Consider the following 72089-nt stretch of genomic DNA (forward strand, 5'->3'; position numbering starts at 1 on the left):
TGACAGTAATAACATGAATGCATAATGATAATCACATACAAGCATGGCATGGCCTGACATATAATAGATAACATTACGTGATATGGTGACATAACTTTACATGACGAAATATATATAATGTAATAGACAAATATTTCATGACAAAATATATAGTATGACAGATAAATATGTCACGACAAAATATACGCTTAACAGTCATACATGTAGGATAACATAAGTTTATAAATAATTGTTCCCTTACCTATCATACATACATAGTAATTTGGCAACAAGTTAGAAACAAACTTATAGTGATTGTCACATTTACGGAGAAAGCATGAAATACGAGAAACTATAAGTAATGATTTCTAAACATTAAAAGTTCATCACTAATAACTTAAAAATATGAAAAATACTATCTTAGAGTAAAATGATCATTTTACCCTCTTCATGTAAAAAGATGACTATTTTACCCCTAATTTAAGGATTTTACATCCTAACTCCTAAATTCACTAAAATCTACATTGTTCATGTAAAATTTTCCCTAAATCTAAATATTTAATTACAAAAAATTTAAATCAAATCACAACTATCACAAACATGCTAAGGCCGAAACTTTCAAGGGAAAAACACTTTGATTTTTGGTTGCACTTCTATCAACCTCATAACTCATGCTTAAAACTGAAATATTACTACAAAGATTAGCACATCCTATGTTTAAAAGGTATACAAGAACAACCAACTAAAATCACTTTATAAAATCACCAAAATCATTTTATAAGAAAGCTCCAAGCTTTAACTAAACATAACCTTTGATTCACAAGGTTTTGTCTCTTTTTTTTAAAACATTTCCAAGAACTCTAAAGTTCAAGAATAACTTCCAATATATTCCTATCATACTCATAAGAAAAATCATCTTCTGAATCATCAAGTAAAAATCACCAAAAGTAACAAAATTCATCTAGAAGTACTCGGCTTCAACACTTCACCAAAAACAAATTTTCTCAAAGTTTGGTTTTGATCAAACTACTTGATCCCAAACATACCATGATAAAAATCATAAACCAACAAACTCAATTGGTTTAGAAACATGTCTTACAATAGATCCAAGTATTAAAATCAAGATCACATGGCCGTATTTGCATCAAAACAACCACATACCTGAAAACCTCAAATATGTAACCTAATCGAGTCTCTTCATGAATAAAAAATCACACCTTTAAAAACAATACCAAAAATCTTCAAAATAACATCTTAAAATTTGGATCAAAGACTTGGGATCATCATTTAAAAATATTAAAGACATTAGAGAATGATTTTACGACAAAAGATCCAAGCTTTCACAAAACAAAAATTGTTTTACTCCTTCTAGTTTCCAACATTTTTGACCGAAGAAATGCTTTCATCAAAATATTATAAAATGCAACGAGTCCTAATCATAATTTCATATAAAAATGTTAACTACACTCCATAAAAATTTTAGACCAAGAACTTTCCAATAGCTAGCTCAAAAACTATAAAATATCAAGCACTGTCCAATTTACCACTCAAGATGACCTTTCCAAGTTTAAAACAAATTTTGACCAGCCAAATGTCCATCAAGATCAACAAAGAGATATCCCCATAAACTAAATTCAAAGAGAAACAAATCTTGTGAATGAAGATTTGTGAGAACATACTTACAAAGGCTTGAAAAATGGTAAGCAAAAGGGGTTGGGAAAGCTATCTCTGGGAAAGCTATCCAAGAGAGCTTCTAAGTTTCTCTCCAAGAAACATGTGGGAAAAGGAATGAAATGATTAGGGGATGGTCTGAACACCTCATACACAATATGAGGGGTGAAGATAGGGCTTGAGTTACACTTGAGTAATGGTGGTTTTGACCAAAACAAGGGGCAAACTAGCCTATGGTAGTCGTTGTCTAGAGCAGTCGTGTGGATGGGTGGTGATGAGATGGATTTTGCTCTCACATCAAGTACAATTGGTAGTTTCATTGAGCAGAGGTTGGCCAGCCATGGAAGGGGAGAAACTTCCTCCACAAGCCTTGCCAAAGTGGTCCAATTTTATGGGCCTTAGTCAAATGGGCCTCAATTTTGGATTTAAAGAGGATTTGGCTAGCGTTTGGGTTGCTATAAAACTTAAATCTAATTTTTCTTGACCCAATAAAATCTTTAAGGTTTAAAAGATTGAATAATGATATCATAACATAAATCTAATTGGTTAATAGCATGTGGAAGTGATTTAATCAAGTGATTAAACACTAAACTAGAAATTGGATCAATTTAGGGTTTGGAAACCAGTTTGGGGTTTGGGAAACCATTTAGGGTTTCAGCTTTAACTAAGATTTTGGGATTTCAATTGGATTATAAGTACTTAGGGTTTCTCTAGGGTTGAAAGTCACTTTGGTTTGGCACAATTGGATGGTTGGATGGAATAGGATTTTGCATAGGTGGCATGATCTCAATGCTTGATTTCTCTTGGTTTCTCTTGCAATCAAGTGTCCAATACTATTCATCAAGTGTGGCTAAGATCTTAATACACTGTTACATTGCTCAATCTTTGATTAGATTTGAATCTTTCTACTGCAATTATTGCATACTGCTAGTAACATGCTAGGTACATTACATGTTAATTGTCATGAATGAAGAGTATGTGATCTTGTGTTACATGTCCTGACGCTTTAATCTCCCTCAAACCTTAAGTAGGGTCTAAAAGCATCAGAGAAATTACCCTTGGATGCAAGGCATGGCGGTGGATGTGAGGTGGTGGGAGCCAGTGCCCCACCACCCATCCCTAACCATTAGATGGGAGGGCGGCAACTAAAAAGGTGGAGAAGAAATGGTCTACACAATACTTGATTTCTTGCTACAGTCTTGCCAAGTGGATGGGGGTTGATGGAGGGTGGTTTGGTTTGCCATCAAGCCACTATTTGGGGCCAATCATGAAGTGGCATGATAGTTCAAGTATGGCCTTGTAAGAGTGGGGAAGGTTGCCCAAAGGGGGTGGTTTCGGTGGGACTAAATGGAGTTAACCAAATGGTGTCTAATTTGGGGTGTGTAATGTTTAGTGTATGAATGATGAGTAGAATTTGGAAATGCTATAGTCTTTGTGATGCCCCCAAATCCCACATACGGACACGTGGAAATCGAGACGTCGGCATGATGACAACACGGGTCACCACCCTATCGCCAAGTGCCCAGTGTGTGTACATGCAACAAGTGTATAATAAAAACACGCAGCGGATAATAAAAGTCTTATAACTAAATACCAGAATTTTTTTGTTTAAAACAAACCCGTTTAAAACATACATAATAAAATATTACAAGTCATAACTATTGTTTCAAAACCAAACTACAAGGCATAAAAACTCCAAATCAAAACTCTGGCGAAGCCGCCTCCTCGGGCTCAGCCTCCTCCTCCTCCTCCTCAACATCTGCACCAAAATCTACAGTACCAAAATGGTGCAGCAGGTAAGTAATAATCCAAACGCCACAAGATAAAAGCATATTAAACTCAACAATATGTATGAAAGAATACCAAATGCACATATCCCATAAATCCACACTTTTCCACGCACGCCAAAAGTCCCATTTGACCCCAAAAACATATTCTTTCCAACTCATGCCAAAAGTCTCATTTTGCCCAAATCCAAATCCAATTATCTGAATGCACCATGACCTCCCCTAGAGATCATCCGCACACCCTGGCTCCCATCGTCATACCACGAGTAACGATCATGCGTGTGACTTCATAACGAGTGATGTCCAGTTCCGCGCCCTGCGCATACATAGCCAAGCATCCTCTAGCCCTCGCCAGCAAAGGACCATGGAGTCGGTGTGAGAGAGTTACCATCCCACCCGCTCCCGTTGTCGCCGCCCAGCGATAACTCATGGGGCGTCACTCAATATATTACGCTCCCGAATGACCAGATGAACTCCACCAAGATAGTACCCCATCCCGGCTTGGGGTCGTGATACACAAGCATTCGAAAATCTATTTACACTGATAAAACCAGTTTGTCTCAAATTAATACATGCACATGAATGCACCATGCAATGCACACCTCAAGATACAATTTAACCAACAATTCACAATATCAACAATAACCAAACAACTCCGTCCTCAATCCATCTGACCCCCGACTCCTCGGATTCAGTCTGGAATAACCAACCAGTCAATGAATTTATTGTAAAAACAATAATATATTTAAATCTAAAATAGAGTTTGGAAAATACTTACAGCGCTATATGATAATTTTTGAAAAATCAAGGAGCTACAAACGGCAGAGAAAAAGCAACGTAATAGTGTAAAATATACTGTGGCCATTGTTTGTAAAATATCCACTTTCGAACGAGGACAAACCAAGACTTGGCATTGATAGGGAATGACCTAGAGGTATTTATGAAGCTAATGGAAGTGAGAGTTGGAGGTGGAAATGGCGGTGGAAGTGAAAAATGGCAAAAAAAGAATGAGCTCGTGGGAGCTGCTCCGGCAACGGATTGGAGTTGAAAATGGGTAGTTTATGATGGAAAGAGGTAGGTGATGAAGTGGTGAAAAGATGGTGGCTGGAGGTAGAACGACGGCGGCTGGAGGAGCTCGTGGTGGCTAACGGTGGCTCGGATGAAGGTGAAATTTGGTTGGGAGGTGCGCCGGCTGGAGGGAAAGATTTCTGGGTGGGTGGTGTCGACCATGTCGCCGGCGAGTGGTGGTGTTGGGTGGCAGAAGGCAAACGGCGATAGTGAGGAGAGAGAGAGAGAGAGAGAGAGAGAGAGAGAGAGAGAGAGAGAGAGAGAGAGAGAGAGAGAGAGAGAGAGAGAGAGAGAGAGAGAGAGAGAGAGAGAGAGAGAGAGTAGAGCATGGGAGGAGAAACAAAAAGGAGAAGAAAGAAAAGAAAGAAAGAAGAAAAGAAAGAAAGAAGAAAAGAAAGAAAAGAGAAAGAAAAAAAAAAGAAAAGAGAAAAAGAAAAAGAGAAAAAGAAAAGATGGGGAAAAGAAATGAGGTCCAATCGTCACCTTTGGAGTCCAGAAACTAATCCGATAAAAACAAGTGCTTCAAACTCTTATGATCGGTGTAGACTTCACAAACTTCTCCATAAAATAGTGTTGCCAGATCTTAAGAGCAAACACAATCGCAGCCAATTCTAAATCATGCGTCGGATAATTCTTCTCATGATCTTTCAGCTGACAAGATGCATATGCAACAACCTGTCTCTCCTGCATAAGAACACATCCCAATCCAAATTTAGATGCATCGCTAAAAACTACAAATGGCTTGTGCGGTTTTGGAAGTGCCAATACTGGTGCAGTTGTCAATCTCTTCTTCAATTTTTGGAAACTTCTCTTGCACTTGTCTGACCAAATAAATTCTACATTCTTTCTAGTCAAAGTAGTGAGAGGTCCAGATAAGTGAGAAAATCCCTCCACAAATCTTCGGTAATATCCAGCAAGTCCCAAGAAACTTCGAATCTCAAGCACGGTCGTTGGACGCTGCCATGATAAAATAGCTTCTACCTTACTAGGATCAATGGCCATCCCGTCTTGGAAAATCACATGCCCAAGAAATTTGACTTCTTCTAACCAAAATTCACATTTGCTGAGCTTTACATACAACTGGTGTTCTCTTAATTTCCCAAATACTAAATGAAGATCATAAGCATGTTCTTCAAAATCTAGGGAATAAATTAAAATATCATCAATGAAAACCACCACAAAGGAATCCAAATAAGGTCGAAATACCCGATTCATTAAATCCATAAAAGCTGTAGGGGCATTGGCTAACCCAAAAGGGATCACCTTTAATTCATAATGCCCATATCTCGATCTAAAAGCAGTTTTGGGTATATCCTTATCTCTTATCCGCAACTGGTAGTATCCTGATCTCAAATCAATCTTCGAGAACACAACTGCTCCTTGAAGTTGATCAAACAAATCGTTGATCTGTGGAATAGGATACTTATTCTTGATGGTCACCTTATTTAATTCTCGATAATCAATGCACATTCTGAGAGTACCATCTTTCTTTTTAACAAACAGCACTGGCGCACCCCATGGTGAAGTACTAGGTTGAATAAAATCCTTATCTACCAATTCTTGCAACTGAACCTTCAACTCTTTTAATTCAGCTGGTGCCATACGGTAAGGGGCTTTATGCACAGGGGCCGCTCCAGGTTCCAAGTCAATAACAAACTCCAATTCATGAACTGGGGGTAACCCAGGCAAATCATCCACAAACACGTCAGGAAATTCTTCCACAACTAGGATATCTACCAATAACTTCTTCTTAGACAGCGTAGACACCATTTGGACTAAAAAAGCATCCGCTCCACAAGCAATCTCTCTTCTCGCTTGAATTGTCGATATAACTACTGGCTTTTCTTTTAGTTTACTTCCCGCAAATTCTAAATAATCACCATCTGAGAGCTGAAAGCTAATTACTCAATTTCTATAATTAATACTCGCAGAACATTGATATAGCCAATCCATCCCAAGGATAATATCAAATCCCACAGCTTGAATATAACCAAATCTGCATCCAAAAACCTTCCACCAAAATTCAAAGGCACCACACCACTTCACCATTTGGGAGAGTCACTGCTAATGATTTTGGCAAGGGTTCCGTAACCAGATTACATATCCGAGCGATAAAAAAAAGTGGAAGATACAAATAACTGAGATGCACCCGAATCAAACAAAGTGAAAGCATAAAATTCATATAAACGGATTCTTCCTGAACCATTAACCAATGAAATCCAAATACAAAGAAGAAACCAAATCACACCAAAAATCAAATCCAAAATTAAATTAGATCTATACCTGTAATCACTCCAGCATCATGGGTCGCTAGTGCCTCATCATCAACATCTCCGGGTGTAACAGCATATACCCGAGCTTACACTATTTGCCTCTGATTAGTTCTTCTACCACGTCGACCTCCACGGCTTCCTTGAACTTTAACAGGGCACTCACGAGTGAAATGTCCCTCTTGGCCACAACAGTAACAATGGGTTCCACCACTTTGCCGACACTCACCCTCATGGGCTCTATTACACCTTCCACAAACTGGCACCCGTCCTCCCATACGTACTCCCTAGGCTACTTGTGATCGAGTCTTGGTTTGCTGAACAAACTTCTAAGGTGAACCAGAACTACTTCCTTTGCCAGTAAAACTTTGCCTCTTATGTCCTAGAGGGGAGCCCATACTCAAATTAATCTCTCGCTCTGCAAGAGTGGCCAAGTAAACTAAATCCTGAAAAGTGGAAATCCGGTGGCAGACTACCATTCTGCGTATATCAGGTTGCAGACTATCCTGAAAATGCTCGGCCTGCATCTCCTCTGTGGCGATGAGGTGGGTAGCAAATCGCCCAAGCTCTATAAATCTTTGGGCATACTGTTTCACAGTCATACTTCCTTGGACCAACCTTGAAAACTCTCTTGCTTTTTGTCGTATCATAGAAACGGGAAAGAAACGATCATTAAATTCTTTCTTAAAGCGCTGCCAGGACACAGTGGCAAAAGACCCCAATTCTGACTCTAACATTACTCTTTTTGTATCTCACCATTCAGAAGCAATGTCTTGCAACAAATAATTGGCATAGAGTACTTGTTGCACCTCAGTGCAACCACAGACTTCAAAAGTATTTTCAAAATCTCTAATCCACTTGCCAACCCGAAGTGGATCCTCTTCTCCCGTGAAAGATGGGGTTCTATGCGCTAGAAAGCGCTTATAAGTGCATCCAGCTTGCACCGCTCTACTAGCCTCTCCTTGTTGTGGTCTAAAATTTTGCTGTAGAAAATCAGTCATTTGCCTTAACACTGAGCTATGGCGTCGTCTCTCAGCATATCATCCCGAGGCTCTTGAGTAAGTTTTCTTGGCCTTACCATCTTCTTGCCATAACACAACTTTTGACCCCCTTTAAATATCGAATAAAACAAAAAACATAAAGCCAAAACCAAAATCAAAACCAAAACCACATAACAAGAAAATAAAATATATTAGCATAAAATAACATAACTAAATAAATAAATACAACCAGCTAACTCAAATAAATTCAAATCAAAGAAACAAATCAAATAGCAAACTTTAAATAAAATAAATTTCAAATCACAACTTTAAAAACTTTCTGGTACTATACGAGACATATTGTTTTACCCAGAGCCAAACCGCTTTGATACCACTTGTGACGCCTCCAAATCTCACGTACAGACACGTGGAAATCGAGACGTCAGGATGATGAAAACACGGGTCACCACCCTATCGCCAAGTCAGTGTGTGTACATGCAATAAGTGTATAATAAAAACACGTAGTGGATAATAAAAGTCTTATAACTAAGTACCAGAATTTTTTTGTTTAAAACAAACCCATTTAAAACATACATAATAAAATATTACAAGTCACAACTATTGTTTCAAAACCAAACTACAAGGTATAAAAACTCCAAATCAAAACTCTGTCGAAGCCGCCTCCTCGGGCTCAGCCTCCTCCTCCTCTCAGACATCTGCATCAAAATCTACGGTACCAAAATGGTGCCGCAGGTAAGTAATAATCCAAACGCCACAAAATAAAAACATATTAAATTCAACAATATGCATGAAAGAATGCCAAATGCACATATCCCATAAATTCACATTTTTCCACGCACGCCAAAAGTCCCATTTGGCCCCAAAAACATATTACTTTCCAACTCACGCCAAAAGTCTCATTTGGCCCAAATCCAAATCCAAATCCAATTCAATATCCAATTATTCGAATGCACCATGACCTCCCCTAGGGGTCATCTGCACACCCTGGCTCTCATCGTCACACCATGGGTAACGACTATGCGTGTGACTTCGTAACGAGTGATGCCTAGTTTCGTACCCTGCGCGTACATAGCCAAGCATTCTCTAGCCCTCGCCAGCAAAGGACCACGGAGTTGGTACAAGAGCGTTACCATCCCGCCCGCTCCCATTGTCGCCCAGCGACAACTCAGGAGATGTCACTTAGTATATTACGCTCCCGAGTGACCAGAAGAGCTCCACCGAGATAATACCTCATCCCGGCTTGGGGTCGTGATATACACGCTCCCCAAAATCCATTTACACTGATAAAACCAGTTTGTCTCAAATTAATACATGCACATGAATGCACCATGCAATGCACACCTCAAGACACAATTTAACTAACAATTCACAATATCAACAATAACCAAACAACTCCGTCCTCAATCCATCTGACCTCCGACTCCTCTGACTCAGTCCGGAATAACAAACTAGTCAATGAATTTATTGTAAAAATAATAATATATTTAAATCTAAAATAGAGTTTAGAAAATACTTACAGCGCTATATGATAATTTTTTAAGGATCAAGGAGCTGCAAACGGCGGAGAAAAAACAACGTAACAGTATAAAATACACTGTGGCCGTGGGTTGTAAAATACTCACTTTCGAATGGGGACAAACCAAGACTTGGGATTGATAGGAAATGGCCTAAAGGTATTTATGAAGTTAATGGAAGTGAGAGTTGACCGTGGGTGGCGGTGGAAATGGCAGTGGAAGTGAAAAACGGCAAAAACAAGGATGAGCTCGTGGGAGCTGCTCCGAGAACGGATCGGAGCTGGAAATGGGTAGTTTAAGATGACAAGAGGTAGGTGATGAAGTAGTGAAGAGATGGTGGCCGGAGGTGGAACGACGGCGGCAAAAATGCACAAAAACAGTGCGGTTTGGAGGAGCTCGTGGCGGCTAACAGTGGCTCGGATGGAGGTGAAATTTGGTGGGGAGGTGCGCCGGCTGGAGGGAAAGATTTCTGGGTGGGTGGTGTCGACCACATTGCTGGCGAGCAGCGGTGCTGGGTGGCAGAAGGCAAACGGCGATAGTGAGAGGAGAGAGAGAGTGTAGCGCACGGGAGGAGAAGCGGAAAGGAGAAGAAAGAAAAGAAAGAAAAGAGAAAGAAAAAAAAAAGAAAAGAGAAAAAGAAAAGGAGAAAAAAGAAAAGATGGGAAAAGAAATGATGTCCATTCCTCACCTCTGGAGCCTAGAAACTGATTCAACGAAAACAATTTTAAAAACTATAAAACGATTAAAATAATTTAAATACCACATCAAACTAAAATATAATAAATAATTAGTAAAAACTAACAACTAAATTTTAAATCCAAGAACAAACTAAATTCAAAACGATAATTAATATTAAGAAAGCTCCACAAAATAAATATTACAATTAAATAAATTTAATTAAAATATAATAAATTAAAATACAAGAACTAATATTTTAATTAAATTAAAATATTTTTTTAATAAAAATATACGTAAAAATAGAGTATCAGAGCTTGATGTGACAAAATTAAGTAAACTAAAATTAGAAAAGACTTAGGAATTTGAAAGATGCTCTTTTTCCATGAAATGATCATTGCGTTTCTTTTATTTTACATTTTTCCCCTTCCACAATTAAAAACAAATATCTAATCAAGTTACATGTACTTACACGTGTGGCTTTTACTAGGTTGTACTACCAAGAATAGCTTTTTAAAGCTTTTATTGACTTGACCCGAACCTAAACTACAAGTGGATGAAAATAAACAAATGGGACAAGAGTTCTACTATACATAGGTATTTTTATGTATTTTTTATGTATTTTATGATATAATTGATTAAAATAATTATTTTATAATAAAAAAAGTGATACAACCAATCATATCAGTAGAATGTATATAGAGTAGCTTAATTATGTATTTTATGATATAAAATTTTTGCTGTACAAAAAGTAGCTTAATGAATTATGCTTGAATTATTTGACCAATTTAAACGTTCTTGCCGTCTAGGGACCCTGAATGTAAGAGATGCTTGAATTATTTGGCCAAGTCAAACGTTCTTGCCGACTAGGGACCTTGAATTTAAGAGACCTTTGTCGCAACTTAGCTCCATGTTGTGCCACCACTAGGCCTGCAACCCGACCAATTCAGTCTATGCCTGGGCTCGACCCAGATCGACCCGACTCACAGGATAGCATTGATAACTTGCATAATTTAAAATATTTTATCACTTCTTAACTTTAAACTTTAGTCTAATTTTATTATTTTTGTTAATTTTTAGGCTTTATTGTCATCATATGAATTTATTTCAAATTTGAACAAAGAAAATATCTAAATTTTAGAAACCTATCGTCTAAGGATTTTCATATTTAAATGAACATTTATTCGAATGTAAGAGTTAATCACCAGTGTTATTTGGGAATAAAAATCAAGTTAAATTTTTGAAGATGCTAAAGATAGAAGAAGATTCTCAGATTTAAAAGGAAGAGATGTTGGCAAAGAGAAGTGATTTGAACCTACCCTACTGGTCTAACTTACCATCGTACGACATGCATGGGAACAAATTACTTGACAAAAGATATGCTAGCTTGACTTGATCACTTGGTGCAAGACATAGCAGCTAGTTTGGATTTTCTTTTGGCTGGCACAAATGTACATAGGAGTGGAGAGGAGTTTTACAGAATTTGCCATTTGGATTTGGACATAGGGGTTAGATGCAAGCCATGTGATTTCCTTTGATTTTACTTGGGGGCACAAAACACAGAGCTTAGAATTTAAATTGAGCAGGACCTAGCTGGAGTTGTGTGAAGAAATATTGAGAGGCATGCACGCACGGAATGGAGGCGAGCTGTTTTCTTTGGATATTTGAAGCTGCCATCCGATTTTGAAGTAGAGAAGAGTTTTACGTTGAGCTGGAATCTTTTTTGAGAAAAAAGAAAACTCAAGATAGGCCTTGTTCTTTTGGACGAAGATTTAGAATTTTTTTCTTTACGGTTTGGAAGAAGGACGTTGCGACTTGGAGGACGACATTGCAGATTGCGATGAGTATTTTTTAGTGTTGATCTTCTTCCATTCCTCTCATAAAATTATGGTGAATTCTTTTATGTTGAATTTAATTTTTAGCAGGAATAAAATTTTCTTTATTTTAGGAAAACGATCTAATCTAATTTCAAACTATATTTACTTGTCTATGCTAATTTAAAGTAATTTCTCTTATATGTTATTCTGATTTATTTTGAACTTATTGCTTCTAATTGATTAACATTAATCAGATGATTTTAATCTTGTGATTTGCTATCAAAAGAGGGAATTATAGGATAGATCTTGGATATTTTGGCATACGTAAATATAGAGATAGAAGACTTGTATGAATTTATGTAGTATTAAAATCGCTGGTCTTAATGCCTTCTTGTTTTATTAATTTGCATACTCTTATGTGAAATGATAAATAAGAATAATTTCTAATTGACTATCGAAAGATACTTTTGGATGAGTTAGAGATTTGCTAACAAATAAAGAGAATTAAATTCAATTAGTTAGATGAGTAAAGCATAGTGAGGGATTAGGTGAAATTGATTTCTTAGAAGTTTTCTTTCCCATTAATTTGATCTTTGAACAACAGTTTTCTTTTCCTTTGAGTATTTTCTTTGCATAGATTTTATTTTAAATTGCAAGTGACTTCTCTAAATAAAGTTGAGATTAGTATAATTTCGTTATTTATCAAAAATAAGTTACCAATCTTTGAGGATGATACTCTTCTCATCACTTTACTATAAAACTACGATACTGTGCACTTGCAACTTTGCATCGATTAAGCACAAATTGGACCGGCCCAACCCTGGTCGGGTCAACCCTTTTTTTTTAATGACATTTTCTAGATATGTTTTTCCTTTCAAACCTGCAACCCCGTAAGAACACTTTGGGAACTTGGAGCCTGGAACCTTCAGTGCTTTATGGCCAAAACCATCACTTAATGATCCAAACTCTGATTCATCATCATCACTATCAACATTCTTTGCAGTCACATGATTCTGATATCTTCTACACTGGACAAGAAATACATTGAATTAATAGCTCACCAAGTTCTCCCTTGTCTTCCCTAGAAAGTACTTGAATGCATTATCAGAAAGATTTGACCTTACCATAATCTTAAATCTTTGTTCTTCGACATTTGTCTACCAAAGTAAACCTTCCTCACCCATACGATCAAATCGCTAACAATAAAACATCGAGCCCAGCTCAAGCTTCAATTTTATCCTTTTCTCATCTATATGAAATCTAACACATTCAACAGAACTTGGGAGTTGACAGCCACACAAGTATGGTCTTCCTTTCTAAAACTACACCAGTTCATTTAGGGACCTCAGTTTAGAGGTGAGAATCCACACAAACTTGGTGTAATACCTAGAGGACCATAAGAACAGAGGGAAATTAGATAGGAAAAAAAAAACTCTATCATCTCTTAGAAGCAAATTCAACAGAGCTATAACCGTGCAACCAATTCTTGACAACCAAACAGAAACTGTCATGAAAGAAAACAAATGGTGAGAGTCTATTAGGTTCGAAATTGGCGATGATGAACAGAAAAAACTAGGTCAAATTGTGCAGAAGCGTTCCTGGCTGGTAGTGTTCAAAATCTTAGCCTTGACCTCCTTGCCATCAATTTTTGAGAAGTGGTGATGGTGAAGAGAAGCGGGGAGGGGGGGAAAGGTGGCAATGCAAAGAGAAGTAGGAAGGGGGCTAGCTGGCTAGGGTTTCATCTGAAAAGCATAAAATGTGAGCTTAGTTTTAAGAGGCAGGTTGTACGAGTCGAACCTGATCATTAGTTAAAACTAGTTTTTCGGTGCAGATCGGGTTTTGCGGGCGAGTTGGGTCAAGCGGTTTCCTACACAAGCCTATCCACCACCATCTCTTTTATTTCTAGACATTTCATGGTAAAATATCTTAGAATTATAGGCCAAGGATAAAAAATGTCTTAAATTATATGTTGATGATCTTTGAAGGATTATTTATAATAGCATGTCCTTATTCAACGTATGTAACCTTTTTAACATCTATGGGAAAAAATTATAAATTTTCCAATATTAAACAATTTGTATACAACTATCATATAAAATATTATTTAAAAAAATAACTGTTTCTTTGATTATTATGTATTTGAATTTAAAAAGTATTATTTTATAATGGAGTTGTGAAGTAGTTGTAAATTGGTTATTCTTTTTTAATGGAGTTTTTAAACAAATTTGCAACATGAGAAGTAGTAGAGATACTATTCTTTTTTACCATCCTCTTTTAAATGAGTAGCAATTTTGGAGAATAACTGCATTCATACAACTCTACTTTATAAAAAGGTCCCCCGTTTAAGATAGAATTATAATTAAAAAAAAAAATGTATTAAAAAGTCTTTGTCATTATCCTCGCAACATATTATGCTGAAGGGGGCTGGTTGCTCCGTTATACAAAGCAAATATATTCACCAAGATACCTTTATTAGGGATACAAATCTTCTAAAACATTGGTTTAAATTCTAGGTTTAGATTGAGCATAGAGAACAATAAATATTGTAATTTGTAGAGTCTCTATACTATATCCCTTCAAAATCTAGGTGTTGAATTCTATGAAGTTTATTTTTTATTTTTTATATATAGCCAGATATTTTATTGCTCAAAGAAGACTTGCAACATATAACTAATAACAATAGGATAAATACAATTAGGAATATCTTCCAAATCATACAAGTCTTCTTGTAGCTTAAGAGCATCTTGAGCTACAACATGGGCAGCCTTGTTTGCATCTCTCTTTCTATGGTTTATTGACCACCTAGCAAAAGAGTTTAGCAAATGTTTTGCATCATTGATTAGTGGACCCCCTTGGCTCCAATTTTTTTTGTCCTTGCTAAAGTTAGTCACCACTTGAAGAGCATCTCCTTCCAAAATGAATTCTTTGACACCCATATCTTGACAGAATATGACAGCTTCCATCAGTGCATATGATTATGTAGTAAAAGAATTAGCATATAAATTCCTTGGAGCTCTAAATGTACCTAGTACATGGCCTTTTGAATCCCTTATTATAGCTCTAATAGCAATTCTTCCTTTATTACTATCTATGGCTGCATCGCAATAACTTTGTAGTCTCCATCAGGTGGCTTTTTCATTATGCATATCAACTCTGCATTACTATCTAAATGAGATGGATGGGATCCCTTAGTACTCTTAAAGCTTTGCAAATCCCCTCTAGCTCTACTTTGACACACAAGATTCCCACTTTGGATTGGACAAACTCTAAAGCATCAGGACATGTATCACAATGTTACCTACCTTCGTTTATGATAAATAAAAATACAATGCACCTAGCATGCAACTAGCAACATGCAATATTCGCAGTGATTAATTTTTTTCTTGAGCAATACTATGCACCTAATGAGATACATCCCAAAAACATAGTGCATAAACATTAAAGTGTTAGAAGGTCTTGATTACAACATAAGTTCAAAAGGTCTGTAATCATAAGAGTATTGTAGACCAAGCTCCTTAAGTACAAGTAGGAACTAAAGCAACTACTAGGCTAATCCATTGAGTAGCTCCCACAACTCAGTCAATGATGCCATAATACTAACAATAAATTGGAGCATTGAGGCTATGAGCTACGTGTCGTGTCATCATTGTCTAATTGATCGTCTCCAGTCTATCATCCTCTAGTGTGCCTCCTGATCCTGACACATGGTCTACTATTTTGGGGGACATGATAGTTAAAATTATCATGATAAGATTTGATTACAAATCTCAGCAAGTTAACAAATAACTTAAACTAACAGTTTAAATATACATGAATGCAAAAATATGTACATGAGTAAACTTGACTTGACAACTAACATGACATATGTTGACATAACTTGAACTGACATGAAATGTACTGAACCGAGAAGAAATAAAGAATGACATGAAGTTAAACATGAAATAACATGAACATGAATTGTACTAAACATGAAACTAAATATGAATTAGACATGAGATTGAACATGAACTGAACATGAAACTGAAATGAACTTCGCATGAAACTGAACATGAATTGGACATGAAACTGAACTTCAAATTGAAACGAATTATAACAATCAAAATAATTTCACCAGTTATTTCATCAGGAATAGTGAATAATCAGAATGATTCTACCCAATATATTTTGTCAGATTTACTCAGACAATCAAAATGACTAGACCATGAGTATTTTGAATAAGATACCTTAACAATCAGAATAATTACGTCAGGAGCATTTGATTAGAGAACAATCAAGATGATTATGCTGGATGTACCACACATGAATTATAAATGGAGATACTTGGACAATCATAGTAATTATGTCACAAGTATCCTAGGCATGACAAAATTAGAAAATACTATTTTAGAGATATATTCTAAAGTCAAGACATGATATGACATGAAATGAAATGACAGATGACATGATATACGTAACGTGACATATATGTGAGATGAATCAAATGGCATAACATGAAACATATAACATTACGTGACATGACATGACATAGCATATTGTGTAACTAAAGAATATTTCATGACATAGCATATTGTGTAACAGATAAATAATTTGTGACATGACACGAGTAATAGATAAACATTTACATAACATAATATAATGTATAATAGATAACATTGCATGATAGAATATAATGTGTAACAGACATATGTGCAGTGAAATGGCATAGTATAGCATATTTGAAGACATGAGAACATAAACAATAGTTCATTACCAACATACATACGTAGTAATTTGACAGTAAGTCAGAAGCTAACTTAAAGTGACTGTTTGACTTTCTAAACTAGAAATGTATGAGACATGAGAAACTGTAAGTAAGGATTACTAAACGCATCACCAATAAATTAGAAACATTAAAATATTGTCTTATAGTAAAATTACCACTTTACCCCTCTACATGTGAAAAAATGATCATTTTACCTCTAACTTAAAGATTTTACATCATAACTCCAAAACTTACCAAAATTTACAGTCCTTGTGTAAATTTTGTCCTAGATCCAAATCCAATTATCTAATTACAAACACACCAAGGCCAAAACACATAGGCCCTTTTTCTTGACTTTTGTTGGAATCCTATCAAACCTCATTTCTCAGATTTAAACCAAAATATTGCAACATAGAAAATCATATCCTATGTCCAAGTAAAATACTAAAACAAACAACAAAATCCACTTCACTAAATCACAAAATGTTTTAATAAAAAGTTTCAAGCTTTTCACTAAAACACAACCCTTGATTCCAAAGGTTTTGTCTATTTTTAAAACAAATCTAAGAACTCTAAAAGTTCAAAAACCTTTTTCCAATATGTTCATAACATACTCCTAAGAACTATCATGCTTTGAATCATTAGGAAAAAATCACAAAAATTGCAAAAATCCATTTTGAAGTACTTGGCCTCAAACTTTCACCAAAATCAATTTCCTCAAGGTTTGGTTTTGATCAAACCACTTGATATAAAATATTTCATGAAAATAATCATAAACCAACAATATCATATGGTTTAAAATAATGTCCTAGAGTATATCCAAGCATTAAACTCAAGATTACATGGCCAAAATTAAACCAAAACATAGATTAGTCCAAAACCTCAAATATGTGACCTATCTAAACCTTTTCATGTATAAAAAAATCATATCTTAAAAAATAACACCAAAAATCCTTAAACTAACATCCTAACATGTAAAGAAAATTTTTAGGATCATCATATAAAAATATCAAATCGATTGGGTCATGTTTTCTCATAAAATGGTTCGAGCTTACACAAAATAGAAATTGTTTTAATCCTACTAGTTTTCAACTTTTTTTTATTGAAGTAAAACTTTCATCAAAAGCTCATAACATGCAACAAATCCTTTTCAAAATTTGATATAAGCATGTTAACTGTAGTCCATAATAAAATCAGACTAAGAGCTTGCCAATAACATGGTTAAAATCATCAAAATATTATACACTGTCCAAGTTAATTGCCCAAAATGATCTTTACTATGCTTAAACCAACTTATGATTGATCAAACAACCAAGAAAATCAACAAAAAATATATTCACAGAAACTATAATTAAAGAGGAACAACTTTTGTGAAAGATACTTAAAAATGGGCACTCAAAGTGAGCCAGAAACTCCGCCCAAGAGTCTCTCTAGTTTGCTCTCCAGGAAAAGAGTTGGAAAGTGAAGAAATAAATTGGGAATGGACTTGGATGCCTTTTACACTTCAAGAGGGTGATGGGTAGCTGTGAAAGACACCTGGAATGATGCTTGGGCAGCCAAAACAAGGGGCAAAACTATGGGCAATAGTGAATGTTTTTCAGCCAAGGAAGCTTCCTTGTGAAGGGCGGTGGTGAGGTGGATTTTGGCCTTCCCGTCATGTAGGGCTGTAATCGAGCCGAGCCAAGCCCCTTTTTAGCTTGTCGAGCTCGGCTCGACTCAAAATATTCGAAGTCGAGCTCGAGATTTTTTTTTAAATCTTTGTTCAAGTTCGACTCGATAAGTGAAAATCTCAACTCGAGCTCAAGCTCAAGCTTGTCCCACAAACTAGTTTGAGTCGAGCCGAGCTCGAGCTTGATTTTTTTTTTTTTGAATAAGATTTAATAATTAATAAATTAAATAAATAAAAAATAACTAATATCGAATTTATACAACTAACAAGTAGAATCCCTATTAAATTATAAAATTTTAAAAAATTTATAAATAATTAATATCTAACTAGTCAATATTTATCTAAAATAACAATATATTATATGCTTACATATATTATAAATACATATACTTAATATGATAGTATATATCTATTTCATATATGGTTCCCACATACTATTATATGAAATTATTAAATTTTATCGACTAATTATTATACAAATTATAAAATATACATATGAAGTATATTCACTATATAGACATAAGTAATTAGAATACATATTATATATTTAATTATAAAAGTGGTATGCTTATATTATTAGCTAATACATATATACATGCATAGGTGTATGCATATATTTATCAATATATGAATTGAGTTTTAATCGAGTCGAGCTAACGAGTCGACTCGAGAATAAACGAGCGAGCCTAAACGAGCCTTATCTGAGTCAAGTCGAGTTTTGTCGGGTATGTGTCATTTACAAATCAAGCGGGTATTTGCTTTAACGAGCGAGCTTTTTTTTTTTTTTCACGAGTCGAGTTTGATTCGAGTTTTACCAAGCGAGTACTAAGCGAGCTATCGAACAGACTGGTTCATTTACAGCCCTACCATCATGCATTGTTTGAGGCTTCTTTGGCCAGTGTTTGGTGAGTCATGGCAGGGAGGACATTCTCCACAAGTCTTATGAAGGTGGCTCAATTTCGTTGGCCTTAATGGGCCTTAACCAAATGGGCTCTCATTTAGGGTTTCAATAGGGTTGGGTTTCTATAAAGTCCAAATCTAATTTTTATTGACCCAATAGAATTTACAAGGTTTAAGAGGACAAAAAATGATGTCATAACATGAATTTGAGAGGTTAATAGCTTGTGGAAGTAATCTAATTAAGTGATTAAATACTAAGCTAAAATCGAGTACATTTAGGGTTAGGAGGCAACTTTAGGGTTTGGGAAAACTATTTAGGGTTTCAGTCTCAACCAAGATTTTGGAATTTCAATTGGATTCTAAGTATTTATAGTTTCACCAGGGTTCAAACCCTCTTTGGTTTGGCATAAGTTAGATGATTGGATGAAATAGGGTTTCGCTTAAGTGGCATAATCACAAAACTTAATTTCCTTCACTTTTTTCCATCTCAAGGTTCCTTTTGGTGCCAAGTATCCAATACTTCTAGGCACCTCAAATAAATAAAATCAAGTTTTGGGCACCATAGTGAGTGGCAACAATGACTATGCTAACAAACTAAAACCTACACAATTGGGTCGATCTGTGAAAGCTTTCAAGATTCCTAAAGCTAAAAGAAATTCCTCTTGGAATTTTTGGCGAGCAATTACACCTGCTAACAATGGAGCTTGGTTGGGTAAAACCTTTGCCATGTGTAATATCATTTATTCTAGGCCAAATCAGTCGTGCAATCATAGATGCTTCCTTTAGTTCATCTTGTTGCATATTTTGGTAGAGTTGGCTCCATATATCCAAAAAAGAAATACTATGGAAAGTCATCTTTTGTATTCTTATGCATCCTTGGCTCCAAACATATTTAAAGGCCTCACAACTCCATAGATTTTGCCCAACAATTTCAAGAAGATTTTAACACATTGGGCACAAACCATCCTCCACAATTGTCCTCTTCCACATATTTGCATAAGTGGGTAAAGCATCTTTATAAGTTTCCATATGAACATTCTCATAGCATTGAGAACATCTAATTTCCATATGGATTTCCAAACATCATTTTGTATCCTCCCATTAGAACATTCCCCTTCATTTCTGGACACTAGTTCCCTATGTAAGTGATAAGCACTCTTTACATCAAAAAATAAAAATAAAAAGTTCCATTGTTTGTGTAATACCAAACTATCTAATCCTCTCTCTCACCAAGACAGATAGGAATAATCTTGATTAGCTGCACTTCTTGAGGAGAAAAAAGAGTACGCAAGAGATCTTCCTTCCATTTTTCAGCCCAGAGTCTATGAGGTTAGCCACCATTTCATTGTCTTCAAATTCAAGCACGGGAATCTAACCCTTCTACCATTTCCAATTCTCCACACAAGTCCAGTCTTTAATAGTTGATGGCCTGCAAGTATACTTCTCTATGCAAAAGAAGACTCTCGCAAGCCTTCGGCTGTCATATGGACTCGACCAGCGCAATCCCCCTCAACCCCTAACCGTCGTGTGGCCTCCTCTGTGAGCAACTCCTAGATCCACTTCTAGCCCAACAGGAGCTGCCTCGACCCCAACATCTGTCAGCACTGGGACTATAATGACATTAGCGGGGAGGGCCTTGAGGGTGTTGATGAATTCCCCAGGTGCCAAGACTCATAGGTCCCCGTCACCCCTGGCATTGGCCCTCGCTGTTGGGGGAACTAAACTTACTGCATCGACCACGACCTCCTCAACCCACAACATAACCCACACAATCTCCTCCCTGGTCTCAATGCCGTCTCCCAAAGTGGGCTCGAGAAGGCCAGCAAGTGGAGATCCATACACAGACACACAGCCAAAAAGATCCTTAGCCTTGGAGGGACTTATCATAGGCATGGAAGAACACACACCCTACAGTCTGCAAGGGGATTGGCCTTTGAAGGCACTAGAGAATAGCTCCACAAGGCGAGGTAGAGGAAGAGGTGTGATATCCCCTTTTTACATGTATTTTCACTGAAAGAGTGTTTTTAATTTAATTAATATATTAGTTCTTTTATTTTAAATTATTTTATTTTAAATTGATTTTATTTTATTTGTTGTGGTGTTTAATTTATTTTAGTTGTTTTATATTTTTTAAAATCGTTTTCGGTGGATCAGTTTTTGGATTTCGAAAGTGAGGATTGGACCTCATTTCTTTTCTTTTCTCTTTTTCTTTTTCCTTTTTTCCTTTTTCCTTTTTTCTTTTTCCTTTTCTTCTTTCTTTCTTTTTCTTTTCTTCTTCTTTTCCTTTCTTCTTCCCGCGCATAGCAGCCTTCTCCCTTTCTCCCCGTCGTCATCCAGCTTCCAGCCCCGACCCACTACCGTCCGGCTGCTGTGGTTGACACCACCCCCACCGGTCATTCCCCTCCGGCCAGCGCACCACCCCACCGAATCCCAGCCCCATCCGAGCCGCCATTAACCCCATATGCCCCATTTAAGCCGCACGACTTTTTGCCGTTTCCAGCGCCGTTGCTCCACCTCCGGCCACCACCTCTTCACAGTTTCTTCCTCTACCTCTTGCCTTCCTAACCCACCCATTTTAGGCCCCGATCCATTGCAGGAGTAGCTCCCACGAGCTCAACTCCGTTCAGCCCCTTTTGGCCCTTTCACCGCCCCTTCCACCGCCACCCACGGTCAAAACTCACTTCCTTCAACTTCATAAACATACCTAGACCATTCCCTATCAATTTTTTGTCTTGGTTTGTCCCCGTTCGAAAGTGGATAATTTACTACCCACGACCACAGTGTAAAATATACTGTTACGTTACTTTTTCTTTGCTGTTTGCAACGCCGCGACCTTTCAAAAAATACCTTATAGCGCTGTACGTATTTTCCAAACTCTACTTTTAGATTTAAATATACTTTGCTCTTGTAATAATTATTTGACTGCTGGTTGGTTGATTCCAGACTGATTCCTTGAGTTCAGGGGTCGGATGGATGAGGATGGAGTTGCTTGGTTTGGTTATTTTTGTGATTGGTTGGTTGTTTTATGCCTTGAGGTTGCATTTGCATGGTGCATACATGTGCATTTTATTTAATTGAGAAAATCCTATTTTATTGTTGTAAATGAGTTTTCGGGTACGTGTGTATCGCGACCCCAAACCGGGATGGGTATTATCTCGGTAAAGCTCATCTGTTCACTCGGGAGCGTAATATACTAAGTGACGTCCCCTGAGTTGTCGCTGGGCGACAACGGGATCAGGTGGGATAGTAATGCTCTCATACCGACTTCGTGGCCCTTTGCTGGCGAGGACTAGAGGATGTTTGGCTACGAACGCGCTGGGCACGGAACTGGGCGTCTCTCGTTTAGGTGTCACACGCGTGGTCGTTACACACAGTGTGGCACAGGAGTTAGGGTGTGCAGATGACCCCTAGGAGAGGTCATGGTGCATTCGGATTAATTAGATATTGGATTGAGTTGGTTTTGGGCTAAATGAGACTTTTGGCGTGAGTTGGAAAGAAATGTGTTTTTGGGGCCAAATGAGATTTTTTGGCGTGCGTGGAAAAATGTAGTTTACCGATCATGTGCATTTGCATTCTTTTATGCATGTTGTATGAGTTTTAATATACTTTTATCTAGTGACATTTAGATCTTACTTACCTGCAGTACCATTTTTGGTACCGTAGATTTTGGTGCAGAATTCGAGAAGGAGGAGGAAGCTGAGCTCGAGGATGCGGCTCTGCCGGAGTACTGAGTTGGAGTTATGCTTTGTTGTTGGATTTGAAACTGTACTTGTAGTTTGTAATATTTTATTATGTATGTTTTGAACAGTTTTGTATTAAACAAAGAAAAATTCTGGTACTTAGTTATGAGACTTTTGCTATCCGTTGCGTGTTTCTTTTTGCACATTTTTTGCTTATACACACACTTACCACTCGTCAATAGGGTGGTGATCAGTGTTATCATCATCCGGACGTCTCAATTTTTTCGTGTCCGTATGTGGGGATTTGGGGGCTTCACAGGTGGTATCAGAGCGGTTTGGCTCTGGGTAAAACCACATGTCCCGTAGGTAGTACCAGAATATTTTTTTTATAGTTGTGATTTGAAATTTATTTTAAGTAAAGTTGTTATTTGATGTGTTTTATTTGTTTTGAATTTATTTGAGCTTGTTTGCTTGTATTTATTTATTTAGTTGTGTTATTGCATGCTGGGTTCTTTTTGTTTCTTGGTATGTGGTTTCGTTTTTGTTTTTGGTTTTATGTTGTTGGTTTTTTTTTTATTTTCTTAAAGTGGGTCAAAGGTTGTGTTGTGGCAGGAAGATTGTGAGGCCAAGCAAGTCTACTCAAGAGCCTCGGGACGATACGCCGAGGGATGATGCTATAGCCCAAGCAATTAAGCAGGTGACGGAGTTCATGCAGAAAAATTTTAGGCCATAACAAGGAGGTCCTTGGCCACAACAAGGAGGTCCTTGGCCACAACAAGGAGGGCCTTGGCTACTACAAGGAGGACCTAGTGGAATGGTGCAAGCTGGATGCACCTATGAGAGCTTTCTAGCGCATAGAACTTCATGGGAGAAGAGGATCCACTACGGGCTGGAAAGTGGGTCAGAGACTTAGAAAGAACTTTTGAGGTATGTGGCTGTACTGAGGCGCAACAAGTACTCTATACCAGCAATCTGTTGCAAGGCACCGCTTCTAAGTGGTGGGATACAAAGAGAGTAATGCTGAAGCAGAATTGGGATCTTTTGCCGCTGTGACCTGGTAGCGTTTTAAGAAAGAGTTTAATGATCGATTCTTTCCCGCTTCTGTGAGGAGGCAAAAAGCAAAAGAGTTCTCAAGTTTGGTCCAAGGGAGCATGACCGTGGAACAGTATGCCCAAAGATTTATAGAGCTTGGGCGATTTGCTCCCCACCTCATTGCCACGGAGGAGATGCAGGCCGAGTATTTCCAGGAGGGCCTATGTCCTGATATACACCGAATGGTGGTCTGCCACCAGATTTCCACTTTTCAGGATTTAGTGGACTTAGCCACTCTTGCAGAACGAGAGAATAATTTGAGTATGGGCTCCCCTCCAGGACATAAGAGGCGGAGTTTTTCTGGTGAAGGAAGTAGTTCGGGTTTGCCTCAGAAATTTTTTCAGCGGACCGAGAGCGGCCTCAGGTGTATGTATGGGAGGACATGTGCCAATTTGCAGAATTTGTAATAGAGCTCATGAGAGTGAGTGTTGGCTAAGTGGTGGAACCCATCGTTACCGATGTGGCCAAGTGGACATTTCGCTCGTGAGTGCCCCGTTAGAGTTCAAGGAAACAGTGGTGGAAGAACAAATCAAAGGCAAACAGTGCAAGCCCGGGTTTATGCTGTTACACCTGGAGATGTTGATGACGAGGCACCAGCGACCCATGATGCTGGAGTAATTACAGGTATGGATCTAATTTAATTTAATGTTGGATTTGATTTTTGGTGTGCTTTGGTTTCTTCTTTGTTTTTAGATTTCATGGGTTAATGTGTTTGGTTCAGGGAGAGTCCATTTATATGAATTTTATGCTTGCACTTTGTTTGATTCAGGTGCGTTACAGTTATTTGTATCTTCCACTTTCACTCGGATGTGTAATTTGGTTACGGAACCTTTGTCAAAGTCATTGGTAGTGGCTCTACCAAATGGTGAAGTGGTATGGTGTTCCAAGGTTGCATTGGGTTGTTCTTCAAATTTTGATAGAAGGTTTTTGGATGCTAATTTGGTTGTATTTAAGCTGCTGGGTTTTGATATCATCCTTGGGATGGATTGGCTATACCGATATTCTGCGAGTATTAATTGCAAAAGTCGGGTAATTAACTTTCAGCTTCCAGATGGGGATTATTTGAAATTTACGGGGAGTAAGCTAAAAGGAAAAGCCGGTAGTTATATCGGCAATTCAAGCAAAAAGAGAGATTGCATGTCGAGCGAATGCCTTCTTAGTCCAGATGGTGTCCATGCCGTCTGAGAAGAAGTCATTGGTAGACATTCCCATTGTGGAAGAGTTCTCTGACGTGTTTGTGGATGACTTGCCTAGGCTACCCCCTGTTCGTGAAATGGAATTTGTTATAGACTTGGAACTAGGAGCGGCTCCTGTACATAAAGCTCCTTACCGCATGGCACCGGTTGCATTAAAAGAGTTAAAGACTCAGTTGCAAGAGCTGGTAGATAAGGGGTTCATTTAACCAAGTACTTCGCCGTGGAGTGCGCCAGTGCTGTTTGTTAAAAAGAAAGATGGAACCCTCTGTATGTGCATTGATTATCAAAAATTAAATAAGTTGACCATGAAGAATAAATATCCTCTCCCATGGATCGATGATTTATTTGATCAATTTTAAGGAGCAGCTGTGTTCTCGAAAATTGATTTGAGGTCAAGATACTACTAGTTGAGGATAAGAGACAAGGATGTACCCAAAACTGCTTTCAGGTCGAGATATGGGCATTATGAATTTAAAGTGATGCCGTTTGGGTTAGCCTATGCCCCTGTTGCTTTCATGGATTTAATGAATCGAGTATTTCGACCTTACTTGGATTCCTTCGTGGTAGTATTCATTGATGATATTTTAATTTATTCCCGAGATTTGGAAGAGCATGTTTATCATCTTCGTCTAGTTCTTGGGAAATTGAGAGAACACCAGTTGTATGCTAAGCTCAGCAAATGTGAATTCTGGTTGGAGGAAGTCAGATTTCTTGGGCACGTGATTTCCCGAGACGGAGTGGCTGTTGATCCTAGTAAGGTGGAAGCCATTTTGTCATGGCAGCATCCGACTACCGTGCATGAGATTCGGAGTTTCTTGGAACTTGCCGGATATTACCGAAGATTTGTGGAGGGATTTTCTCGCCTATCCGGACCTCTCACAGCTTTGACTAGAAAAAATGCAGAATTTATTTGGTCAGATAAGTGTGAGAAAAGCTTCCAAGAATTGAAGAACAGGTTGACAACTGCACCAGTGTTGGCACTTCCAGAACCGCATAAGCCATTCGTAGTCTTCAGTGATGCATCTAAATTTGGATTGGGTTGTGTCCTTATGCAGGAGGGACGGGTTGTTGCTTATGCATCCCGTCAGCTAAAGGATCATGAGAAGAATTATCCGACGCACGATTTGGAATTGACTGCGATTGTTTTTGCTCTTAAGATCTGGCGGCACTTTTTGTATAGGGAAGTTTACGAGGTATACACCGATCACAAGAGCTTGAAGCACTTGTTTTCCCAAAAGAATCTGAACATGAGGCAGAGGCGATGGCTAGAGTTAATCAGTGACTACCAGTGCGAGATCAAGCATCATCCGGAAAAGGCAAATATAATTGCGGATGCTTTGAGTCGAAAGTCGCACTTGGAAGATGAAGCCGAATCGTTAGAATTGGATTCTTTACTTTGCGGGATGAGAAGACTCCTCATTGAAAGTTCACAGCAAGAGGAGATATTATCTTCAATTATTGATATTCGAGTAGCTGATTTTGAGAAATTGAAGAATCTTCAAATGAAGGATCCGAAGCTGTTGGATATCAGGAAAAGAGTCAGAAAATCTCGAGGGACGTTACATTATAGTATGGATAAAGATGGAATTATTCGGTTATGAGATCATAGAGTGGTCTCCAAAGATTCAGAATTCAAGGAGCAGATCATGGCAGAAGCTTATGCGGCCCCTTATTCAGTCTATCCTGGTAGTACGAAGATGTACCAGGACTTGAAGAAAAATTATTGGTGGGATGGAATGAAGAAGGATATTGCCTTATATATCAAGAGATGCCACACATGTCGTTAAGTCAAGGCCGAGCATCAAAGACCCGCCGGTATGCTCCAACCCCTCCCTATTCCTGAGTGGAAGTGGGACTACATCACGATGGATTTTGTAGTGGGCTTGCAGAGGACTCCTAGTGGGAAAAACTCGATTTGGGTGATTGTTGACCGATTAACGAAGAGTGCTCATTTCTTGCTTGTTAATAACATTGATTCCTTGGGTAAGTTGACCCGCTTGTATGTAAAGGAGATAGTGCGGTTGCACGGTATACCGAAGAGTATTGTGTCGGATTGAGACCCAACATTCACGTCTCAGTTTTGGAAAAGTTTGCAGGCAGCATTGGGTACTAATTTGAAGTTTAGTATTGCATATCACCCTCAGACGGACGGCCAATCAAAGCGCACTATACAGACCCTTGAAGACATGTTGCGAGCATGTGTTATGGGTTTTCAAGGGAGTTGAAAAAATCACTTGCCGCTCATAGAATTTGCGTATAATAATAGCTTTCATGTGTCCATTCAGATGGCTCCTTATGAAACTCTTTATGGAAGGAAGTGTAGATCGCCTTTGTGTTGGGATGAAGTTGGGGAGAATAAAATAGTTGGGCCCGAAATAATTCAAGAGATGCAAAGCAAAGTTCAGATCATCAGGGATAAAATGGCGGCAGCTCAGAGTCGTCAGAAAAGCTACGCTGATACCAGGAGGAGAGTTTTATCTTTTGAAGAAGGTGATTGGGTTTATCTCAAGGTCTCTCCCATGAAAGGAGTTAAGCATTTTGGTAAAAAGAGGAGACTGAATCTGAGGTATGTCGGCCCTTTTCAGATTTTGGATAAGGTAGGATCTATCGCTTATAGAGTTGCTTTGCCAGAATATTTTGGGGATATTCATGATGTCTTCTATGTGTCATCCTTGAAGAAGAGTTTTGGACAAGAAGAGTCGTGCTTTGTCTACCCAGAGAGTATTCAGTTACAACTGGACCTTACTTATGAGGTTGTTTCGTCACAGATCATGGATTGGAAAGAGCAATAGTTGAGGTCCAAGACGATACATTTGGTTAAGGTGGCATGGGGAGATCCGTTAGCTCAAGATTTCTCTTTGGAGAGAGTAGCTGACATGAAGGAACAGTACCCCTACTTGTTTGAGTAAATGACGGTACATTCCTTAATCTTGATCTCAGTGGAATTATGTGGCTTGTTTCAAGTTGGTATTTGATCTTATAAATTTCGAGGACGAAATTTGTTTTAAGGGGGGAGGATGTGATACCCCGTTTTTACATGTATTTTCACTGAAGGAGTGTTTTTAATTTAATTAATATGTTAGTTCTTTTATTTTAAATTATTGTATTTTGAATTGGTTTTATTTTATTTATTGTGGTGTTTAGTTTATTTTAGTCGTTTTATGTTTTTTAAAATCGTTTTCGGCGGATTAATTTTTGGATTCCAGAAGTGAGGATTGAAACTCATTTCTTTTCTTTTCTCTTTTTCTTTTTCCCTTTTTCCTTTTTCCTTTTTCCTTTTTCCTTTTCTTTTTTTCTTCTTTCTTTCTTTTTCTTTTCTTCTTCTTTTCCTTTCTTCTTCCTGCGCGCAACAGCCTTATCCCTTTCTCCCCGTTGCCGTCCAGCTTCCAGCCCCAACCCACTGCCGTCCAACCGTCGTGGTCGACACCACCCCCACCGGTCGATTCCCCTCCAGTCGGCGCACCACCGCATCGAATCCCAACCCCATCCGAGCCGCCGTTAACCCCATATGCCACATCTAAGCTGCACGGCTTTTTACTGTTTCCGGCATCGTCGTTCCACCTTCGGCCACCATCTCTTCATAGTTTCTTCCCCTACCTCTTGCCTTCCTAACCCACCCATTTTCGGCCCCGATCCATTGCCGGAGCAGCTCCCACGAGCTCAACTCCGTTCAACCCCTTTTGGCGCTTCCATCGCTATTTCTACAGCCACCCACGGCCAAAGCTCATTTCTTTTAGTTTCATAAACATCCCTAGGCCATTCCCTATCAATTTCGTGTCTTGGTTTGTCCCCGTTCGAAAGTGGGTAATTTACTACCCACGACCACAGTGTAAAATATACTGTTACGTTACTTTTCTTCTGCCCTTTGCAACGCCACGAGCTTTCAAAAAATACCTTATAGCACTATAAGTATTTTCCAAACTCTACTTTTAGATTTAAATATATTTTGGTCTTACAATAATTATTTGACTGCTGGTTGGTTGATTCCAGAGTGAGTCCGATGAGTTTGGGGGTCAGATGGATGAGGACGGAGTTGCTTGGTTTGGTTGTTTTTGTGATTGGTTGGTTGTTTTATGCCTTGTGGTTGCATTTTCATGGTGCATGCACGTGCATTTTATTTAATTGAGAAAATCCTGTTTTATTGGCGTAAATGAGTTTTCGGGTGCGTGTGTATCACAACCCCAAGCCAGGATGGGGTATTATCTCGGTGAAGCTCCTCTAGTCACTCAGGAGTGTAATATACTGAGTGACGTCCCCTGAGTTATCGCTGGGCGACAACAGGAGCGGGCAGGATGTTAACGCTCTCGTATCGACTTCGTGCCCTTCGTTGGCGAGGGCTAGAGGATGCTTGGCTACGAACGCGCGAGACGCGGAACTGGGCATCTCTCGTTTAGGTGTCACACGCGTGGTCGTTACCCGTAGTGTGGCACAGGAGTTAGGGTATGCGAATGACCCCTAGGGGAGGTCATGGTGCATTCGGATTAATTGGATATTGGATTGAGTTGGTTTTGGGCCAAATGAGACTTTTGGTGTGAGTTGGAAAGAAATGTGTTTTTCGGGCCAAATGGAATTTTTTGGCGTGTGTGGAAAAATGTGGTTTACGGGTCATGTGCATTTGCATTCTTTTATGCATGTTGTATGAGTTTTAATATGCTTTTATCTAGTGGTGTTTGGATCTTACTTACCTGCGGTACCATTTTTGGTACCGTAGATTTTGGTGTAGAGTTCGAGGAGGAGGAGGAGGCTGAGCCCGAGAATGCGGCTATGTCGGAATACTGAGTTGGAGTTATGCTTTGTTGTTGGATTTGAAACTATATTTGTAGTTTGTAATATTTTATTATATATGTTTTGAACAGTTTTGTATTAAATTAAGAAAAATTCTGGTACTTAGTTATGAGACTTTTGCTATCCGCTGCATGTTTCTTTTTGCATATTTGTTGCTTATACACACACTTGGCACTCGTCGATAGGGTGGTGATCTGTGTTGTCATCATCCGGATGTCTTGATTTCCTCGTGTCCGTACGTGGGGATTTAGGGGCGTCACAAGAGGCGTTCAAGGTCCCCACCGGTTGGCTCAGGCTGACTACGAGTAGGGTACTGTGAAACTGCTGAAGAAGGGCCAACCCCCTAATGACCTCAGGGAACTGGAGACAACATGGTGTGACCCAGTGGTGCAAGAACCACCTCCCTCCTTGGCGGAGGAGAGGCGGGCCACTAGACGGACACCCCCTGTGAAGATTGCCCTAGAGGGCGGATAACGTCATCATTATAATCTAACTCGATCGGCGAACTCCTCATGGGTTTCTTCCCCTCTCCTCTACTGGTGAGCTAGGGGAACACTTACACCCCAAAATCCTAGTCGACTCTAGAGGGATGGAGCCTCCCAAACGATGCAGTGCAGTGTGATGAGGCAAGTATCATTGCAAGCTATCAGCAATCAGTAGAGCATCTATGAGAAATTTGGCTGGGTGGGTGGTTGTTTAGGCTCGTATGACTTTGAGCTGTTGGACCTCTTGCTGGGTCCCTGGGGACTTCATGAGTTCCTCTTCTTGCACGACCCCCCAATTGGCCCATACGGGAAAGTCCTATCGAGTGTGGCTTGCCTAAGCGGGTATTCCCACCTGTTGCCTGACACGAAGAAGAAATGCTTAGACACCGTTTCTCATACTTCGGTTCTAAATGAGTCAAAGCCTAGATGGAGTAGCAGCTGCAAGTATTCCTGTCCCTCTTTCGGACACTGTGGGTAAGGAAAAATTCATGGCCAATGAAGTCTAGCTAGTAAGCCCCCACCTTTTCCAGGGCACGCCGCCAAATGATGTAACAAGTCACGAGGATCCTTTACACATTAGGATGAAGCTGGGCTACAACCATGCTCGTGATGTACAACACATTGCGAATGGGGTAGTAAAACGGTAGCTGCAAGCCATCAGAAAACATGATAGGATAAAATGCAACTTTGTATGCGTATGTACCCCTTACGATATACGGTGCCCTCATCCAGTCTTGGCACTTTGAGGTTCGTAGCCCTTGGCACATTGTACATGGTTCCCTCAGATATTCCAGCTTGTCAATGGTCACTACTAACCTCCATGAGGAACCCTCGTACCTCTGGACCACCATGGGGACTTCTGCAAACTCTTCATCCATAAGGTTAGGAGGAGGATTCAAGGTCTATGGCAGGTTTAGAGTTCTTAAAACCTTTTGAGGCTGCACGAGTTGGGTTCTTGGGAGCCATGAGAGGGTAAGAAGAAATGAAGAAATGGATACAAAAGCGTCAGTTAGAAAGTGGGTTGATGACACTCAACAAGGAGCAAGGAAGAAGTGAGGAACGACCTATGTCCTAGGGATTATATAAACTTAGGGGAACGGTTCGAATCCCAAGATTGTGGGAACTTGAATGTTGCACAAAGTCTGTAAACTTGGAACGTGATGAGGGAACATAGTAGGAGGTGCTTAAAGCCATCAATGTGGATACGACATAACATGCGCCATCAAGTACCTGAAGGTAACCTCCGAAAAGTGCTAGAAAAAGGGGAATGGGAACCGTTGAGCAACACCACAGGAGATTAAAAAACCAAATAAAGGCCAATCGCGATAGAACACATTGGAAAAACCAAGAAACAAGCTTTGCAACAATTTTGAAGAGGAGGGAGGATGACAAGCAGGCAGGTGAAGGAACAAGGGAGCAAAGATAAGGAGAAATTCTCACTAAACTAGTCTGTAGGAATTAGCAGGGTAACTATTAGGGAGTTTTTCTCCCCTGGAGACTGTCGACCCAAGAACACAATCCCAAGCACGAGAAGTCTGAGCTAGCCATATGAACACCAACCCATGGAGGGACTCTAGGCCCATAGAAAGAGGAATAGTGGACACTTGAGTCCCCCCTAGTGACACCAGACCCCGAAGGGGTAGAATCGACAAGTAGCCATCCAAGTGAAAGACTCATGACCCTCTAACAACAAGCAAGGAGGGAGGGGCGATCCAACATATCACACCCATGGCAGATAGACAGGACAGAGGTCACACTGCATTTAATGGGCATAGCTAGAAAAGCTATGGGGGCACGCCATTACCCAACCACTAGGCATTGGCTCTTGATCCCAAAGCCTAGGTATAAAAATGACCCCCAGGTATCAAGGCAAGGGTGAGACTCTCTGAACTCTCTCTACTCTTACTGCTCTCCTACACATTTCCTACAAAACATTTTACTGACTTTGGTATCTTAGGCTCCTCTGTCCACAACCACGACCACCGCATCTCAGTGTTTTCTCAGTATTTGTAGACCCAAGATCGAAGACCCGAGCTGCTGAGAACCCGACCTAAAGCTTACAAAACACGACGTTAACAATACCAACAGCAACTTTGACTCTGAGATAAGGACCAATCCAATCCCATCTTCATCAACATCCATTTCATCCACCTCACTGATTAGTTTCCCTATCTATTCACCAAAGTCCCAAGTCATTCCTCCAAGAAGATTATTGTGAAGTTGAACCCACATATATTCCTTGTTGAAAATGATGTCTTTTGGTGCAGAAAACCCATCAAAAGTGTTAAGGTAGAAAAGGTTATGATCAAAAGTCCATCGCCTACCTTTCTTGACTTTAGATATCTTGATCTTCTGAAACTCAATGAGGAAGAAATTGTCACCAACTTCTCTAAATTGCAGTCCCCTTTTAGGCTTCCATATATTTTGCATTGTTGATTTGAAAGCTTCTCTGTTTATGGATTTTTCTGATACAAGAATGCCAATCTGGCATTGTTTTCCTCGTCTAAACATTATTTCGTCATCTACGGCATCTATCTTAACTTCATGTTGCTCTGATTCAGTCAATTTAAGGTTACTCCACTTTTCAATGATCTCTTCCGACATTCTCACTTCCACCTCTCTCTATTATTCTCACAAACTGTACTTCCTCCTCAGTATAAATTAGGAGACCTGTCTTGACCTTAGAACCTGCCGTAGCTCCATTGGTTTCTGTTCTGAAGTTTCATTCTCTTGCAAAACTGTTACGGAAAAAACCTTAACAGGGTAAGTGCAATGCCAACTCTCAATATTTCATATTAGAATTGTACATATGAATGTTAAAAGGAAAATATCAACTTATAACATTTTTACAACTCTATAAAATGAAAGGTAATTTTATAAAATAAAAATTTATTTCTAATAAAATATTATAATTGGATTAATTGGTTAAAAATTGTGGAAAAATATATATATATATATATATATATTTTTTTTGTGTAACAAATATACGAGATATGTTATTCCAATTCGAAAGCTAAGTTATTAATATCTCTGAAGAAAAGCAGTCGGCTTTCCAATTAGAAGGACTGAAAGACCGAGACGCATAATCTTGACTTTTGGCATTTTTTATGTTAAGAATATCAGACTTTATTACCACCACATGGTATGTATTAAATGATTGAACAGCCAGAAGACGCGTTCGGTTTTGAGACTGTATATTATTTTATTTCTTTTCGTATATGAAGAAAAATGTGTACAGAAAGAATATCTTTCCTACCGAAATTCAACGAAGTTTGCGTGCAAAGGTGGGGCCAAATGCAGAAACCGAAAAAGGTGAACGGCCCAACTTCTGAAACAATAATAATTACATAGTAACGAATTGTTAGGATTGAAAAAATCATCTCATTTTATTATTAATTTTTTTAAAATAAAATATAATAAATAATTAATTTTTTTTAAATTTTAAAATAATAATAATATTACAAAAAATATTTTAATAATATTTTTTTAACTTTTAATTTTTATTAAAAATTATTTCATCTCATCTCACTATATAAATAATACTTAAATTTTAATTTTATTGAATTAAATAGTAAAATAATTATTGTTATTTTGCAAATGAAAAATGAATTGTGCATGGGCAAAAAAATGCACAAACAAACAAACAAAAATTACTGTTATTATAAACGGTGAAAGACCTTGTAAACAATGTAAAGAGGTAGTTAAGTTTGGGGAGTGAGATAAGGAATTTTTAGTTTTAGATGAAAGGTTAAAATATTATATTTTAATATTATTATTATTTTGATATTTAAAAAAATTAAATTGAAATTTTAAAAAATTAAATTTTTTATTATATTTTTAAAAAAAATTTAAAAAAATTATAATGATAAAACAAATCATGCGTGGGGTTCATGTTGTTTGCCAATAGATATATGATAACTCTTTGTTAATGGACAAATAAACCCTTCTCCTTTGTACTTACGGCTTATTTGCCTGAGTTTCATTTCCTTACTTTATTCCTTCCCTTATTAGCAGTCGTATTCTCTTGCAATCTTGCTAATGATAAGTCAGCTCGCCTTCTTGTTATTCCAAAAGTAATTAGTTCAGTAGAGTAGTCAGCAGACCCGTGCCCTCCCTCGTTGTTGTTGAGATAATGGTTTACTTTCTCTCTAAATATTAAAAATATTATCATTATAAATATAGAGATAATATTATAAAAAATAATAAATACAAAATCATTTGAATTTATGCAAATCAAGTCAACTTTTATATGAGCCGTATAATTTAATTATCGATTACAACCTTTTTTTTGTGAACAGTTTATTTGGTGAATAAAATGTTTTATTGAAAATTGAATAAAATATTATTATAATATTAATTTTATTTTGAAATTAAAAAAAATCAAATTATTTATTATATTTTGTTTAAAAATTTAGATAAATTCTAAAAATTATATGAGATGAGGTGAAATAAAATAATTTAATTTTATATAACTAAACCAGTCCTAAACTAAGATGAAGTGAAGTATAAACAAATTGAGTTCGAGTAGCTTATGGAACCTTGTTAGTTTATGGCCCTAATTTGCAAATCAAAATGGATTATTTTATTACTTACCCAATTGAACTAAACTCAAGTTTGACCAAACTCATGTTAGTGAATTATTAGTAGCTGTTCTAATAGATTATTTAATAAAAAAAATTTACTATCATTTCTACATTAGGTAGTTTTTTTTTTTTCAAAATAAATATATGATGTAAGGATGATGAATGGAATAAGTTGATAAAAACTCTTATTTAATTGCAAATCAAATAAATTATTTTATTGTTTATCCTTTTATTTTTGTTTTGTAGAAAAGACAATGTAAATTTATAAACAGATAACTCATCCGTGCATTCAGACTTTAACAATATTGTATAGTAGCTCTAACAGTAAATTTTTTAAAAAATTATTTATCATTTTCATACACTACATATTATATTATATTTTATCAAATGTGTAAATATGATATAGATGATGAGTATAATAATTTAATTAGTTAAAAAAAATAAAATCAAAACAAGTTAAAAAATTTTAAAAATTAAAAAATTAAAAACTAAATATGATATATGATGAGTAGCAAAGCTATTGAAATCATGGTTTTGAATTTCGTTCCGTTCCAGTTGGAATGATCTGAATTTGTCGTTTCGGTATAGTGTATGGTACATTCTACCACTCCATTCCGTTTCGTTTCAAATTCTGATCATTTCGGACCATTTTTGTAATTTTCTTATACTTAGATGGTATGTTTATAAATTTTAAATCTGAAGCGTATTTAATTAATTCTAAAATATAGATATATTTATATAATTTTAAATTTTTTATAACTTTAAATATATCCAATCATTCTCTATTTTTTAAATATCATTATTTTTAATAATGTATCTATTCTTTTATTTTGTTTCTTTATTTTTGTATCGTAGCTCAAGTTTATAATTTTTTTCAACATATATTTATTTTATAAATATTTAATTCTTTTATATATATATATGTATATACATAATACACACTTACATACATATATATATATATTTTATTAACTATTAGTTTATATATATATAAATATTTATATATAATATATAATTAATTTCAAAATAATATATTGATACATTGAAATATCGAAATATTTCAATTTAATACTTTAATCAAAATAATCACCGATGTTCAAATTTGATTAAAAAAAAGTCCATTCTCGGAAATTTCAAATAAAATAAAAACAAATCCTCCTCGAAAGGAAGAGAGAGTCAAATGGACCACTTCTGTAATTCCACGTAGATCGAAGGGTCAGGGTGGTAGTCAGAGAGACAGAACGGAAAAGTATTCCTCGTTTAAGTTATTCGTGGGAACGCATGGAAAGTAAAACAGCCGTTGCAGATACCAGTGGTGTGCCGAACACTCAAAACAAAATGAGTTGAAAAAGCGTCCCCATATTCCCTATTATTTGCCAAATTGTCCTTCTGGAATCTGAACACTATTTCCTCTCTCTGGCACGTTTCTCTCGGTCTGTCTCCCCGTCTCCCTTCCCTTCGAGTCTTCAAGGTCATGTTCGGAGAGAAAGATCTCTCTAATGGTGCTGTTTCCTGTGAGCGCGACAATAGTTCTCTGGGAAGGCTCAGTCGGCACATTTCTGACCTAAGAAAGGAGAACCCAGATGAGAAAATGAGATTTTCTGAGAAGGGTATGGGTTTTCTCAGAGAATCAGTTACGGGTTCCGATGGTTTCCGATCAAAACACCTCAAAGCAGGGACCTCGGGCTCCCAGGAGCTCACTCTCAGCTACCTCTGCGACAGTTCCAAACTGGGTCTTTCCGAGAGGGAGATTCCGGCGAAAAGTTTGCTCAATACCTTCGAGAAAGTCGGCCTCAAACGCAGAGAACCCGATAATTCAAACCAAGATGAAAAATGGGTAGAGAGAGATTTCCTGAATTTGAACGAAACCAGAGGAAATTCTTCGAAACAAGAGATCGAGGACGATGTTGAGGGGGAGAATATTGTAGATAAGAAGCCAAAGCTAGATATTCTGAATCTGTCTCTAGCTTTGCCTGATGTGTCACACTCTATCAGTGCTCTCAACCCTTCACAAAATGCCGATCCTCCGGCTCGGTCGAAGCCTACTAGGAGTATGCAATCTTTGGCACCATCTGGTAACAATCAGCAAACCACTTGCTCCAATGATTTCACGGCGCCTTCGATGTCGTACTCGTTTTCCCACCCTCTTTCCCACAACCCCAGTTGCTCGCTCACCCGTAATTCGACGGAGAATTACGAATATTCGGTGGGGAGGGAGGACCAGATTTGGAATTGTGGGGAGGGAACTAATGGTTCGGTTCATAGTCGGTTTAAGCCCATTGGCGATGGGGTAGTGACGCTGTCGAATCACGGTGGAGGTCTTTTTTCGACGTTGCAGGGAAATCAGAGCAATCGTAATAAGGAATTGTGTAATAATAGTCATTATAAGACTACTACGAGCTCGGATAACCATTCGTTTTTCCCGTCGGAGCTCCCAGCTAGGCCAAGGTTTGATACGCAGTCAGGCGATTCGAGGGGACGCGGTTCGGAGGGTTTGAGGAATTTTGAGGGTGTAGATGGTGGTGGGAGAGTTAGAAAGGCTTCTAGACCGGAGAGGATTATTCGCGACATCATATCGGATCCTATTCCTACCATGGCTCAGACAATTCAGGAGCTTCCCGATGACACCGTTGCATTGGTCAAGGATTACTTGAAATGTATCATTACAATGCCTGAGAAGAAAGAGGAGTTAGTAGGACTACAAAGCTGTCTTGAACGAAGATCCGATTTTACCAAGGAGACTTTGTCAAAGTGTCACAAGGTGCAATTGGAAATTTTGATTGCTGTGAAAATGGGACTTGGAAGCTACTTATCTCGTGAGATTCGCCTGCCAATAGCTGAGCTGGTGGAGATTTTTTTGTACATGAGATGTAGAAATGTGAACTGCCGGAGCATGCTGCCTGTTGATGATTGTGATTGCAAGATTTGCTCGGCGAACAAGGGGTTTTGCAGTCAGTGCATGTGTCCCATCTGTTTGAATTATGATTGTGCAAACAATACTTGCAGTTGGGTTGGTTGTGACGTATGCTCCCATTGGTGCCATGCGGTTTGTGGCATTCAGAAGAATCTGATTAAACCGGGTCCTAGCTTGAAGGGCCCTTCAGGGACTACTGAGATGCAGTTTCACTGCATTGGGTGTGGTCATGCGTCGGAAATGTTTGGTTTCGTGAAGGACGTGTTTTTGTGCTGTGCCAAAGATTGGGGCTTGCTAACCCTGAAGAAGGAGCTTGACTGTGTATGCAAGATTTTCAGGGGAAGTGAAGATTACAAAGGCAAGGAATTGCATATGAAAGCTGATGAGATGCTATCCAATCTTGAAAGTAAATTGATCTCTCCTTTGGATGCCTGCAACGTTATTATTCAGTTCTTCAACTGTGAGTTTCTCGACTTTGTCTTATTGCATTTCCGTCTTATGTTTTCATATGGTATACTGATCTTGGGACCTCAATTTAATGTTTGGAAGATCATTCTGGATCATGAATACTGCATGTGACCAAAAAGAAAAAAGGTTTTCTTTATTATCTGCTACTCCCATTTATGCGCCACTCTGATTCATATATAAGGTTTCTGGTTTTAGTCTCTGATTATGAGTTCTACTTACTAATGAAGAAGTACCTATTGTTTTCTTCTTGCAATGTCTTATTCGAAACTGAGGACTTATAATCTGCCATCAATAAAGTGAAGAAGACATAGGGCAAAGGGCTCTGACACCAAATCGACTTGCTACAGTAGCAGAAGAATATTTTTAGGGCACCATGACCAGTTCCAGATCACTTTAGCAGGCTGCTTTTTAATTATTTTGGTTCCTAGATTTATAGTAGTTTGATTTTGTTATAATTTATTTATTTATCTTGATATTAGTGATTTTGAGGTTTTAAGAGTGTGAATAATGGTTGGATTGCACTGGAAGTTAGAGACGCAAGAAGTTGATAGATGTAGGCAATACATCTCGTTTTCTTAAGCATCAAACACCTGTGTTTTGGGCATTACACCTTGGTGGATATTCCATTGCACAAATCTGGAGCAAAGCATGGTTTGCTTTAGAAATTTTAGCAAATGCTTAACGCAAATAAGGCATGGGAATAAGTTTTTTTTTTTTTTTTTTTTTTGTTCAGTAAATCTACAAATAAAATATAGTGACCTTAATTATATAAAAACCTTAATTATATAAAAAGACCCAAGATCACAAGTAGAGCCAATATCAATAAATTTCAAAAATTATAGAAATTCCCCGACTCCTTAATTAAAATAAAACCAACTTCTTGCTACCTGCATCAACCCGCTTATAAGCTATGTATCTAAATTTGGGAATGGATTGCTGGGATGGATTAGGGCACCCATGTAGTGATTGGAGTTAGGTCTTGAAAAGATATTAATTTACAATTAGCCAAGTCATTCCGTAAGTTCTAGGATTGGTACTTATATTTCAATTACAGATGTGATTGACTACTGGTGCTTCTAGTTGTCTACAAGGTAAACTGGTACCAGTCTCAATTTTATTTATAAATTTTTACCTGTTTCTCAGTTGGGTTTAAAAATGGTGGTGATTGTTTTCAATGGGATAAAGAATTTGAATAGTGCAATGTCATACATAAATATGAGAATGGAGCAGAGAATGGACTTTTATTATTTATTGTGCAATTGCAGCTACTGAAGATATTCTGGAATTTTATGAAAGTATGAGTTACCTTATCATGCATGATGAGTTTGCAGGAAATGTTATTATAGAAGTCAGAGATTTATTTCTTGGTCCTTTGTAAGGCACATACTATTGCCATGACCATTCGATTGCATGGACAGCCTTTAAAAAACGCTGAATTAGCTGCTCTAGACATCCATGGATGCAATGAAAGTAACTGTTTTCATGGTCCTTCTTCCCTCTCTATTTTTTTCTTGTACAAAAGCCTTTCTGTGTTGGTCTGCCTGTCTGAACCTTGGTTTTCTAGATGGTCTACCTACCTACTGGGTGGGTTAGCCTTACTCACATCCAATGCAGAGCAATTGTTAAAATCTACGCAACATACAACCAGCTTATCCATATCACAACAGTTGTTTTGGATTTTACTTTTCCGGGACTTCATGCTGGGTTTTTGTTGTATATATTAAAATCTGTTAAAAAATGACATTTTGAGAAAAAGATAGGAATGTATAAAATTTTATTTAGGTGTTGTGCTAATGAACTAGACTGCTAAATTAATCTCACTGATGGCTTGCCAACATCATTTATTTAAGCTCTAAGCTTTGATTGGATGTTGTACTTTTCCAAATGCTTCTTAAAAAAAATGGCAATGTTGGGGTAACCGTGTGAGCAGTGAGAATTTTTTCCATCAGAATCTGTATGTGAAAGTTCAAAATCCTTGGTTGTAAAATATGTCCAGTAGAAAAAGTGGAGCCATTACAATAAAATCTAATGTCATGATATCAATACAATATTTCATCATCACCATCTACGATGATAGTTGCCATATTCTGATATAGCCACATACATATCAGTGTTCACGCAAATACTGCAAATTTATGTTGGTTGGTTAAGTTTCATTTTGGTTACCTTTGTATATTTGTTAGTGTCGAACTTTGCTCTTTTTTTTTTTTTTTTTTTTTTTATCAAATAGACACAGGGTCCATGCCTGACTTTCCTGCTTCAGGTGCGGTTTCAAAAACTTTGGTGGCAACTCAAGCCATCCTTGGGAAAGAAGCAACGCCTCTTCTGCATGCCACTTCTCTACCCCCAATGTATACTTCATACAACACGAGCTCTTCTAGTATGCGTAATGATCCACTGTCTATTGATCTTCGCCAAAGTGACCTCAAACCTTCCATCATAAGTGAATTGACAACAGAGGTTGATTTCCGGTTTGGTCCAATGCCAAAGAAAGATGGGTTTGACAGCTTGGAAAGTTTAGTGAGGATCAAGGAAGCAGAGGCGAGGATGTTCCAGAGCAAGGCAGATGATGCAATGAGAGAGGCTGAAGGTTTCCGACGAATGATCAAGACCAAGACTGAAAAGTTGGAAGAGGAGTACGCTGGAAAGCTAGGCAAACTATGTTTGCAAGAGACAGAGGAAAGACGAAGGAAGAAACTGGAGGAGCTAAAGGTTTTGGAAAATTCTCATTGTGATTATTACAACATGAAAATGAGAATGCAAGCTGATATTGACGGTTTGTTGGAGAGAATGGAGGCAACAAAGGAGCAATGGGTGTGATTTCTTCTTGCTTTTAACGATGATGCTAGTAGTGTGTAGTTTGATCATGTTAGCCATCTTGGATTCTGCTTGTATAATGAAATGCCAAATGAACCATCATTTCTGTTGTGAAATTTCAGAACTGGCTTTTCTCCTCTTCATGCGTTTTTCTCGGTAATTTAACACATGGTGCCAAACAGTATTGCAGCACATGAAATAAGGATGGTAGCATTTTGATTTATGTTGTCTTTATTGGATTTGAAACGAAGCTGTTCACCTTGCATAAAGTTATACAAGTTGTTATGTTCGCTTTGAAGGATCAAAACTCAGGAATTAGAAAAATGCAGCAATTTGGCTGAGGAAAGCGAATCAGTTACCGATTCATAGCGCTCACAAAAAATAAAAAATTAAATAAAACAAATCTCGTCATCAGCCATCATTGTATTGTCAAAGTTCTTGGATAGTGCTGTGTGCGGTAGCTGGCACTCAACATTTTGGGGCCACAAATGCTTATTACTTCTCTTTCGTATCGTTTGGTTGGTTACACTAAATTAAGACTGTGAATGTAATTTGTGCTTGGCTAGGATTAGATGCTAATAATGTAAGGATTGACTGTAATCTTAATTGGACTCTAGTGATCCGATAAGACTATGTATTTAAATTAGAATTCTTATCATAGTTTGTTATATCATAAGATAAGAGTTATCAAATAGTCATAAGAATGTTTAGAGTCTTACCATTAGTTGAAGAGATAAAGACGTAAGGCGTATTGAAAAAACTGAAACTGATCTAAACTCTATGCAGTTCAGAAGAATAATTCAGTCCAAGGTGTTCGTAAGTTGGTAGAAACATCTCTAACTAGGGTACTGGATAAACCTATCAGCAAACTCCTTCTACAAGTCGATGACAACATTAAATATATAAAGGGAGTCGGTTGATGATTTAAAGGGGAAGCACAAGCAGCACATATTTGACATTGATCGAGATCTTGAGGTTCTTTATAGACACTTCAAGAGATCGGGCTTTGGAAAATTCACTTGAAAATAGTGTGTTCAAGTGATTATTTTATTTTGGTTACTAATCGGTGCTAACAGTTTGTGTTAAGTGTTAAATGTGATGAATCAGGAGTACTTGGGTAATTTCAAATACTAGAAATTTATAAATAGTAATGAGATGATTCATTGATTTATGAATAATAATAAAATGGCTTGAATTAATATTTTTATGGAGTTTTGAGAAATAAGAAAGAGAAAGGTAAATAAAAAAAATACAAAATTAAAAGATGATTAGAATATAATTTTTATTTTAAGATTTGAAAAAATTAAATTTTTTTATGTTTTGTTTAAAAGTTTAGAAAAGTTGTAATGATTATATAATGATTAGATGAAAAATATTGAAAATTTAAATTTTTAAAATTAAAAAATATTTATATTTAAATGTTGAGATAAGATAAGCCAATAAAATGATTTCAAAAATCTGTAAAATCAAATCAGGCGTTACTTTGCAATGATAAGACAATATTTTTCTCATTATCTGATATGATTAAAAAATATAGAATAATATATTATTTTTCCTAAGTAAATCCAGGATACCTCTCTGCTATTAAAAAAACAAAAGAGAGAGAGGAGAAAGAAGAGATTTAATACCATTGGAAGTTGTAGGATGCAATCCTGGTGGGCGGAGAATAAAGGAAGAAGGTAATGCGCCACAAAGTGCTCTAGCGCAGATGTTATCTTTGGACCATTCAAGTGCTGGTAATTGCTGGTTCTTATTCAATTGGTACTAAGATCTCGGATATTCTCGTACATCTATTTTCGTGGGATCCTACTCTACCACTAGCACCACGAAAACTTGTTAAGTTTTTATCAAAACAATAGTGCTACAGGTACACGGCGCTGCATACACGCTGGGGAATCGGCTGACGTGGCACACGTCAGCCGACATATTAAAAAAAAAAAAAAAAAGGGCGGAAATCGTTTCCGTTTTAGGCGTATTTTGAAACCTATTCTGTTTTCGGAAACCCAGAGAAGCCGAGAGGAGATAAGTCACCCACAACTCGAAACCCATTTTCAGAGCACGGTAACGTTGCCGTCGCCGTCGCCGTCGCCGTCGATTCAGGAAAGGCAGTAGATTTTTCAGGTATGTAAACAGTTTTAGTTTAATGTTCCTCTTGCAAGCTTCCGGAAACCCATTTTGCAGTGATATTCTGTTTTTAACTTATTTTTTGGATAACTTCCGGAAATAGTGTAGAAGATTAGTGCTGGGGGTGCTGTTCGTGTGGGCAAAAACAATGTGTGTGGGTATGTTGCAGTTCCAAAAGATTTTCCAGTGATGGTTTAGGAAAAGGATTTTCGCGTGGGCAAGATAAATGTTCTTGGTTGGGTCTGTTGTAAGTTTGATTGTTTGGAAGAACAATGTAGGAATGGAAAAACAGAAATGTTTTAAATTTAGACCCCATGCAGGAAATATATGCTGCATGGGTTCTGTAACACGAATTTTTTGGTTGTGCAACGTGCATCCATGTCTCTGATTATTCACTGTGTTGTAACATGTTATTAAGCCAATGCCATTGGAGCGGGGGTGTTGTCTGGGATCAGCGATTCTAACACATATATATTGACCGATTAACACAAATTCCTCTAATTCTTTTAAAAACTAAGAAGAAAACATTGGATATCATGACCTTAGAAACAAACAAAAAACCTTCTATAGAAATTGACAGAGTTTGAGAAAAGAAAGCCATAGAATTTGATGATCATTTTTGACTGGTAAAACAACATTTTTATGAAGTTGCTTTTTAAGAATCAATCAACACGTTTACCTCTTCCTTTGGCTTAAAGGAAGATGGACTTGTCATCATCTTTGTTGACTTTATAACAAATGGAATCTAAGGTCTTCCATGTTGATGAGTTAAGGAGGGAGAAGGACTGTCATGGCCTCTCCCATCTTGACCAAGTCTCCTCCTACTTCCTTTCTATTTTTCTGCTCTCTTTCTTTTTGGCAACCCATCCCTATTCTCTAGCTAGTTAGATATTTCCATGATAATGGCTTGCTTGTAATGCTAATCATACCCTTGACAATGTAACGTTTGTAGGTATGTACAAAGTAGTGAGATTCTGGTAACTTAATTTAATGCGAAAGATTAATACCAATTACAACAAGAACATGTGAAGGGCATTTAATGACGTGGAATAAAGTCAATGAATGGTAGTTCATTTGCACGTATTCAACATCACTACTCCGATAAATTTGTTTGGTATTATTCCACAACCAATCCATTTTGTTTGTAATTGTAATACATACCATATAAGTTATATCAGCATTTTGGTTGAGAATATAACTTATCAAAAAAGAACATTTCAGCTCGAGAATATTACAGCTTTGTCATTGAACACATACCATAATAGACCCACAAGTGGAGTTAGTTTAGCTCTAAAAAATCATGATTACACCTAGGAGAGGAAGTTCGGGAAGTGTGTTCTTTCTTTTTCTTTTTATTTTATTCTTCTATTTTACAAAACCCATCGAAAGAAACTTATAATTTATAAAGTAATTTTTGTAGTGTGATGAAATAAGAGGGATAGTATTGACCTCAACTTCTGTAGTGAATCAGGGTCGTGTTTTTGGCATGGACATGGATAAAATGGCTATACTTGATTTAATGCAGACTCGAGAATCATGGAAAAAGAGGAAGAACACTCAGCTCCGCTAACACCATCTAGCTCAAATCTCCCAACCACGGTGTGTTATATTTTTTTAAAATTTGTATGACAATATTGGGTTGATATCTATGCATTACAGTACATGAATAACCTGTGTAATAACATGTTAGGGCATACCGTCAACTTCTGTAAGCTTCAGAAATTACATGCACATGGGTGGTTACTTGGGGAACTTCCGACGTGGGCACCTCTAACGCAACAACCAGATGGGTACCAATATCCATGCAATATTCAAGAGGTGATACAATTGTATTGTTGAATTTTTATAAATTCAAATGTTTTATTTTTAAGAATCATTTCATGTGCTTTTTTAAATATTTAACTTCTTCTTTTTAGCCCAATGATGTTTACCCAACTCCTGTTATGACTACTGCATCCGCCGTAAGCGAAAGAGGTGATATAGAAGACTTGTCTCCCAATTCGGCTGAAATTGATTGTCCATCTACATCCGCTAGAGTTGAAGAAAGCAACAAATATATACCCAAGGATTCAATTGAAACTGAGGATGGAATAAACGAGACAGGTCAGTTAGATCATGAGGTTGGTGGTGACACGATTGAGGAGCCCAAGTCGAAAATGGAGTTTAACTCTTTTGAAGAAGTAATGACTTATTACAAGCAGTATGCTAAGAATATTGGGTTTGGGGTGATGACAAGAAGGACTGAGAAGGGAGATGATGGGACTGTCAGATATGCCACACTCGGCTGTGCCCGTGGTGGGAAAGCCCGTAATAGAACGTTGAATGTTGCCAGGCCACGGCCGACAGGCAAAACGGAGTGTAAGTCCCATATTAATATCTTAAAGGTAGATGGAAAGTATCATTTGACAACAGTTAATAACACCCATAACCACGGGCTCAGTCCCAAAAAATCCCGTTTTTTCCGATGTAACAGAGAAGTTAGTGACTCTGTAAAAAGAGTCTTAGATACAAATGATCTGGCCGGAATCCGAATGAATAAGAGTTTCGGATCTCTTGTCGTTGGCGTGGGAGGTTTCGAAAACCTACCGTTTTTGGAAAAGGATTGTCGGAATTACATCGATAAGGCAAGACATTTACGACTTGGCGCTGGTGGTGCTGGTGCGCTTCGGGAATATTTTGAACGGATGCAATACAAGAATCCTGGGTTCTTTGCGTCGATGGATTTAGATGACGACGGGAGGTTGAAGAATGTCTTCTGGGCAGACCCCCGTAGTAGGGCAGCCTATGACTCTTTCGGTGATGTGGTTACATTTGACACCACATATCTGACGAATAGATATGGGATGCCATTCGCACCATTTGTTGGTGTAAACCACCACGGCCAGTCAACTCTTCTGGGAGCAGGATTGATATCCACTGAGGATACGGCAACATTTGTGTGGTTATTCAAGACCTGGTTACAGTGTATGGATGGTATAGCTCCTAGAGCTATTATCACAGATCAGGACAGAGCAATGAAGAATGCTATTGCTATTGTCTTTCCACAGAGTCGACATCGATTTTGTTTGTGGCATATACTGAAAAAAGTTCCTGAGAAGCTTTCCTCCTATTCTGCCTACAAAAGTGGGATGAAAAATGCTTTGATGAAATGCGTGTATGACACTCAAAATGTTGCAGAGTTTGAAAGCGCTTGGGAGCAATTAATCAGCACTTACAAGTTGGAGGAGAATGCGTGGCTGAAAAGTTTATACACTGAGCGTGAGCATTGGGTACCGGCATTCTTGAAAGATACTTTTTGGGCGGGGATGAGTACAACGCAGCGGAGCGAGAGCATGAATGCTTTCTTTGATGGTTATGTTCACGCGAAGACAAACTTGAAAGAGTTTGTCGACCAGTTTGACAACGCATTGAAGAAGAAAATTGAGAATGAAAATAACGCTGACTTTCACTCATTTAGCGTGACCATTCCTTGTATATCTAGATCTCCGATCGAAAAGAAGTTTCAAGAATTATACACGAATGCAAAATTCAGGGAAGTCCAGCGAGAATTGCAATGTCTAATAGATTTGGCTCCAGAATTACTTAAGAGAGATGGTGGTGTCAAGACGTATCTTGTTGAGGATGAAGTTCATGTGGAAGACTTCACTAAGCTAGTGACATATTCAGTGGACTTTAGTGATGTGGATACAGCTGCAAACTGTTCATGTGGGCTATTTCAGATGAGGGGTATACTGTGCAGGCATATTTTGGTTGTTTTTAAATGTAATGGTATAAAAGCTTTGCCAAAACAGTATATTTTAGACAGATGGAGGAAGGACATTAAGAGGAGGTACACGTTAATCAACAGCAGCTATGACCAAGGGGCTCAGCGAGCAGATGCTAACAGATATTCTACTTTGTTGAATATATGTTATAAGATGATTACTCACGCTGCGGGTTCAAAAAAACATACTGAGGATGCTACACAGAAGTTGTATTCAATGATTGAGTTATATAGTGACAACCAAGAACCTCCATCAAGAACATGCACGGGATCCAATGTTGTTCCTTCGATACCGGATGTTTCTACATGTGCGGGTTCAGATAAAGTACTCAGTCCATTGATAGTAAGAGGAAAAGGCAGACCACCATCTCTGAGGAGAGCATCGACCATGGAAAAAGAGATAAGGAAAGTACGGGCGAAGGCCAAGAATGCAACAGTCAAGGGAAAACGTAAACAGGTAATTCGTGTTTATTATGTTACTTGTTTATTATACTTCTTTATTTGGTGTATGGATGGTTATTAATGCATTGTTTCTACATTGGTTATGTTACTTGTTTTATTTTAGAGAGATGGAGGAGATACACCATTGCCGGACACTTGCCGGAATTTATTTGGCCCGTCAGATAAAGATACTTGTGATGTTGGATTGTCGCAGGTACATGAGCTTGTAGATCAACCTACCATTTAATGTGCTAGGTTATTTGATAAAAATCAGACTTGGGTTATAAATTTATAAACGTTTGTTATACTGTTTTTGACCAGCTTGTTGAAGAAAGCTCAATTCTGGAAAAATGTCGAACCCAGCGCCAAGGATCAATGATCGGGAGTCAAGAAATGGTAACAATTCAATCTTTTATTTAAGAAGTAGTAATATTGAAGTAACTAGATTACTTAAGACCCGTTAACACTAATTACTCGGAGCAGGTGTGCTTTCCGTTGGATGGATCACAACCGGTGGATGGATCACAACCGGTGGATGGTGGGTGATGCATTATGATATTATTGGTAACACAATTAGTTGGTACTTAGCATGCTTCTAACCAGTTATAAGAGTTTGAATAGGAAAAAATATACATATTTTTTCCATTGTTGGATCGTGTTTCCTGTTGATGTTAACATGTTAATTTTTGGATCCATTTACATATGCAAGGCATTAGCAATGGTTATGGTTGGAGAATTTTTAAATATATTGTTGCAGATTTTTCGTGCTTGAATTCCATTATAGTGTAAGAGATTTGCTAAGATTTACTATGGATGTGCAGGTACTGATTCATGACCCCACCACGTCAGAAATATATAGCATGCTCATCCCACACAAATGCCCACGGCCAGAATTACTAAGTTAATCAGAGAGACACAGTTATTATTGTTGCTTGTGAGAAATGTATTTGGAAAGCCTAGAATTATAAAAGGTTGTAATGGTAACACATATTTTAGAAGGATACGGCAATTGCTCAATGTTAAACCTCAACTTAAATATTCTAATAGATTATTGTTGCACCAATATTTCCAGCCAAGAAATTAATTTCTTTCCAGGATGCATTTTCGGGTTCTTAGCATGTGCAGGCATAGTATTTCAACTGTTGAAAAATGGACAGGGAATATTGCATGTAACTAGAGCTATTAAATTCCCATTGATGAGATGAATCAATACGCCAATACAGGATTCCATCAACATTTACATCACTAAAACACCCAATACAGGATTCCATCAACATTTACATCACAGGGTCATTTCCATTCCAACTTGGAAAACAGTTTTGAAATTGCAAAAGAGATTCGGCATGGTAAGGGTAGCCGAATCAAGAAACCTTGTACATGATTCACTAGTTTCACTTACAAGTACTTAACATTACATACACAGCTAGAGATACCCAAGGATTCTAAAAGTAATCTGAAATTACTTATGCACCACCCAAAAATACGCTACAACAACTGCTAAAGCCCAAAACACACGGACTAATGTGCGTGCACGTCTAACTTCAGCTTCACGTACAACAGCCACCAACTCCTTCAATAACTCCTCATTTCTGTTGGATAGTACGAACTCGAATTCGTCTACTCTTTTACGCAAATCAATAATGAGCTTTTCAATCTCATTGACTAACATCTTCAGCTCTATTTCCTTGCTGCAAAATTCAGCATCAGTTTCTGGACGGACCGCCATCTTGTATTCATGGCCCTCTACCCATTTGAAATACTTACAATATGGTAAGCCCTGTGATTTTATACATATCAATACTGAATTCTGTTAGATGAACATCACATCAAACACAATAATTTAAACTAAAGCTGAATTTAGTTACCTCTTTGTTGTACTTTGGACAACTTAAAAAGGGACGTCCTGGATTATTTTGAGTATTTGAGAATCTCAGTTGGGCTTCTATCTCACAGAAGCATAATGGATGAGGGAGATTTTGTTTGGCAAAAGGGGAAGAAGACGTTGTCGTGGATGATGACATATTCTTATATTAAGCCAATGCCATGAAAACTGTTGTCAGAAAAATGCAACACCCTCTGCCCTTATGATTAGCTGAAAAGTTCATGCATATACTGAAAGAAGCTATCGGGAAGTGTATCTCTTTACCACTTATGAACTAAAACTTATGGAAGCTAAAAGCTGGAATTTTCCAGTTAATAGCAAAGGCTTTACACGTAACAAAAAACTTACATATAATTAATGCCATGCATTTTCTGTTTCTGGGCTTCACAATCTTACTAGTTGGGAAAAAATTGCAATTCTTCTACCAAAAGTCTCATTTCTTCTAAATGAGACTTGGGTTAAGTTTCATTTAGAAGATCTTAAACTTGTGTCAAATTAACAGAGAAGTAATTTTGAATTCATACCATGATTCCATTCTATTTCCAACTGAAAATGACAAAAGAAAAAATTAGATAGCAAGATTTTACAAAACAATGTCATTAATTACTTTGCCTTAAATGAGAGAGACCAATTCAATGAAGATTCCAAATTGAACCTGTTATTTTAAAACAAAGCTAGATTATTGTCAAAATGGATCATTTGTCTTTCCACAAAGTTTTGGTTTATTAGTTACTTGTGTCCAAAGCTGGGGCCTCCAAGATGGCAACTAATTATGCTAATATTTCAGAAATAATCCCATAAAATAAAATCTATTTCAAACTTATCAAAATTTAACAGAAAAGAGAGAAGAAAACCTTAAATGCCATTGTCCTGCAAACTGCAGAGCTGGGATCCAATAACAAACAATTTGTACCTTATGGCTCATATTTTCCCCTTATTCTACTCACTCCACCCACTTCCTCCATATGTATAACATAATAATGTAATGCTCATAACATATCTTATAATTTATCTTCTTATAAATTAAATTACGTGACAAGGGTATAGAGTTTACCAATATTTTTTTGAGGATTTAAACAAAAACTCTGATGAACTTTGTTTTTATAACATTTTAACACAATTTTGCCACCTTAGCATCCATTACATCATAACAAGTTTAGAATCTCTATTGGCAATTTCATGCTTGACTCCTTTTAAATACTTTCTGTTAGAATATGTTTAATTTTCCAGCCACTTTGTATAATTTTCCAGGTCTATCCAAGATTTTTTTTTTCTTTCATACGTATCCAGGTTCGACAAGAAATTATAAGACCGAGCATTTAAACTCGAACAAACCCATTTCAAAGCATAATGCAAACACTTGAGTCCACCTCTAAATCAGCCAAAAAATCTAATATCAGGCTATAAGATTTATGGATTCTAGAAAATTCTTCAGCACAAATCAAACACCGGAAAAGATAAATTACATCGACCAGCTTATCTTTCGATAGAGAGACAACAAAGAATACACATATATGTGTTAGTGTATATATATATAGAGAGAGAGAGAGAGAGAGACTCACCGTGAGGGTTTTTGATTTCGATTTCGATTTTGAAAGACCTAATCCCTGCCCTAATTTCATCCGGGTTCTGTACGTGAAGGTGAAATCTGGCACGATGAGAAAGGGGGAAGCACACGGAAAGGCAAAATCGAAGGAACCCAAAACTCAAATCGATTTTCTCTGCTACGACGGCCTTATCCCTGCCCTAAATTCATCCAGGTGGGTTCTGTGCGTGAAGGGGGTTTGGCACGATGAGGAAAGGGGATCAAGCCGTGTGAAAACTCTAGGGAAGCTTTCAGTTTAACGATGCGCACCGTTTCATTAAAACAGCCACGTGGCCTCGTGTACGCGGCGGGTACCCGTAGCCGTGTGCAAATATCATTTTCGTTATCAAAAACAAGTGAAATTATCAAAATATTTCATGTTTTACAATAAAAAGAATATTTTTCATTTATGTATGTGTTAAGGACATGTTTTATATAACCAACTGGAAGGACACCTGCAAATCAATGGGAAGAAGGCACGAGATGGAGGAACTCCGATGCCTAAGTTAGAAAAGTAATCTCAATGTAAGTATATGAATGAATGTAAATGTGTTATCTTTAGGTGTTATTTATAAAAACATGGTGATGATGATGACTAACCTTCAAAGTGTATCATAAATACTTTTCGCATTAATTGGAGTAATCACATTCCTAATCAGTTAGAGACATTATCTATTATCCACGATATATATATATATATATATATATATATATCCATGAGATCCTTTCTTGGGCTCGTACTCCGTTGGAAATTCATTAGACTTGACGGGCATGTTAGGAAGTGGGTACTAAATATCTCTTCCCATTATCCCATTAATTGTCTTCGTGTCTTCACATGGAAAATTTAATATGTCACGTTCCCTTCTACCCTGCTAGCTTCATGACAGGTGATGACTCCAGGAATCTTACTCTACTGAGGGTTTATGCTAACTAGGATATGGTCTTATGCAAACAGTGAAATCCCTACACGTTCAAAATGCAACACACGTTCGTAATTGTTCTCGCATTTTTACTCCTCACTTTCAAGAATGATAACTTACGGCGCACAGATACCCGTCCACCTTCCTAAGAATCTCTCATCATTGCCTTCTTTCAGCTACTTCTCCATTTTCCTAAGTCACTTTTACTTTTCGAGTTCTTCCATTTCTTCTTTGCATCTCATTCTCTAAGGCCTTTCAAATTTTGTACCCCCTCATCTTCCCGAGTTCATTTCCTCGAACCCAAATATCAAATGGCTCACCATGGTTCTTCCCGTACACCTTCTCAAAGTTCTGCGCAAACCCCTTCTAGGGTTTTTACCCACTCTGTGTCTAAATCTTCTGAGGGACAAACTCCCCCTTCCTTCGAGGGGTTTATGTGGCATTCCACCATCTCTGCTTAGGAGTTGACGAAGCTTAGGAATTTGTGCCATATTCCCGACTTTGTGGAACTCATCATCCCCTCTGAGGACACAGTAGATGAGGAAGGTTTCTCAGGGAGAGTTGCCCTTACAGCCTGTGACCTGACACACGACTTGTGCCTCCCATTTTGTCATCCAATCTGTGAAATTCTTGATCTTTTCCAAATATCCCCCCCCCCAACTTCATTCATATGCCTAGTGTGTGCTTTTATGCTCCTACATGGTGTTCCGTATGGTTCTGGAACCCCCGTGTCGGGTTTTGTATGGTTCTGGAACCCATGATTGACCAATGACCGTGAAAATCAACATAAAAGATATTCACAGAAACTAGACTCAAATAAGAATAACTTTCATGAAGGAGGAGCTGTGAGAAAATATTTACAACTGCTTCAAAAAGGTCACACAAAGTGAGCCAGAAACTTAACCCGGGAGTCTCTCTAGTTTGCTCTCCAAGAAAAGAGTTGGAAAGTGATCAAATGAAGTGAGAAGGGACTTGGATGCCTTTTGCACTTATGAAGGATGATGGGAGGCTGTGAAAGACACTTGGAATGATGGTTGTGTTAGCCAAAACAAGGGGCGAAACCGTAGGAAATAGTGAATGGTTTCTAGCCAATGAAGCTTCCTTGTGAAGGGTGATGGTGAGGTGGCATTGGCCTTCAAATCAAGTACAACTTGGGGTTGCTTTGGGCAGTGTTTGGTCAGCCATGGCAGGGGGAAACTACCTCCACAAGCCTTGCAGGGTGGCTTAATTTTGTGGGCCTTAATAGGCCTTAACTGAATAGGCTTCAATTTGGGGTTTAAAGAGGGTTTGGCTAGGGTTTGAGTTTCTATTAAGCTCAAATCTATTTTTTCTTGGCCTAATAAAATTTTTAGGATTTTAAAGGATTAAATAATGATGTCATAACATGAATTTGAGTAGTTAAAAGGTTGTGAAAGTGATTTAATCAAGTAATGAAACACTAAGCTAGAAACTGGATCCATTTAGGGTCTGGAAGCAAATTCGGATTTTGGGGAAACCATTTTGGGTTTCAATTGGATTCCAAGTGTTTAGGGTTTCTCTAGGGTTGGCACAAATTGGTGGTTGAATGGAAGTATTTTGCTTAGGTGACATAATCACAATGCTTGATTTCCTTCACATTTGCATCTCATGGTTCCTTTTGGTACCAAGTATCCAATACTATTTACCAATTGTGGCTAAGACTTCGCCAATTGTCCAAATAAAACTTTTCTAATCTAATTTGAATATTGCACACTACGATTTTGAAAACATTACACTTGGTACAACTATCAAGGTTACTATTCACTTCAAAAAACTAAAAAAAAAAATAACTTTGCATTGTAAAATCCTAAATAATCATAACCTTAGATGCAAATCATTTATTAAATTTTGACTTTGAAGTGCCTCGAAATAATTAAAATGCATTTTCGAACAAACATTTTGTCTAAAAATTGAAAATAGGTTTATTGTGCCATAAAATCCTAAATATTCAAATGAAACTAATGGCGCAGACTGTAACCCCTTCTTACACTTCTAGGTACCTCAAATAAATAAAATCACACTTTTGGAACTATAGTGAGTGGCAATATTGACTATGCTGATAGACTAAAACCTATGTGATTGAGTCGATTTGTAAAAACTTTCAGGTTTTTACGAGATTCCTAAAGCCTAAAGAAATTCATCCCTTAAAATTCTGGGGGACTGTTACACAATGAGCTTCCCTTAGTATTCTTTCTTTCAATTAGGAGTCTATAGGGATCACCTTCTTATCTTTGTAACATAGCATTTCGTCCTTGCGAATGTTGAAGTGTGGTTGTCCTTCAGATTCTAGGATTCTCTATCGTAGTCTACTAAGACTCCTGTCTGTCTACTGTTGTTCCTTGATTTCATCATCACTTAGTTGTACAATTTCTTGCATTGCTGCTAACATTGCATCACTTAGAGAGTTCCCAATTAATAGACCTCTCATGCTTACCAATAAGGAATTCAGGGTTGTCTGCACCTTAAAACTAAGGGCATCTACTACTACATTAGTCTTTCTCGAATGATACTTTATTTCGCACTAGTAATCACTGATCATCTCAATCCATCTTCTCTGTCTCATGTTCAAGTTCTTCTAGTTGAAGAGATACTTGAAGCTTTTGTGATCAGTAAAAATTTCACACTTTTCTCCTTATAGGCAATGTCTCCAAATCTTTAGTGCAAAAACTACCGCGGCTAACTCCAAGTTGTGGGTGAGATAATTCCACTTGTGATCCTTGAGATGTCAGGAAGCATATGCAATGACTCGTCCCTCTTGTATTAGCACACATTCTAGTCCTATCTTTGATGCATCGCTGTAAACTACGTAAGTATGACGCCTCCAACCCTTGCTTGGGATGGAACGGAGACATACAGTGTCAAAACATGCAACACAAGCCTACATACTCACATTCATGATAGTTAATATGTAACGCATCCTAGTATGCAACGAGCAGTATGTAATAATTACAACAAAATTAAGGGTAATAAAAATAATTGAAGCCAAAATGAACTAAACATCCTAATGATCAATTAATCATCAGTTAATACTACCTTACCTAAAGGGTCCATATAGTAAGGCATAAGTTCAGATAAAAAGTGGGAGATAGAATCTCCATGGTACAAATACTGCATCAAAATCTCCCAGTCAAATCAATGCTCTCTTTTGGTCTATGGTGTATAGAGTCATCGCTACGACAGTTAAACTCAAGTATAGCCTCCTCTCCAGATTAGACTCTTCCTGAAACATTTGAAGCCATCAGTTCATCTTGTTTGTTGAATGTTGGTTCTAACACAAATTCTACCATTCTTGGAGGAATAGTAATGGGTCCACAAGGGTGCGATTTGCTTGAAATCTTAGTAAATTAAACAGCCAACTTGTACACAGATAAAATATGCATGATTAATGATAAACATGAGATGCACGCTATACTGAAAATCAGTATTTGTCTCCCATCCAAATTCCTTAGCATTTAAAAAAAAAAAAACTTAAATATATGCACATTTTCTTATAGAGAACATCTTGAAAATTCAACATTCAAAAGACATAACATTTCATCATCGTTAAGCATCATCATTACCAAATCATTTGAATATAACATTAACATCGTAACATATAGTATCATCATAGTTCTCCATATGTACTGTGAGTACTTGCTGGTGATTGTAGTATATAACTCATGTTGGAATTAGTTTGTCTGCATATTCGTTCTCAATGCTTTGGTAACATAACATAATATTATCATAACATCATAACATATACACCCACCAACCTTAGGTGTCATAACGCTCCAGCTAGCGTTCTTTCAAAAGAACTCATTCGAAGTTCGTTGACTGTTCTTCGTCAACCCAAGGGTCACCACTCCATTTTACTTACTCCAAAGTGGATAGAGGATTCCCACTAGGATAATTCTCCATCCTAACCTTTAGGGTCATGACTAAAATTTCTTATCAGGCAATGCTTTGAAAATATTTTTCATGACATGTGTTTGTAAGTATGCTTCTTTTAAAAATGACAATTTTGTATAACATGCTCAAATCATGAAAAATTACACATGTCATGTAAGCAAGTAGTCATGTACTCAATGTATCATATAACACGATATTTCATGCTCAAAATGACAAATATAACATGAATGTGGCATTTATCAATAAGTCATAAATAACTTATCAAGTTGTAAGTTAGAGGCTAATTTACAAAATTGTCGGGTGCTTAGAAAATTGGTGCAACTATAATAAAAGTTTTTTTAAGTTAGGGATTGTATAAGTAAGGAAGATGTTCATAATCAAAAGGGTTCAAGAACTAGTATTTCTAAAATTGCCCCTATACTTGACAAAATTTCACTAAGGTCCTAAATTTTTACTATTTGCAATTGGGCCCCAAAATTTACCAAACATCACAAACCCCATATTTTCTATGTTCAACATCCATATATAACCTTAAAATTTTATGAATCAAAGTGCAACTATGCTAATCACACTCAACTCAAGGCATGCATTTCATTAAAGCCTAGATGTGATTTCAAGTATTCAACCTCTATGGATGCATGTGTACTCAAATTCATCATGTGCCAATAGTAATTATAACCTAAGCATGGTTTAGAGGTCACTAATCATGTGTAAGTTGATCAATGCCCTTAACTCAAGTTAAAAGCTTAATTATGGTCAAGTGACAACCTTAGGGGCATGTGGCACATCTTGGGCTTGAGGGAAACCTATGGTATGGTATATGTGGGCTCCAATTGGAAGAATGAAATAAAATACAAGGAATTAGGCTTCAAGGGTTGGACTTTGGCTGGGCTAAAAGTGCAAGTCTTAGATGTGGGCTTTGGAGTGAGTTATTAAATAGACCTTATGTCCAAATTTTTGGCGCCTATCTATGGACTCAAGGGCCTACTAGGTTGGGTCATAATCTTTGGGTCTTTCCTCAATTAGGCCAAAGTCTTGAATCTTATTAAGTTAGACCCAATGGCCTTATGCTTACTAAGTTAAACCTAATATCTTGGATGTAACAAGTTACTGGAAGTACATGCTTTTATTGAGGGGTTTTTCCCCCTTGAGTACCCACCCCCTTGCGTAACCCCCTAGTTTAGGCTCATTAATTGCGTGTATAATCGAATCAGGCCAAACCTAAGGACAAAGCTCGTGCGGTATTCATTTTCTTGTTTGTTGATAGGAGAATTCTATTTACATGAAGTAATTACATTGTATAAAGTAGAGGAATAAAGGCGCATAGTCTTATGTCCAATTAGTGAGATCTAAAATCTTATGTCTTCCGAGTTGGGTCTAGGCCTTCATTCTTATTAAGTTAGGCCCAATGGCTTTATGTCCTTTATATTGGGTCTATTTTCTAGTGTCTTCCAAGAAAGGCTTAAAACATTATATCTCCTAAATTGAGCCTAAGACTTTTTAACATCTTATCCTTAGTTCATTACATCCTTAGTGCATTAGAGCCCTAAAGTCTTATGTCTATCAAGTAGGAGCTAAAGTCTTGTTGCCTCTCTTAAACCTTTATACCCAAAAATTTTGGGCCTTTAGTAAACCACTATATGAGCCTTCTCCAATTCCATCAAATTATTAGCCCAAATTACTTAGCTCATTAATGTGGCAACTGTCCAATATACCATGTGTCATTCCTTATGGGCCTCTTGGCTTCTTATCCTCAAAATTAATGAAGCACTAAAAATCCTCCAAAATAATATTACTAAACCAATCAAACTCAAAAAACTTCATTTTTCTCAAAAATAATATTGCACTAGAATCTTCTAATAATTTTACTAACCCCAAAGTAAATGTCCCTTTTGCCAACTCAAGCTCCAAAACTTTCTTTTCTTCAAAAATCACAATCTTATACTAGCTAGGATCATGGGTGCTAAGGCAAAGTTCTAAGGGGCTTTTTAGGTAGGCTGTTATAGTAATACTTATTAGGTTTGTGTAACGCCAATACTGGAGTAGTAGTTAGTCTTTTCTCCAACTCCTAGAAGCTCCTCTCACATTCATTGCTCCAAATATACTTGGCATTGTTCTTGGTTACTGTCGTAAGAGGTCCTGAGAGTTTAGAGAAATCCTCCAAAAATCTTCAATAATATTCGGCTAAACCATGGAAACTATGTATCTCATGGGTGTTAGTCAGTTTATGCCACTCTGTTATGGCTTCTATCTTAGCAGGGTCCACTGCTACCCACTTGCTAGATATGACATGCCCTAGAAACTTCACATCTCGAAGCCAAAACTTGCTTTTGATGAGTTTTGAGTAAAGTTGGTGCTCTTGCAACCTTTTCAATAATAATCCCAAGTGTGCCAAGCGTTCCTCATCACTACAAGAGTAGATCAAAATATCATCAATGAAGATTACCACAAAGTTGTCCAGATACAGCCTAAAGATTCAATTAATCAAATCCATGAATGATGCTGGAGAATTTGTCAACCCAAAGGGCATTACGAGGAATTAGTAATGTCTGTAAAAGTGCTAGAATGCTATCTTAAGGACAACTTGATCCCTTATCTTAAGCTCATGGTATCCTGACCATAGATCTATCTTAGAGAATATTGAGGCTCTTTGCAAATGATCCAAGAGATCATCAATTTGTGTTAGTGGGTATTTATTCTTGATAGTCATTTTGTTCAGTTCTCAATAGTCAATGCACATCCTCATGGATCTGTCATTCTTCTTCAAAAACAATACTGGTGCACCCCATGTGGATGAACTAGGTTGAATAAAACCCTTTTCCAAGAGTTTCTCAATTAGGGCCTTCAACTCTTTTAATTATGCTAGGGCCATTCTATAGGGTGCTCTAGTACTGGGGCAGTTACAAGTTCCAAAGCTATGACAAATTTTGTCTCTCTATCCGGGGGAAATCTAGGCAAATCATCTGCAAAAACCTTGGAGAAATCCTCTATTATGGGTATTCCTTGTGCCCTATTGGTTCCTCCACCTTATCTATCACAACTAGTAGGTTGGCGGTTATTCCTTCCCAAGTGCACTTTATAGCTCGACAAGTTGTATCCACCAATGGGGCTATCTTTATTGGCTCACCTTCATAGCAGATTTTATCTATGGTAGGTGGTTCAAACACTACCTCCCTCTTCTGGCAATCGATCTTAGCATAATGTGAAACAGCTAGTCTTCCTGAGAGTATGTTGAATTCCATCAAATAGAAGATGATTAGGTCATCCTTTAGCACCAAGCCCACAACTTCCAATGGGCAGTCCTTAACTACATGTGTACACCCAACTATGGTTCCATCCGGAATAGCTACCAAAACCTTTGGAGGTAAAGCCTCTAAAGTCAAATCACACAGTCGTATGAAAGTAGCAGAAACAAAAGGACCATGATGTTCTAGAATCAAACAAGGCACATGCTGAGTATTGCGACAACTTAATCTTACCAGTAATCACTCCAACTTTGATTGGTTCATCAGATTCCAAATCTACCTCTCCTAGAGTGATGACATAGACTTTATCTTTTACTGGGGTCTTGAGGTTGCCATTGGGTACTGCTCCTCCTCTTGACGTATTGCGAGTATAGTCTCGAATTAAGTGGTTGGTCTAACCACACTTAAATCAGGCCCCCGTGGTCAAGCAACATTATCAATTTGTTATGCCTTCACCTACACCTTTGACAAGGTGGTGGCTGACCAATGTTGGGTTTCCCATCATTATGCCTTTTCCTTTATCCATATAGGAGGGAACCCTCTTCTTCTCAGTGCCTCCTCCTAGTGAATCGGGCATTGCCCTTTTTTGCTCTACATTTATCTAAGTGGTCAAACTCCTCTACTCTACCTCTTCTATCGAAGCAACATTAACAAATTCTAGGAAATTCTTAATCCTTAAGCAGGCTACCTAACTATGGATCCTTACCTGTAGGCTTTCTTGGAACTTTTGGGCTTGCATCTTCTCATTTGCAATTAAATGTAGGGCGAACCTTCTCAACTCCATAAAGCGATCTGCATATTGCTCCATGGTTTGATTGCCTTGCACCAAGTTAGTGAATTCTTATGCTTTCTGTTGTTTAGTAGACTCGGAAAAGAATCTTTTGATGCCCCCAGCCTTGCTTGGGATTGGACAGTGATTGAAGCGTCAGGACATCTAACTCAAGACTACATGCCCTCGTACATGATAGTTAATATGCAATGCACCTAGCATATTACTAGCAGTATGCAATAATCGCAACAAAAATTCATAAATAATCTAAGTAAGATCATGAGCAATTTTGAAAGCATGGTATCATTTAAACTATAAATCCCAAATGTATCATAATTTTTTATACTCCAAAAAAAAAAAAATAGAATGTGTCTTTAAACTCTAAGCCTCAAAGTCCCAAGTTCACCACCCTCGGCAACACATAGAAAGGAGCCATTCCCTCACGGGACATGGAGTTCCATCTGTTGGATCCCTAAACTTTGAGTGACCCTCTGGAGGTCCATCATGTACTCCCAAGCTTTTCTAATAATATAACCGGTTACATAGTCTGTTCGGTCTCCAATAGTGGAGGCCCCCTCAAATTCGAGCGGCTTTTGAGATGTATGATCCTTGTTCAAAATGTCTTGTATTTCCTTAAGGTATCGTGACGTAGTCCTTAAACAAGTAACATCTGTGACCTTTTGATTATGAACTCGATATCAAGGGTTGTGGTTTAAGCCCTTTGCTTGTATTGGGAGATATTTTGGACAAAGTAGTACTTTTGGGATTAATAGTTTCAATAATTGGTACCATACTTTAATTGCTCAATCTTTACTTGATTATTGCATATTGTTAAAAATATGCTAGATACATTACATGTTAACTATCATGAATGAGAGGTGTGTAACTTAGAATTGCATATCCTAAAGCTTCAGTTTCCATCCAATCCCAAGTGGGGTTAGGGGGCATCACAACAATAGAGGGGTAGATTGCACAACAGATTTAGCTCTTTGATAGTGCACTCAATGATGACCATATTGAGGAGGCTAGCTAGGTTCTTATCAACTAGCTATCGGAAGGACCATGACCATAAGGTATACTAGCCCTAACACAAGAAGGTAATGGCCGTTTGTACTAGCAATGATGTTAAATAGGACAAATGCATAAGCATTGCATGATTAAATGCACTAGCATGAGATTATGAATGAAGTTTTCAACCATATGACTAAATTTTGTTTGTTTTAAATGTTTTAAAAGCCCCAAAAATGAACAATGTGAGGATGCCGCTACTAAACAAGACTTAGGCTAGGGGTGAAGCCAAGGCCTAGAGCATTATGGGATTCTAGTTTTTCTTTTTATTACAATATAAATTATAAAGACTCGGCTTTGTTTTATTTGTTGTAGAGAAATATTACTGAAAATTCAAAGGTTTATTTGATGCCTTAGTAAGGTAGCCTGCTCTTGTTTCATTTGCTTCAGCCCTGCTAGTTTACTATAAACAAGGAGGTGATTGAGAAGTTGGATTCCAAAGTGCAAGATAAATATATATATATATATATATATATGAGGTGGAATAAATACCACTAGTGTAAGGATTCATGGTGTCGAAGAGACATTGAGTCAAATCAATGGTCTTCTATCCGTGCTGTGTGATAAAAAGGAAAATTAAACGAAAAAAATTCTTCACAGGACAAAGTAGAGAATATCTCTTCATCGCAATCTCTCAATCATTACCAATTGAACACAACTGATCATCCCAGCCAATACAATCGAAGATGGATTATCCTTGCTACTCAGGGGAGGCCTCTACAATTTGGCTTAATCGGGTACCATAATTCTTCAGATTTTGACGAATTCATAATGGGTAAAGGTTGTATTGGCTTCTTTTCATCTAGATAGGGAAATTAATCAGTAGTGGCAATGGCTTCAAAAGGTGCACAAGTAAAGAAACAAGGATATCAATAGAGTCACTTTAGAGGAGGGTGATCGCGTGTATTGAGAGAAAGCATGGAATTACCTTGAGGCCATGACAGGTTCTCTTGAAGGGACGTTGTCAACTATTGAGAGATAACATGAAGAAAATCAAATCATTTAACACGGGATGGAGTTCCTATTTTCCGTTCTTGTGTACGAAAAGTACTTATCTTTGAGTCTTATGCCCTGTTTAGTTATTGAAGTGCACTGAGATCAATTGATCAATTCAGTCTAATTTTAAGTTGAGTTTAACATCCAAACTCATCTCAATTCAAAACCTTCTTACATGTGGACCCATAACCTTTTTCAATTCAACACCTCTTTACACATGAGACCCACAACATTTTTCAATTTCTCATAAACAAATCTAAACTCATCTTAGGTGAGCTCTACAAAAACTATTTCACTATTTCAACTAATTACTATTCATAAAGAACTCAACTTATCTCAGTTTAACTCAATATCCAAATGCAACCTTAGGGGCTGGTGGTTTATATATCATCTTATCTTTTCGCAAATTACGATTATTTTGTTATGCGTCTTTCGACCATAGGTCTATATGATAATTGTTTGGCTAAGAATACTAGCATTGGATTAACCATCTCAAAGTTAAAATTTAGTTAATATGCCATTTTTTTTTATTTTTGACTAATTACTTAAAATTTTAATTCCACATTAGATTAGCCATCAAATTTTCTATAATAATAAAATATTATTATTTTTTAATCTATTTTTTAAAGACATTTTTTATTTGTTTAAATACTTTTTTATTTTCATTTTTATAATCTTCAACTCTCTCCAACAATCATTTTCATTTTTATTTTCACAATCCAACAATCTATAAAATTAGTATATCTAGTTGATCAACAAATTGTGCTACTACTGCTATCATTTTTATAATCCAACAATCTATACTTTTAGCACTACTACTATTGGTGCCCATAATTTACAAATCAAATAGAATCACAACTACAACTAGATTACTCAAGATAGCTACAAATCAAATCACAAGCTTTACAAAGGGAGAAAAACAACATGCAATGCAAGGATATACTTGCTGCCCAAAATTATCACAAACTATCACAAATAGAACACTCTAGATTGCTATGTTCTGTTGTTGTAGCAAAACTTTTCACAAATTATCACAAACAGAACACACTGGATTGCTATGTTGTTGTAGCCAAAATTTATATCACAAAATTTTCACAATCAATTGGTCAATGACATTATAAAACACTTTGGTTTACTATGTTTTTTATACTCATTGTAGTAATAAAAGATTATCTCTCACATTTGTGTAGATTTTTTGGTAGTCCCTCAAATAACATCCATGCTAATGTTGAGCCAAACCAACAAGAGAAGATGTTCCTCCTCTAAGATGAAAGACACACCTCGTTGAGTTTTCTTACTAGTTGGCCTTTTTTCCTTTTTGTTGTATTGCTTGAAGTACAACACTATCATGTCTGCTAGCCATTGGGGTGCTGGAGATACCTTGTTCACCACTTTGCAATAGAGTGGAGAAAAAAGGATATTCACCAAATGTGGCACACATCCTTGATTTAAGTATAATTGTACAAAATCAGCTCTAGATTCATAGTTCCAACATGCTCAATAAACAAAGTCTCATACTACCATATATAAACAAATTCTATCTAAATATGCTCAGTAATGGAAACAAACATAGTAATGACATTTATACAATGTTATATGACACATAATATTGGATTAGCAAACACATTGAAGCTATAAAAAAATAAATAAAACCAATAACTCATTAGTGGTTGCTGAAATAGGCTTGTGTAACTAGGTCCTTTGACTAGAAACGCAAATGAAAGATATATACAATCATTTGGTAGCATTTTTTGTCATCCATTCCAAAACTTTGGAAGAAACCTCATGCACTTCAGGCTGTTTAATTAACCAAAATATAAAGACCTTGCATGCTATGTCCAAAAAATTTACATGGAGTACAATGAGTGGATTTGTGAAAAGTTCAAATATAGCCTGAAGTACAGGGACAATGCCTAAAGATTTTGCAACTTGTAAGTTTTGTTATTTGATGCTATTTGATGTTGTGCTTTAGATTGCATACTTATATCTTCAAAGTGAATATACACTGTGATGGATGTAAGCCAAAAGTGAAGAAATTAGTGCAGAAAATTGAAGGTGCGCACATTATTATCTGACCCCTTTTCTTATAGAAGTAGTATTTTCAAGTTTTTAGTATGTTCATTTTTTTTGTGTCACCGTGATTTTTAAATCTACATTTGTATGATTTAGTTGTTTATAAAAATTAATTTTTTTCACCTTTTTCCCCCTTTGCTTTTGTCTAGGAGTTTATGTTGTACACATAGATGAAGACCAAGGTAAAGTGGGTGTTTCTGGAAACGTTGATCCAGCCAGACTTCTATAAAAGCTAGAGAATTTAGGAAAACATGCAGAGCTCTAGGGACATTAAAAAAATTCAAACTTGAACCCAAACTCTAGAGCCCAAGTTATAGTTATTCTCCTTTTAGTGGGTGAGGCCCAAATCTGTTTTTAAGTGGGTTGTGTGTGTGTGCAGTGAGCCAAACCCATGTGTGAGCCTAGCTAAAGGAGCTAAAGCCTAGCCCTTGTTCTTTTTGTGCAAAATGCAGGCATATTGGACTAGGGTTAAAACCCTAGTCTCTCTCTCTCTCTCTCTCTCTCTCTCTCTCTCTCTCTCTCTCTCTCTCTCTCTCTCTCTCTCTCTCTCTCTCTCTCTCTCTCTCTCTCCCTTTAGCGTTGCACGACCCATCCCCTTTTCTTCAGGAGTAATGCTAAATACAGTAACTTTTGTATACTCCTTGTGCACTCCACTGATGTGATTGGCTGCATTAAATTTTTTTAGTACCCAACCAATTATATCAGTGAAGTGCACAAAAGAGTACATAAAAATGACTGCACATAGAATTTTTGTTTCTTCACTTTGTCTTTTTCTCTCTGGCAAGCTGCATCTATTCCAGCACTCACATCCACCACCACCTTGGCTCCACATGTCAGCATCGTTCTGTCCCCCTCTGCCACCGTCTGACTGCCTCTCATCCACCCAATCCATGTTTTCCTCTCACTGCCACCCCATTAGGTGTTCGACCTTACACCTGCACATCACCGTTGCGGACAACCTACCATATGCCAACTTGTAAAGGTTGGCCTCCCCTAGGTGTCCCGCACCTCCAATCGCAATTGAGGCTGCACTTATTGTGCCCAAGCACCACAACCTATAAATAGGCGAAATCTCCACCCTTCGAAATCCATCACGAGCCACTCTCCCTCTCAATCTCATCCTCCATCACCAAATCCCTCAAGCTCTCCCTCTCTGGTTCTCTTTTCTTGTGAGTTAAGAAATTTTTCCCTAAGCTCTGGTGTGTGTTGTCGCAATTAACCACTTTCAATAGATTCCTAAGGGTTGTTTGACTACCCCCACCCTCTCCCCTCTACTCGACCTTTCCTCCCTCTCCGATCCACCCAACGCAAGCATAGACCTCTCTTTTGGAGTTCTGCACCACCGCCTACCACCACCCACCATAAGATTCTCTTCCTCTATCCTCTGTTTACATTGGATCTGCCACCCTTTAGTTTTTCCTAATTGTAGATCCTCCTTGTTTTGTCCAAATCCACCCTTGTCACATTGGGCCGCCACTGCAATCGCCATGTTCCGCTCCTCTAGACACCACCACAGTACGATCCTCCACCTCTCATGGGGCCCTTTAATTTTTTGTCTCAAGTTGGTGCTTGATTTCTAACATCTGTTCCCTACACAGTAAACTGACCACCCATACATGCTCCCCATGTTTTCAAAATGGAAATGTAAATTTTTGAGTGTGTGGCTTATTTCTGTAACTATTTAGAAGGAAATTGGTTTTGTAAAATTTTGGTAGTGCTGAAATCTCAATTTCCCCATTACGATTATATGTCTATATTTTTCCATGCGTGTATTATTGGGTGTTAATCTATGGCTTTACTTATTGAGACTGTAAAATCTCACTACGATGTCCCAGATGTGGTTCCACTTTACAAAACCGTAGACTTTGATGTAGAGAACATATATGAACTTAGAGGATCGGCTCCACTTGAGGACTGAAGACTTGGGGACCTCTCCTCTTATGTAGCATTGATTTGGTGTTTTCCTTTTATTTAGTCGGATGATTGTATTAAATTTATATCGGTGTTTTGGAGTTTTGGTGACTATGGTTTATCTTGCTAGTTGATGTAATTTTAATTTTGGGTACTTTTATTATTTCATATTGCCCTTTTTATTTTCCCCTGCTTTTTAACTGTACACATATACTTTACATGCTTGCTTTATTTTATGCATGGGGTCTATGACCCGAGCAGCCAGTACCCCAGCGTTGTGATCTCGTCAAATCCATGTGGGGGTTGAGGTTGCCACAAAAGCCATCTTAATAATTAGTTCAAAAGCATGCAAATTGAGAAGGACAGAGGAAAAATGACAAATCTCAAAAAGAGAGGGCAACAACCATAGTACCAAAAGAAAGGGGCTAAAGAAACACATATGCTATTCTTGTAAACCTTAAATCTTGTAACACCAAACAAGAAACACAGATGCTATTCTCAAAGAAATGCTTATGTTTTTTTTATCGGTACATAAACTGTAGCATATGTGTGAGGAAGAATAAATGTAAAGACCCATTTTTTAACATCGTATACTTGGTCCAACTGGGAGATCAGAAAGAGAACAGGTGGGACCAGAGTCAAAAAGAGGGGGCAACAACCATAGTGCCAAATGAAAGGGGCTAAAGAAACATAGATGCTATTATTCTAAATCCTAAATCTTGTAACACCAAACAAGAAACACATATGCTATTCTCAAGGAAATGCTTATGTTTTTTTTTTATTGGTACATAGACAATAGCATATGTGTAAGGAAGAAAAAATATAAAGACCCATTTTTAACATCGTATACCTGGTCCAACTAAGAGGGAGAGACAAAGAGACAGAGAGAGAGAGAGAGAACAGGTGGGATCAAAGAGAGAGAGAGAGGAGAGGGCGGTGCATTAGCATCACGAAGACCAGATGAAACTGTCATATGTGGTGCAATGGTCATGTTCAATCAGATCTATTGCCTGAAATGAGGACAAAGAAAGGGCTCGGTTCAAGGGACGCCGGTGATAGAGGTAATACTAGTTTAGTCAAAGTTGAACTGATGATGATGGATGAGGATAGTACCGGAACAGTTGATGCTGGCAACGAAATAAAATGAAGCTTTTTGTATGTGTGGGAAAGAAGCTTAAGTGGAGAGAGGAGAAGTTTGGTTGGAGGGAATATTCATTAAAAAATAAAATGACCCAGTTATAGTATAAGTAAAAATTTGATGAAGTACTATAGATGAAAACTTGTATGGTCTTATTATAGCTAATCAAATGCCAGTAGATTTAACCATAAATTCGTCCTATATGACTGAGCATTGTGCTCTAACACCTTTATTTTATATATTGGGTAAACGTCTATTTTCAATATGACATGAAGTTCTAGCTAGCTTCACTACAAGAAATTAGATTTTTTCCAACGATTTTATAATCGATGCAAAAGAAAATGCTGCAAATAGATGTTTTTGGCGTCGATTCCAAACTCGTTGCGGGCTTCTAAAAACACACGGACCAATTCTAATTAAAAACTTTTTTACGGTGATTTATATTGACTTTTACAACGAAAATCCGTGTCGCAACTTTTATTATTTTCATGACACTGTGATTTACATCGAGATAGGAGTGAAAGGGGTGCCAAAATCATTTTAGTTTCCCCCCAATTTATTTTCCCCTTGTTGGCCCTCATCTACGCACGACCACCTTCTGCACTTTGAACCATTGTACCAACAGACTCCATTTTCATCGTTGCACCATTGTACCAACAGACTCCATTTTCATCGTTTGCAAGCTCTAGTAATTATTAGGGTTCTCTCACTTGGGATCAACTCCTCAGTCATGAGTTTTTTTCCCATTTTCCATGCCTCATTTCCCCACACTGGCTTTCTCCTTTCTATTCTTTGTTCACCAATTTAACAAACTCTTCAAATCCCACAATCAGCTACCCTCGTTTGCACACAACCTTCACACAAAAGCCATTCCAATCGTTTCTCGTCGACGCAACACCACTCAAGGCAAAGGGAAGCCATTGAAGCTGCTCAGAGATGGAGGTGCCTTAATGCAGTCGAGGCCAAACTCAAGGTCCCTCTTCCTCACTCACTGTTAAGACCCTCGAAATTAACATTTACAGTCCTCTCCCGTTAACCACCCAACCCCAAAGCTCCCCCTTTCATCCTCAAATTGATCCCATGGAAGCTTTTAGACACTTACCCATCTAATCTAACCAAATCGTGACCCCCTTTGTGGTTTTAGCTTTTATTTTGCTTTTTCTTTTTTGGTGCTTATGTAATTGATTTGTGATTAATTTTTCATGATAATCAGATTGATTGTATGGATCAGAAGACTCATTTTTATCTGGTTTATTAATAATTCATAAATTAGGCTCTGCTTCTTTCTTGGAAATAAAATCACCCCATTTCACTTTGCATTTGGGTTTCATCGCAGCAATTGCCCGTAGCAGCAGCAGCCCATCACAGCAGCACGCGCATCTTGCCATGATTCTGGGAAATAGGTAAGTATGTTTGAAGTTTGTTTTACTGTGATGTTGGTTGAATTTGTATATTTTTCTCAATTCTGTCTACAAACTCATTGAGAGGGGAAAAGATTTGAAACTTTTTCTTTGGAATCCTAGGCTCAAAACCAAACACTTTGATCTGAAAGCTAGTAAACGAAAACTGGATTAAAGACTGCCATGTATAAAGCTAGAATCCACTACCTTTTTCTTTTTTATTGTTTGTCTTCCATGTGTAAAGCTGGATTGACACTTACATAGACTTCTAATATCAATCGATGTTATTTTATGCCTGCCTACTTGTTTTGATTGATCATCTTTTGCTATAAGTTGTTTATTTAAAGTTGAGTCTCTCACCGACCTCTTGCATACATGCTCCCTTTTAAAATCACTGTGCTCTTCCAAGAAAAAGAATTCCTTACTGTACACCCTCTATCATTAGAGCATTGGCCAAAATTTGGCTAAAAGTATATGTTTTACCTAAAAGCCAGAACCATTCTTGTATAATCCTACATTGGACTAGGTAAACTTTAAGCCAAAATAATAGTATAATATTATTTTTTTAATATGCTTGTATAAGCCTAAAAGCTTGCATGTACATATGCTTTATTTAATCAGAACTGCTAGATGCAGTCGGCACATATAAGCGGGATGTAAACGGTTGTACGGAATGAATAAAAAAAAGTTATAAAAATAATTTTTTTTTTCATGTGGGTCCCATATTAATTCATTTTTTTCAAAGCGACTGCACGCCGCTTACACAACCACGATTGCAAATATCATTTCTCTTATTTAATTAGGAATACCTCGTGCTTGCATTGTATAGAATAGAAACATAGCTTTGTTTCATTCGTTGATCAAGTAGTGAAATATTGTGACGTCCATATCAAGATGGAAATCTCACACGAAAAACTCATTTTTGGTAGAATAATTGGTGGAATCGTAGACGTCGATCCTTTGGTAGAATAAGTCGAGGAACCCCAAATCTTCTATAACAAAGCTTTTTTGTTTTTGAATAAAGGTCAAAGAGGCCCTTTATTCTTGATACCCCGTCTTAAATAGACATACAAGAGATTCAATATATTCAAATTAGGTATTGATCATTCGGCAGAGACATGCATTAATTAGAGAGCTCTAAGGCTAGTGAAGATTTGTTGATGAATTCAATTACCAATCTTACTCTAATTGTAATAACAAGTAATATGAAATTATCCTAAATATTATAAAGCTATCCACATAACAAAGATTAATAAAAAATAATACGATGGCCGTTTATATGCTTCAACCTGAGGGAAGTATGAACCAGTTTTCTTGTTTCCTTTCGCCTGTTGTCCGATATTAGGTATTTAGCCATATGAGTAGAAAGTTGTGGCAAACTGAGCTATCTTAACTCAATAACCTCGAGGAAGGATAACAGTGAGGGTAACAGTGATTGCAAATAAAAGGATCGATCAAGAGCCCGGTGAAGTTGGATATGAATCCTCTAGTGCTTAGTTCGTGACAGAAGCCAGACAAGCCTGTCAGAGCCGTTGCTACTGCCAAGAGGAAGATGACCATACCAAAAAATGTGTGCCATGGGAGAAGTGTTGCTCTTCTTGACATTTCTGCACCAGGGAAGCAATAGGCAAAGAAGGCAAGCAACCACTGATGTACGAACAGGAATGTAACATGAGATGAGTCCCAACATTGATAATTAAACCAAGTAATGAAACGGTAAACGTATAGGCTATAGCATGTGCAAGTCCCGTGTGAACTATTTGAAAAGGTAAGATCGTTGATGAAAAAAATGAGTTTTTCATGTACGTTACGTTCTATTTTTTCAAACGGCATATAAACATGGGGTTAACCTAGCAATGATCTTTTGCTACCATGTTTCGACACTCTTAATTGATAATAAATTTTATGAGTTTATGTGCACTGTGATCTATTATTCACGAACTACAATATTTTAAGAGATCGTTTTTTTATGTTTTTCTTCTTCTATAGATCATCATCATGGTACTTGATTCAAATCATATTATATATACACACACAGATATACATGCATGCATGCCTGCGTGCACACATATATAAATATACATATATATATATATATATATATATCTTTCGATGTGAATCTGAGGTACTCCAAATTCAAATGAGTAATTTGACTTCAAGTTAAATTAATAAAAAGCCTTAGAAAACTGATAACATCTGGAAACCCCGCTAGCTGCTAGATATTTAAGCATTGGAATTCATATCTTAGGTAAATGTAGTAGTACCTGCAAACCATAGAGTGATATGGTAATAATACCCAGCCATGAATGCAAGGTTTGCATATCCTTATCTCCCACCTCATTGTGATATCTGAAAATAAAAACAATCCCCAAAATTCTAGCCGTAAGAGCTAGCAGATGCAATATCAGGTGAACCCCCTTTTGCGTCCTTCTACCCCCAGGGACTATCTTGTATGCCATTATAGCTGATCAGTCATATAATATTAATTGATTAGCCTTTCAAACATACCATTAATATCCAAATTAAATATTATTTCAGAATAATATTGCGATTATAAAAGGCTCTAGTTATATGCTATCCTGCTTATCACTTCATCTTTTAATTATCCAGAATACAAGCCGTTTTCATTACCTTCTCCTCCAATTATAATAAGGCCAAGCACCATGAGAAAAGGGTGCACCTGTATATAAGAAGAAGAATTTAAACGAAAAAAGCCTAGACAAAATTAATCGTAATTTAGATAAGATAAGGGAACGTCGACTACAAGATCTACGCACATGCATATTCAGAACTCACATTGAAAATCTTGGTTTTATCTTTGGATTTGAAAGCAAAGCCTCCCTCAAAATGTAGGTAAAGAACAAACACTATTGTGGTTACGGCAATGGCTAACAATTGTGCGAATATCACAAATGGGGTGGCCGAGTGTTGGTAGCTCCGACTTTTAGGTGCCATTGCACTCTTTCTTCAGTGTATGCGGGTGCGTTCAACAGAAAGAATTGGTATATTTAACTGGTGTCTTAGAATGAATAAATAGACCCAAATTTTATGGGTTAAAAGCAGTGCGAAATGAACAAAGAGACTTTTGTTTGATTGACAGACTAGCCAACTTTGGATTTGCCGGCCAGACGGTTTGGTCATTTCCTATGATGACGTACGGGAGGAGCTTTTGGGTTTATTTGAAAACACTTTCGAAGTTATGGAATCAGGTCTACACAGAGAGCCGAACCAAAATTTTCAAGGTGCCGAACACGAAATGTCTGTTAGCGAGACAGGAGATCAGAAATTGACAAAGAGTTTCCCTAAAAAGACAACTAAATCCCTAATAATATTGAGATTGGGTTGTTTCAAACTCTTGTCCTTATAAAAGCTTTGTCCTCGAAATTTGCTAATTTGCTAGTATCTCAAGTAATCTACAAACTTATCAGCTTTCACATTCTTTTCATGTATCTATTCTAAATCCTCGAGCAATTTGTTGAACTTAATATTCCAAGAGTTTCAGTCCTTGATAATTGTTTCTTAATCTTGCATATTCCCCTCATCCTTTATACACAATATTTGTGATACCCCAAGATTCCGCTGGAGATCGGACGGATTCTGCAATGTCGAGGCATACAACACAAGGTTATATGTCTCAGTTCGTGACAATTAAAGATGCAATACACTTAGTATGCATCTAGCAATTAATATGCAATATTCGTAGCGGATAACTTTTTATTTTTCTTGAGCAATACTATACACCAAATAAGATATATC

The 72089-nt window shown here is 37.4% G+C and overlaps 3 protein-coding genes across 5 annotated transcripts; 2 read left to right on the forward strand and 1 right to left on the reverse strand.

Moving 5' to 3' along the window:
* The first annotated feature begins 36225 nt into the window (after window positions 1-36225).
* LOC122309800 (protein OBERON 3-like) lies at window positions 36226-41335 on the forward strand. 2 transcript variants are annotated; one of them, XM_043123461.1, is made up of 2 exons: window positions 36226-38287; window positions 40526-41335. In XM_043123461.1, the coding sequence occupies exons 1-2, from the start codon at window positions 36388-36390 to the stop codon at window positions 41113-41115; spliced, it is 2490 nt and encodes an 829-aa protein (XP_042979395.1). In that variant the 5' UTR covers window positions 36226-36387; the 3' UTR covers window positions 41116-41335. The 2 variants fall into 2 exon arrangements, with proteins under 2 accessions (XP_042979395.1, XP_042979396.1); XM_043123462.1 differs by having other exon boundaries at window positions 36229-38287; window positions 40559-41335.
* Window positions 41336-45721: 4386 nt separating this feature from the next.
* LOC122311784 (protein FAR1-RELATED SEQUENCE 5-like) lies at window positions 45722-48391 on the forward strand. Of its 2 annotated transcripts, XM_043126458.1 has the most exons (5): window positions 45722-47456; window positions 47565-47654; window positions 47762-47836; window positions 47924-47978; window positions 48262-48391. In XM_043126458.1, exons 1-5 carry the CDS (start codon window positions 45768-45770, stop codon window positions 48273-48275), a joined length of 1923 nt encoding a protein of 640 aa, XP_042982392.1. In that variant the 5' UTR covers window positions 45722-45767; the 3' UTR covers window positions 48276-48391. The 2 variants fall into 2 exon arrangements, with proteins under 2 accessions (XP_042982392.1, XP_042982391.1); XM_043126457.1 differs by lacking the exon at window positions 47924-47978.
* A 273-nt stretch (window positions 48392-48664) lies between these two features.
* Window positions 48665-51133, reverse strand: LOC122311732. The gene is made up of 2 exons (XM_043126377.1): window positions 49306-51133; window positions 48665-49217 (listed from the first exon to the last, which is right to left on the reverse strand). The coding sequence occupies exons 1-2, from the start codon at window positions 49459-49461 to the stop codon at window positions 48900-48902; spliced, it is 474 nt and encodes a 157-aa protein (XP_042982311.1). The 5' UTR covers window positions 49462-51133; the 3' UTR covers window positions 48665-48899.
* Window positions 51134-72089: the final 20956 nt, after the last annotated feature.

This window comes from Carya illinoinensis, chromosome 5 (genome assembly GCF_018687715.1).
Source record: "Carya illinoinensis cultivar Pawnee chromosome 5, C.illinoinensisPawnee_v1, whole genome shotgun sequence".
Lineage (NCBI taxonomy): Eukaryota > Viridiplantae > Streptophyta > Magnoliopsida > Fagales > Juglandaceae > Carya > Carya illinoinensis.

Coding starts and splice junctions, on each gene's coding strand:
- LOC122311732 (XM_043126377.1), bottom strand. CDS start 49,461: ATGTCATCATCCACGACAACGTCTTCTTCCCCTTTTGCCAAACAAAAT. Junction 49,218..49,305: donor GTCCAAAGTACAACAAAGAG/GTAACTAAATTC, acceptor ATAAAATCACAG/GGCTTACCATATTGTAAGTA.
- LOC122311784 (XM_043126457.1), top strand. CDS start 45,768: ATGAATAAGAGTTTCGGATCTCTTGTCGTTGGCGTGGGAGGTTTCGAA. Junction 47,457..47,564: donor TCAAGGGAAAACGTAAACAG/GTAATTCGTGTT, acceptor GTTTTATTTTAG/AGAGATGGAGGAGATACACC. Junction 47,655..47,761: donor GTGATGTTGGATTGTCGCAG/GTACATGAGCTT, acceptor GTTTTTGACCAG/CTTGTTGAAGAAAGCTCAAT.
- LOC122309800 (XM_043123461.1), top strand. CDS start 36,388: ATGTTCGGAGAGAAAGATCTCTCTAATGGTGCTGTTTCCTGTGAGCGC. Junction 38,288..40,525: donor TATTATTCAGTTCTTCAACT/GTGAGTTTCTCG, acceptor TTTATCAAATAG/ACACAGGGTCCATGCCTGAC.